This window comes from Candoia aspera, chromosome 4 (assembly GCF_035149785.1).
Source record: "Candoia aspera isolate rCanAsp1 chromosome 4, rCanAsp1.hap2, whole genome shotgun sequence".
In the NCBI taxonomy this organism is placed as follows: Eukaryota; Metazoa; Chordata; class Lepidosauria; order Squamata; family Boidae; genus Candoia; species Candoia aspera.
In genome coordinates this window covers 88,259,812-88,331,900 of record NC_086156.1, presented here as the reverse complement: position 1 = coordinate 88,331,900, position 72,089 = coordinate 88,259,812, and the positions used below count along the sequence as shown (strand labels likewise).

General features: G+C 41.5%; 5 protein-coding genes across 5 annotated transcripts; all 5 read right to left on the bottom strand.

Annotated features, from left to right (window-relative positions):
- Positions 1-14,110: 14,110 nt before the first annotated feature.
- Positions 14,111-15,085, bottom strand: LOC134496361 (olfactory receptor 10A3-like). Its single transcript, XM_063302093.1, has one exon. The coding sequence runs from the start codon at positions 15,083-15,085 to the stop codon at positions 14,111-14,113; it is 975 nt and encodes a 324-aa protein (XP_063158163.1).
- A 2,774-nt stretch (positions 15,086-17,859) lies between these two features.
- On the bottom strand, positions 17,860-18,828 carry LOC134496360 (olfactory receptor 5J3-like). Its single transcript, XM_063302092.1, has one exon. The coding sequence runs from the start codon at positions 18,826-18,828 to the stop codon at positions 17,860-17,862; it is 969 nt and encodes a 322-aa protein (XP_063158162.1).
- A 3,571-nt stretch (positions 18,829-22,399) lies between these two features.
- On the bottom strand, positions 22,400-23,398 carry LOC134496359 (olfactory receptor 6B1-like). The gene has a single exon (XM_063302091.1). The coding sequence runs from the start codon at positions 23,396-23,398 to the stop codon at positions 22,400-22,402; it is 999 nt and encodes a 332-aa protein (XP_063158161.1).
- A 4,807-nt stretch (positions 23,399-28,205) lies between these two features.
- Positions 28,206-46,035, bottom strand: LOC134496358 (olfactory receptor 2G3-like). The gene is made up of 2 exons (XM_063302090.1): positions 46,001-46,035; positions 28,206-29,274 (listed from the first exon to the last, which is right to left on the bottom strand). Exons 1-2 carry the CDS (start codon positions 46,033-46,035, stop codon positions 28,206-28,208), a joined length of 1,104 nt encoding a protein of 367 aa, XP_063158160.1.
- A 117-nt stretch (positions 46,036-46,152) lies between these two features.
- Positions 46,153-49,128, bottom strand: LOC134496357 (olfactory receptor 5M5-like). Its single transcript, XM_063302089.1, has 2 exons — positions 49,122-49,128; positions 46,153-47,096 (listed from the first exon to the last, which is right to left on the bottom strand). Exons 1-2 carry the CDS (start codon positions 49,126-49,128, stop codon positions 46,153-46,155), a joined length of 951 nt encoding a protein of 316 aa, XP_063158159.1.
- Between the last annotated feature and the right edge of the window lie 22,961 nt (positions 49,129-72,089).

The following is a 72,089-nucleotide window of genomic DNA, read 5'->3' as shown; positions in this document are numbered from 1 at the left end:
CAGTTAGGCTACTCCTAGGGGCTCAAAAGTTCTGTGTCACCACTGGGCCCAGATTGCTGAGTCATATAAATTCAGGCATTAAACAGTATTCTTCCATATAATTTTCTTATTTTCTCCGTAAGTTTTGCATTTTTCTCTTGGAAATCCCAGAGAATTGGAAAGTTCCTTGTTTTCCCTTAGAATCTCACTGAAACTTTGAGTTATTAATCAGCAACAAGCGATGTGATGACAGGGTAATGGTCCTTACATTATATCTTCTGAGGTTTATTGCTTCATTCTGCCTTAATTTTACGCATCCTGAGACTGAGCTGTGTGAATCTTTAAATATTTAGGCCTGCAAAGGGCCAAAGATTATAGTCTGAGAAAAGGACAAGATTCATTCCACTTTGATTTCTTGCACAAAAACTGAGTCAACTGATGGATTATACTTTTCCTCACAACTAGCAATAGTACAGAATTTTTCAGCACAGTTGGGGTCAGTAGGTTACCGTAGGGGAGCAGGACAGCCTGTATGACACACAACATCTTGCATCAACTAGAACTGCAGGTGACTACCACATTCTGTGTGTTGCTAGGGTGCCTCTGCATAGTCCTATTCTGAAAGTAAATCCCACTGAAATTAGTGAAATGTCCTTCTAATGGATGTTTATGGGTTTGTGCTATAAAATAAATGCACCGTGAGACAGATATGTTTTGTCTTAATTCCTTCCTTTTTGGTAACTTTAGGAATTTGGGTTCATTGTTAACCAACATTTGTGCCATTTTGTTGTGTCATTTTAAACTTTTTCACCTCTTGGAGAAGAACATTGGAATCCTGTCACAAAAATTAACTCTAATTGGGCTCCCTGGCTCTGTTGCATTTAAAAGCATCTTGCTAGCAATAATTGTACAAAGAGCATGTTCAGCTAAAGGGGCTGAACAATATTACAACAGGAAGGATAAGGAAGAGGGAGTTTATTTAATTTACAAGGCATTTTTATCATCTCAGACTACCAAAAGTGGCAAAGGTTTAATTAAATATTCAGGTTACCAGCTCTCTTCAAAAATATTCCACAAGCTTTATTTTTGCAGCTGACTGGGGTAGAAAATAAACTCTGTCTTAGCATGTTGCCATCTTGCCCAAAAAATACTAGGTGCTTTATTTATAGTATGTTGGACCCCTTACAGAATGCTTTTAAAAGTTGGTTCTCATTATTTTTGTGCTGGAGGTATAATGCATTTGGAATAACTTTGGTACATATGATATGGGCTTGTCCACCTGTAATTCCATATTGGCTAGATATTATAGCTATGGTGAACCAGTTTCTTCAAAGGCAATTAACCATTAAAAATGACAATATTTTGTTAAATTATATCCCCCAAATCTTTTTTCAGAACTTTGATTTTTAGCCTTCTTGAGGAGATGTCCTAGGTGGGAAAATATGCAGGGTTCATGTCTCTAGAAAAGCTACTACCAATGGACCACCCAGTGGTGCTAAAAAAGAAGGAACAGTAGACAAGATTATAATGAGTCCCCCAAGGTAACATATTCCCTTGCAATTGCCTGATCTTATTGAGGCTAAATGATGGCCTATTCATCATTTACCCTTATCTCATGGAAAAGAAAGGCCCATAGATTGTTCAGTTGTCTAAGTGATGAAACAGTCCCTTTGTCTCAGCCCTTTGAAATAAGCCAGTTGGGTTACAGACATGGTAGGGATCCCAGAAATGCTCTTTATTGTAGTAAAGTAGAACAACAGAATGTTGAAAGCCTGTCCAAGTTCCTCACTGATGGATCTTATACTAAACAAAATCAAGGCAGGGTTATTTTGAGTTTCTTTCTCATGCTACCTTCCATCTCAGGACTGTGTAATCTCTTCTCCAAGTCCCCCTTAACAGCTCACTCCTTCCTGGCTCACTTAATGGTTGTCTCACTCCTTTCCCAAGGTCAGTTTTCAATTCCTTTACACCTTGGGACAAAAACATGTGATACTTCCTGAACGGGATTGTAATAAGAGTGGTGTATTTCCAACAACTATTGCCAGAGGGGGTGATTATCATTATCTTAGAGCTGTCAAAAAGAAAAAGAAAAAAATAATGTGCATGTCTCTGCAGTAATGAGTTATAATACTGTGACACACTTGTGTTCCTGCATATGTTTGTAGCAAGTGCAAGATTATAACATGCTTTGAGAAAATAAAAATGAAAATACTGGAAACTCTCAGCATTCAGGACAGGAAAAAGAGTCAGTATTGAAAAACTGATGTGATGGATATCTGAAAAACAGAATATAACAGAAGGGAAAGAGAAGAACAACACCTGCCCTCTGGAATAAGCTGGTAGTTGACATCTCAAAATCCTGAATAACTTTACTGAAACAACATTTCATGAGCTAATAGGCTCATTAAGTGAATAATTACTTTTCATTTACTATTTACTTTTGTTGTTCAGAATTTTGAATCATTAAATGCCCTAAAGACTGAGAACTTCCAGTACTTTATGCAGCATCTCAGGCAGTTATGGACATCCCTTGGTATGCCCATGTGATACCCTTGCTCCGCAAGCTGCACTGGTAGCCAGTTTGCTTCAGGGTGCAATTTAAGCTCCTGGCTATGATCCATAAAGCTCTAACATGGCACAGGGCCCAGTTTTGGCATGGATTGCCTATCTCCCATGGTGTCTGCCTGGTTGATTTGGGCTGACAGGGTTGACACACTCCAGGTTCCTTCAGTTAACCAATGTCACCTATCAGGACCCAGAAAGTACACCTTCTCAGTCACAACACCTGCCCTCTGGAATAATCTTCCCCCAAGTTCTGGATAGCTCCCACCCTGTTGACTTTTATTCCAGGACTTGGGCTATGGTGGTGTTATGGAATGTCTCTCTGAAGGGGAGGGTAATGTGATAGATCTCAGTGGTACAGCTGGTTCTCAGGAAGGATGGAGCACATTCCAAGGAGATAAGCAGACACACAGTCCAGGAAGTGATGCTGGGAAAACAAAGAGTTTCAAGGTAGCTCTGCCCTACAGTCTCCCTTGTTATTTTCCCTTAGGTTAGGTAGAATAGCTTTAGTCTGGCAAGATTCTGTCTGTATGGTGTGAGCAAATAAACTACTGGAGGTGATTGCACTGATTTGTCACTGTTCATGGGCTGGGCCTGACAGGTGGTTGCTGCCCTCTTTGTTGGATGTGTACAGGGATGGGAGAAAGACCTTGGGAGATGGGAGGAAGAGATGCTGCCTAGGGAACAATCAGATAAAAGACAGCATAGTCCACAGCATCATAATGGGCAGAGGAAGAGACTCAGAAGGGAGCTTCCCTAACTTCTCAGACTGTAAAAGAGACAGCGGGAGATCTGTACTTTCAGACTTGCAAGATTCTGTTAATGTAGCCTTATAACAGAGTAGCATTAGCTTATCTGGTCATGTTTCCTGTCTGGTCTGCCTGGGAAGGCTGACAGGATGTCATTTGTTGATGGGATGTTATAGAGAAGTAAGAAAAAAATATCTTTATTTTATTTGTTTGTTTGTTTGTTTTCTATCCTGCCTTTGTTATTTTTATAAACAACTTAAGGTGGCAAACATACCTATACTCCTTCTTCCTCCTATTTTCCCCACAACAGCAACCCTGTGAGGTGGGTTGGGCTGAGAGAGGGGGACTGGCCCAAGGTCACCCAGCCAGCTTTCATGCCTTGATGGAGATATGCAGACACCATTGCCTAGGCAAAAGGGACTAAAGCACTTTTTGTTGGTATGTATGTATGATCCTGAGGATCAAGAGTGGAGTTTCAGAAGAGCTTTGCCATTGAGAGAGAGATCAAAAAGTCATGCCAGCAACTTCAACAAATATAAACTGTATTTACAAAACAGAGAGTAAAAGCATTTTTACAGTTCTGCCTCTCTGCACACAGGGAGATAAACTTTCTAGTTCAAGCAGGACTTAGCAGCAGTTGAGTAGCAGAAGCAGAAGCAGAGAGCAGGAGGCAAGAGAGCATTGAGGAAACAAAAGATTCAGCTTTATCTAGGCTACTGACAATTAGTTACCGTAATAACTATTAGCATATCAATTTGGAAGACAAAGGATTGACTTCTTGACCCAGATGGTACTTAGACTTTTTGGCCCCAGCAAGAAAACTACACCCACCAGAACTTTTTGCTTGTCTTGCTTCTTAATGCCTATGCTATATAAAAAATGAAATAACAACACTCCCTTTTTTTATGCTAAGGAATTAAGACCTATGCTGTTAGCTAATTCTTTGTGTATTACAGCAGAAATAGGTTTTGTTAAAAGATCAGCCTTCATGTCCTTTGAATCACAGTATTTTAACATGATTTCACTTTTGCAATGAAATCCTTAACAAGGTGAAAACGAATCTCTATGTGTTTTGTTCTGTTTTTACAACCCTCAGACTGTGCAATCTTAATACAATACAAGTTTGGTTGTCTTCATAAACAATTACAGGTTGTTTTAATTCAATACCCACAAGTTTTAACAATTGTTTAAACCAGACAATTTTGTTGCAAAGTTGAGCTAAACTGTAGAATTCAACTTCCACTGTGGACAATACTATCAGAGTTTGTTTTCTTGAATACCAAACAATTGTTGAATTTGCAAATTGAATCAGAGCTCCAGATGCAGACTTGCGGTCAGTAAGATCTCCTTCAGAATCTGCATCTGTATAGGCTTCTAATATTTCTTCTCCAGAAGCAGATGATTTCAAACAGTGGTTTTTTGTGCCTTGCAAATGCCGTAAAAGCCTCTTTAATCCAGCTTTTCCAGCAGTTGTTGGTCTTTCTACGTGTCTGCTCAAAATTGACACAGCATTTGAAATATCTGGGCGAGAATGATTTGCAATGTATAAGAGCCTCCTGATTGCAGATCTAAAACCATCTGCCTCAGATAATTCAACCTCTGCTATTTCTTTTTGAAACTCAGGAAGCATGGGGCTTGAAACTGCTTTGCATTCCTGCATTTTAAAATCCTCTAAGAGCTTCTTAATTTTACTGCTTTGGTTTATCAGGAAACTGCCATCTTTTTCTCTATGAATCTCCAGACCTAAATAATTTGTAACTTCCCCAAAACTTTTCAATGTGAAATTGTTTTTCATACAAGCCTCAAAATCAAGTCTTTGTTTATCTGATTATGTGAGCCATAACAAATCATCAACATACAGGGACAAATACATAAAATCCTGCTTGTTGTTTAGACATGTGGATCAGCTATTCCTTTTGGAAAACCAAACCCCTGCAATGTCTCATGAAGTTTAGTGTTCCAGCAATGCACTGCTTGCTTTAAACCATAGATTGATCTTTCTAACTGACACACTAAATTTTCTCCCTTTTTTTCATAACCGCATATATAATTTCTGATCTAACTCACCATATAAAAATGCAGTTTGAATGTCATAATGGTGAACAGACATTTTTTTCATTGCAGCAATTTTCAGCAGTAACCTGATGGATTCACCTTTTGTTACTGGTGCAAAAGTTTTATCATAGTCCACATCTTTTCTTGAGAAAACCCCTCTGCAACCAATCTTGCCTTGTATTTTTGAATTTTGCCATTTGCATCCCTCTTTAGTTTAAAAACCACCTACAGCCCAGACAGTGTGCATTGGGAGGTAGCTTAACCAATTTCCAGGTACTATTTTCATTCAAGGAAGCTAATTCCTGTTGCATTGCTTCATGCCAGCAAGTGTCCAAGAGAGACAAATTTGCCAAGAAAAAGTACATTGGAGTGTGGAGGTGCTGATCAGACACAACTAGCAGAAAGATGAGGAGGTTTCCAGTTATTGTCATTGAGTAAATCACCAGGAAGAGCCAGAAAAAGAAAGGTTGCAGCTCAGGGAGATTCCCCAAATCCATAAGGATGAATTCTCTGACACTCATCAGGTTTCCTCTTTGTGTATCCAGATTTTCTTCCATTAATCAAATGTCAATCAGTTGTGGAATATATACCAAGAATGAGACAGGTTTAAAAGCATACATTCTTTTCCTCAAAGTTCCTTGAGATAATGTGCCTAAAAGGAACAAAATCATTCATTGCCTTCATATCTACTTTGGGCAGAGAGAGGAGGAGGAGGAGGAGGATGCCTGCTCAATAAATTACAATGGCTGGACACATATAAGGATAAAGTATAAATCATAATTTATGCAAACCACAAAAGATGACTTATCCTGAACTAAAATGAAACTATATTATAGCCTAATATAATCTATGAAGCCATCCAATGTTCTAAAGGAAAAGAATGCCATGAAAGAGGGCATCAACCTCTTTCTGTAAGTTTAAAGCCATGGTTTACTATAGTTAGATAGCAACCATAAGATATTGCTGCAAGCAGACATATGTCTACACCTAAAGAAGAGCCAAAGAAATAATATTGGGATAGGCATCCACTCATAGTAATGGTTCTATCTCCAGTTAACAAATTGGTCAACATTTCTGGCAAGATACTTGAAGTATAGCAGGTCTCCAGGCAGGATGAATTCTCCAGGAAAAAATACCTGGAGTTGTGATGGTGGTGGTCAGCCACAACTAGCACAATCATGAGGAAATTCCCAACAATTGTCACAACATAAATAACCAGGGAGAGCAAGAATAGCAGAGGCTGCAGCTCAGTCAAATTCCCTAAACCCAGGAGGATGAATTCTGTGATGCCTGTCTCATTTCCTTTCTCTGCATCCAGCACTTTTTCCATTCACTAAATCTCGTGCAAAAGAATAGTCAGGAAATCTTGAATCTGAATTTTGACTGCATAGGTTAAAATCCCCAAATTCCCATTTTCCAAAGTTCTCTGTAGTTTGAAATCAAAAATGTCACCTACAATGAACCATCACAACTCTCCATCTGCCAACAAGGTTTTTAACTAGTAAATGAATTTATGGTGGTGATGGACCTCAGAAGGCACCTTTTGTTCACCTATCTTTTTCTGTGGGTATCCAAAGGCCTGAAAAATTGAGAATTATCAGAAATAAACTAGCACTAAGTCAGTTGTAATGTTTAACACACCCCATAAACAAAACCTGTAGCAGATATAGGAATTACTCTTATGCAGTTGTTAGTGCTTCACCAAAGGATTGTTACCTTGTCGTGGTGCTGGAGCTTGAGCACCTCAATGATGCCATGAGCTAAACCATGAAGGGCCACCCAAGACAGGAAGGTCATGACAGAGAGGTTAAAAAAATGCGATCCCTGGGGAAGGTAATGGCAACACACTCCAGTATTCTTGCCGTGAAAGCTCAATGGATCAGTACAACCAGAGATCAGTATACCATCGGAAGATGAGACCCCCAGGTCGGAAGATGGGTCAAAATGCTACTGGGGAGGAACAAAGGATGAGTTCAGCTAGGCCCAGACGTGATGACGCATCTAGCTCAAAGCCGAAAGGATGGCTAGCGGCCGACAGTGCTGGTGGTGAATGGTGAATCCGATGTTCTAAGGATCAACAGACCATTGGAACCTGGAATGTAAGATCTATGAGCTAGGGCAAATTGGATGTGGTTATTGGTGAGATGTCAAGATTAAAGATAGACATTTTGGGTGTCAGTGAACTGAAATGGACTGGAATGGGCCACTTCACATCAAATGACCACCAGATCTACTACTGTGGAGAAGAGGACCACAGAAGAAATGGAGTAGCCTTCATAATTAATAGTCAAGTGGCTAAAGCAGTGCTTGGATACAATCCAAAAAACGATAGAATGATCTCAATTCGAATTCAGGGCAAGCCATCTAACATCACAGTGATCCAAATATATGCCCCAACCACAGATGCTGAAGAAGCAGAAGTAGATCAGTTCTATGAGGCTCTGCAGCACCTACAAGACAACACACCTAAAAGAGATGTTATTTTCATCACGGGAGACTGGAATACTAAGGTGGGCAGTCAAATGACACCTGGAATTACAGGTAAGCATGGCCTGGGAGAACAAAATGAAGCAGGACATAGGTTGATAGGATTTGGCCAAGACAATTCACTCTGCATAACAAACACTCTCTTCCAACAACCTAAGAGAAGACTTTATACATGGACTTCACCAGATGGACAACACCGACATCAAATTGACTACATCCTTTGCAGCCAAAGGTGGCGGAAATCTATATAGTCGGTAAAAACAAGACCTGGAGCTGACTGTAGTTCAGATCACGAACTTCTTCTTGCACAATTTAGGATCAGACTAAAGAGATTAGGGAAGACCCACAGATCAGCTAGATATGAGCTCACTAATATCCCTAAGGAATATGCAGTGGAGGTGAAGAATCGATTTAAGGGACTGGACTTAGGAGATAGGGTTCCGGAAGAACTCTGGACAGAAGTTCGCAACATTGTTCAGGAGGCGGCAACAAAATACATCCCAAAGAAAGAGAAAACCAAGAAGGCAAAGTGGCTGTCTGCTGAGACACTAGAAGTAGCCCAAGACAGAAGGAAAGCAAAAGGCAACAGTGATAGGTGGAGATATGCCCGATTAAATGCAAAATTCCAGAGGTTAGTCAAAAGAGATAAGGAATATTTTTAAACAAGCAATGCGCGGAAGTGGAAGAAGACAATAGAATAGGAAGGACAAGAGACCTCTTCCAGAAAATTAGAAACATTGGAGGTAAATTCCAGGCAAAAATGGGTATGATCAAAAACAAAGATGGCAAGGACCTGACAGAAGAAGAAGAGATCAAGAAAAAGTGGCAAGAATATACAGAAGACCTGTATAGGAAGGATAACAATATCAGGGATAGCTTTGACGGTGTGGTCAGTGAGCTAGAGCCAGACATCCTGAAGAGTGAGGTTGAATGGGCCTTAAGAAGCATTGCTAATAACAAGGCAGCAGGAGATGACGGCATCCCAGCAGAACTGTTCAAAATCTTGCAAGATGATGCTGTCAGGGTAATGCATGCTATATGCCAGCAAATTTGGAAAACACAAGAATGGCAATCAGATTGGAAAAAATCAACTTATATCCCCATACCAAAAAAGGGAAACACTAAAGAATGTTCAAACTATCGAACAGTGGCACTCATTTCACATGCCAGTAAGGTAATGCTCAAGATCCTGCAAGGTAGACTTCAGCAATTCATGGAGCGAGAATTGCCAGATGTACAAGCTGGGTTTAGAAAAGGCAGAGGAACTAGAGACCAAATTGCCAATATCCGCTGGATAATGGAAAAAGCCAGGGAGTTTCAGAAAAACATCTATTTCTGTTTTATTGACTATTCTAAAGCCTCTGACTGTGTGGACCATAACAAATTGTGGCAAGTTCTTAGTGGTATGGGGATACCAAGTCATCTTGTATGCCTCCTGAAAAATTTGTATAACGACCAAGTAGCAACAGTAAAAACAGACCATGGAACAACGGACTGGTTTAAGATTGGGAAAGGAGTATGGCAGGGCTGTATACTCTCACCCTACCTATTCAACTTGTATGCAGAACACATCATGCGACAAGCTGGCCTTGAGGAATCCAAGGCTGGAGTTAAAATCTCTGGAAGAAACATTAACAATCTCAGATATGCAGATGATACCACTTTGATGGCTGAAAGCAAAGAGGAACTGAGGAGCCTTATGATGAAGGTGAAAGACGAAAGTGCAAAAGCTGGTTTGCAGCTAAACCTCAAAAAAACCAAGATTATGGCAACCAGCTTGATTGATAACTGGCAAATAGAGGGAGAAAATGTAGAGGCAGTGAAAGACTTTGTATTCCTAGGTGCAAAGATTACTGCAGATGCTGACTGCAGTCAGGACATCAGAAGACGCTTAATCCTTGGGAGGAGAGCAATGACAAATCTCGATAAAATAGTTAAGAGCAGAGACATCACACTGACAACAAAGGCCTGCATAGTTAAAGCAATGGTGTTCCCTGTAGTAACATATGGCTGCGAGAGCTGGACCATAAGGAAGGCTGAGCGAAGGAAGATCGATGCTTTTGAACTGTGGTGTTGGAGGAAAATTCTGAGAGTCCCTTGGACTGCAAGAAGATCAAACCAGTCCATCCTCCAGGAAATCAAGCCAGACTGCTCACTTGAGGGAATGATATTAAAGGCAAAACTGAAATACTTTGGCCACATAATGAGAAGACAGGACACCCTGGAGAAGATGCTGATGCTAGGGAGAGTGGAAGGCAAAAGGAAGAGGGGCCGACCAAGGGCAAGATGGATGGATGATATTCTAGAGGTGACGGACTCGTCCCTGGGGGAGCTGGGGGTGTTGACAACTGACAGGAAGCTCTGGCGTGGGCTGGTCCATGAAGTCACGAAGAGTCGGAAGCGACTAAACAAATAAACAACAAACAGCAACAGTAAGAACAGACCACAGAACAACGGACTGGTTTAAGAATGGGAAAGGAGTATGGTAGGGCTGTATACTGTCACCCTACTTATTCAACTTGTATGCAGAACACATCATGCGACAAGCTGGGCTTGAGGAATCCAAGGCTGGAGTTAAAATCTCTGGAAGAAACATTAACAATCTCAGATATGCAGATGATACCACTTTGATGGCTGAAAGCGAAGAGGAACTGAGGAGCCTTATGATGAAGGTGAAAGAAGAAAGTGCAAAACCTGGCTTGCAGCTAATCCTCAAAAAAACCGAGATTATGGCAACCAGCTTGATTGATAACTGGCAAATAGAGGGAGAAAATGTAGAAGCAGTGAAAGACTTTGTATTTCTAGGTGTGAAGATTACTGCAGAGGCTGACTGCAGTCAGGAAATCAGAAGACGCTTAATCCTTGGGAGAAGAGCAATGACAAATCTCGATAAAATAGTTCAGAGCAGAGACATCACACTGACAACAAAGGTCTGCATAGTTAAAGCAATGGTGTTCCCCGTAGTAACATATGGCCGCAAGAGCTGGACCATAAGGAAGGCTGACAGATGGACAATAGATGCTTTTGAACTGTGGTGTTGGAGGAAAATTCTGAGACTGCCTTGGACTGCAAGAAGATCAAACCAGTCCATCCTCCAGGAAATAAAGCCAGACTGCTCACTTGAGGGAATGATATTAAAGGCAAAACTGAAATACTTTGGCCACACAATGAGAAGACAGGACACCCTGGAGAAGATGCTGATGCAAGGGAGAGTGGAGGGCAAAAGGAAGAGGGGCCGACCAAGGGCAAGATGGATAGATGATATTCTAGAGGTGATGGATTCATCCCTGGGGGAGCTGGGGGTGTTGATGACCAACAGGAAGCTCTGGAGTGGGCTGGTCCATGAAGTCACGAAGAGTTGGAAGCGACTAAATGAATAAACAACAAAGTTGTTAGTGAAAACAGTAATATTAGAAAAGGTACAAAATAACATTGTTAAGGCTACTTCAATATTTTCCTATGATACTCCTTCATCCCTACTCCCCAATCCTAAATTATAAAATTGTGCATTAACCCAGGCGCTAAATTTACAACTGGTCAAGGAACTCTAACCAGAGGAAGAAGATTCCTGGAAACAGATATTCAAGACTGTGAATAAGATATGTGTGTTAATTAATTGTATTGAATCTATGAGATTGAAAGAATGATTCATACTATTTCTTTTGACTTCAGAAAAGAAAGAAGTCATCATGGTAAAACAATCTTTTTTTCTAATCTGCCCTTAAAATTCTTCCAAAATGATTAATAGTGATTGAGACATAAAATAATGGTCAATGGGAAACAGAAATGTTCCTTTACACATTTCATTACATCTCTGCAGACTATCCCCATCTACATCTCATACATCTCTACAGTCTCATCCCAGTTCAGGAACACTGACTGGACTGGAATATTATTTGGGATTATTACCGTATATTACTGCAGCCTTTCTCAGAATGGCAAATTGAGTCACTTAGTGAATCTAGTGCAATGTGAAGAAAGGCTGATTCAATCCTGTTCAGCATTTGTCCAGATGACCAAGCCCACGCAGTAAACCAGATTACAAGGTCATCTTCCAAAAGGCCATAGACATGCAAGATGGCTATCCTCACTAAACAAAGATACATCCTATTTGCAAATAATCAGTCCAACACTATGTTAGAATCTAGAACATACTGATATGAAAATGATTTGGCAAAGGGAGTCAATGTTACATTATAGAGTTAGTTTCTGTCATATTTGCTTGTCTCAAGTTTAGGGATTAAGGGACTGAAGGAAAAATAAACTCTTGGTCCTGAGACACAATGTTAACCCATAAAAAGCACACTGACTGGAACTCAACACACAAGTGATTGTCAAAATTTTATGTCTTATCCCTCACCATTGCTACATCTCAAAATTACTGGAGAAAAAATGACACTCAGTACACACTGGAACATTTTCCACTATAAAAATAAATGTTCCTAAAATACCTTCCCCAAGCCCTTAAAGGAACTGAGGGAAATTTGCTGCAGATCTTCTGCTTTTCAGAAGAACCTGTAAGATGCAGCCAGTCTCCTAAATCCCAAAGAGGATTTTTACATTAATTATTTCTCCTTGGGATTTTTGTCTTGCTCAAAATTTCTTACTCCAAAAGACTAAATGAAATCTTTCTCAAGAAATGCATCTTGAGAATCTGCAGGGTCACATTCATGTACAGATGGTTACAAGTGACCTGTAGTGTCTGTTAACACAGTGTGTATTTCATTCAGTCCACATATTGCTCTCCACTCTTTGGCTCTATGTTATCTTGGAATCACTTCCAGATGATTGTAATGATCATTTTTTATTCCATTGGTCACACTTTTCACTTTCCATGAAAAGGAGTCTTTCAGATTAGTTGGAAAGTATTTATTTGTATTACAAACAAACAAAGTGTTACAAAGTATCACAAAATGTAAAATAATACAAGAATAATCTATTAATTTCTGGATGGTAATTTTTAACCCCAAGGAAACTTATATTTAATTAAATAAAGGAGAAACCTTTGATCCCATATTCTGACATCCTAATCAAGATATATTGCTTCCGTTTTAGGCAGGCAATATCAGTGTAAAATCCACAGTGGTCAGTTTCTTCTCTTCAGGAAGGCAGCTTTGTTATGGTGTCGCAGTGGCCATCATTTCCATTTCTGAGAGCATCAGACACAGTGATCAGTTTCTTTGGGGGATCAGTCTGGTTTTTCAGACTGAAAAATTGAAAAGTCTGACCTCAGAAATTAACAGAAGAGAATGTACAGCTAGAAGATGCATTGGAGGAGATATACTGTAGGCTCAAGCTGGGGAAACTGACTCATAACTTAGGCAAGGTTCAAGCCATACAATGCATTGCTTTATATGATAAGTGTTTATAGAAATGTCCCTGGCAAAACTAAACAAATATTGCTTTTTTTCAAAGAGAATGTAGATACTCCCAAAACATGAGTTCTAACTTGGACAAAAGAACTGAGAAAGAAGGTTACGGATCTTAACATATAATCCATGTAGTTGCATGTAGTTTCATGAATATATATATTTTTTTCAGGTACACCTGATGACCTGACACTTACAATGCAACATCTGACACAACACTGCTCTCAGTTAATGACATTGACATACATATTTTAAAATTTGCACATGCCACAGCACTCATGGATACCCATGCAAATTAGCACAGTACTGAAAAGTTGCAGTGTACTATAGCAGGCACATGAGCAGAGGCATTCATGGTAGGGAATATTTTGATATGCACGACTGATTGCTGAGAGCAGTTTTTTTCAAATCTCTCCAGGGCAAATGCTCTTTGATATTTTTAGTTTGTTAGAGATTAATAATATTGAGTTGTTGTAGTACTGAATGTAAGCCTCCCAGATTTATTAAAGATAATTTTAGTGCATTCTTTATTTTAGGATTACATGAAAAATCCAGGGCAATTCAAACAGACTGAAACAGCACCCATAAAGTTTCTACTTGAAATAAGAGATTACCAAAAAAATGTCTACATCCTAATAGCAAAGGAAGATGAAAAATAACACCTTTTCACATCAGGTGCCTATGTTAAAAGAAAAAAAAAAAAACCACTGATACCCAACAAGGAAAGGCAGAATGAGCTCAGAAATAACCAAAGAAGAGGAAGGCTCAGTAGGATATTGATTCTACTTCTATTTTTTTTCTTCATGAAGAAAAGTTATTAAACTTTGTATTGATTATGATCTCACTCTGAATCCTTGGCTGATACCATTAAACAAATTAACTATGACTATCTAATGAACTGAAAAGAAATTACAGTTTCAGGTGACTCATGCCCAAAATTGTCCTTTTCTCACCAAGTCTTCTAAGTGCTTTGTGAACATCTTTGTTTCTTAAAGTATAGATAAGGGGGTTGAGCAAAGGAGTAACAATGGTATAGAAAACAGAGAAGATTTTTTTGAGGTGTCTTAGAGAGGGCATATCTGGCAATGCATAGGCAATGAATGATGTGCCATAAAAGAGGCAAACTACTAAGAGATGAGAAGAGCAAGTTGAGAAGGCTTTTTGCCTTCCAATGGTGGATTTGATTTTAATGATGGTGTCCATGATGCAAATGTAAGAGATGAGGATCAATAGAAATGGAGGAATTGTGAAAATGATGGTCATGCAAAAAGCAAAGAGTTCAAAGAGACTTGTGTCACTACAAGATTGTTCTACCAGTGGATGGAAGTCACAAAAGTAATGGTCTATGACATTTGGCCCACAGAAATATAACTGAGCTACGAGAGCCACCAGAACAGCATTAAATACCAAACTACTTATCCAAGTCCCAGCTACAAGCTGGGAACAAAAGTTCTTATTCATAATAGAAGGATAGAACAGAGGTCTACAAATTGCCGAATAGCGGTCATAAGACATTGCAGCCAAAAGATATGCTTCTGTAGTGCCACAGAGGCAAAAGAAATGATATTGGGCTAGGCATCCACTCACAGTAATTGTTTTCTCAACACTCAGCAAGTTGACCAACATTTTAGGCAGCAATGTAGAGCTATAGCAAGTATCCAGAAAAGACAAATTTGCCAGGAAGAAGTACATTGGAGTGTGAAGCTGTGGATCAGCCACAACAAGCAGAAAGATGAGGAGGTTTCCAGTTATTGTGATCAGATAAATCACCAAGAAGATCCAGAAAAGGAGAGGCTGCAGCTCATGGAGATTCCCAAATCCCAGAAGGTTGAATTCTCTGATGCTTGTCTGATTTTCTTTTTTTATATCCAAAATTTCTTCCATTCATCAAATGTCAATATAGAATATATACCAAGAAGCAGACTGGTTCAAAGACAGAGTTAAGAAACATTATTTTCCTTTTAATTTCTTGAAATTTTAATAACATCCTGAGAAGGTTGGCAGCTTTTATTCACCCTCATTTCATTCAGATTGCAGGATCTTATCTGTGGTTGGAATGTTGTGGGTGTGAATAGCAAAATAACCTTTTTTTTTTCCTCATGTCTCTTTGGAAAGAGAGGAGACACACAAAAAGTATGCAAATAGTGCAGAATAGTTTGAGGGATCAAGCATTTTCATGTCTCTTTCTCCTCCCAAACCTACCTCCTAGCAATCCTCCATAGATTTCTAAACTGTACTCAAGGTGAAATAAGTAATTCTACAACACTGGGATCCCTTTCCTTAAAAGCCATGTGAATTTCTTAATGAGAATTTTTATGTTACCTACATACAAAGTGACAATGGTTGAACATCCTGTTGTCTCTGCACAACTTAGGCTATTCCACTTTTTCTAATAAACTGCACTCCAAATAAAGGTAGTCTTGGAATCAATGAAAAAATACAACTGTTGACCAAGGGAAGCACTCAGGAAAATGTGACACTGGGTTTAATCCTAACAAGTTTATAGCATTCCACAATAGATATTGTCATTCTGACTGATACACCAAACACATTGCAATTATATGCCTTTGATATATAAGTACAAAGGGAGTACAGCATAATTACAGTTCATGTGAAATCAGGAAAATGTGGCAGAATTGATCTATTCTTCTCCTTCAATGTATTTTATATCCCATAAATTAATATATAACATTAGTTTATTTAAAAAACATTCAAATTAGAGTTACTAGATTCTTACATATTTTTCTCACTACTTATATAAAAAGTTGGCAAGTACTCACAGAAGTATCTTTTATTAAATTTTCTACTCCATCTTCAAAAACATGTAAATTGTACCCTGTTGATCATTTGTTGAATAAATTACAGTTTCTGGGCTCACACATAGAGGCAAGCAATAAAACATGATTTAGAAATCACAAAGGTTGACTTCGCAGATCAAGCTGAAATGAAAGAACATAATGGATAAGTGCAACCCATGAAGCCATCCAAGATTTTAATGAGAAAGAATGTCATGGAGGAGGGCATCTTCCTTCCAGAAGATATATAACTATGTTTGAAATTGGAATTTATTTTCATCAAATGACTGGCATATTCCTACATTTCCCAAGGATTCAATACTATTTTATCTCCAAATTACTACTGGAGAATCTGCAACCTGCTGCATGATTTTTTTTGCTATAAGGCACTTCTGTTTCTAAAACAGTTTTTCAAAAACATTGTAATAATTAATCCTGGGAGATCTGTTGCTGATTTTCTGGTTTTCTGATGAAACTTGCTTACAAATCCAAAAGGAGATCCCCATGTTAATTCTTCCTCCTTGGAATTGCTTGTTGGTGGTGGTTTTTTAATTCATTCAATCATGTCTGATTCTTGGAGGCTGCCTGGACAAATCCCTGCAGTTTTCTTGGCAAGATTTTTTTCAGAAGTGGTTTGTTGTTTAATGCTTACTAATTCTGAAAACTGGTTGACCCATTTGCAAAATTGTTCAGGCAATTCATAGAGTCCACAGAGTCTCATTTGTGTGCATTTAATAAAACTAATCTATACCATCTGTTGTTAAGATACAGTCAACTGGTTTGTTTATTACTCAACTATCCCAAGGAAAAGGCAAGAACTGTCAACCTTGCATTTCCCTCAGTGAGAAAATAAAATCCAGCATTTTTCAGTTACCAAATGTCATAAAAAGTAGGATATAAACAGAAAGCCATGAATCTGAATTCTTAGCTGGATCGTTATAATCCCAATCTCTGCTTCAAAAAGTGGCCTGTACCTTGAAATCAAAATGTCATCCTAAGTGAACCATCACAACTCTCTACCTGCCTTTCTGGTTGTTAGCAAATAAATGAATGAGGGCTTCTTCACATGATTATGCCAAGTTGGGCATCATACCTGAGGATCATTTATCCAATAGCCCCCTTGGCACTCCACAGTGTCTAAAAGGTACATGGCAGGCTCCAAACTGACCTTTTCTCCTTTTCACATACTAATTCTCTCATTATTTTGTCCACACTGGGAACTCTTACTGGAAGCAAAGAGTAATAAGATAATTTTGAGGAACTAGCTAACTGGGTACTAATTTATGTAACCTCTCTGTTTCCATTAGACAGGAAGTCATTTTAATCAGTGAAATATATCCATTTCTGCTGGAACTGAGAACAGCAATAAAGGGGCAACTGTATTAAAATTTTATGCAATAAATCTATGCAATTGTTATATATGAACTGTTATTTTCTGGAGTGATCGTTTCCACAAGGGACAAAGATCGCAACAAAGTAGGAAATAAATTATCTGTGTTTTCCCCCTCCCAAGAAAGATTTTAGAGGCAGAAAAGGAATTACTAAAAGCAATGCTCTGTGATGATTAACTGACAAGCCAAATAGCTAATTTACTGCTCTCTGTTTTTCAGACTTTGCTGCAGGAATAAATGGAAAATTTGCAATGTTAAGCTTAAGGCAGGTATATGGCCCTGTAAACCTTGCAAAATACTTATTAAAAATATCAAGATTATCTATATAGGTTAATCCACTCCAATAATGTTGCTTTATCACCAGCCACAGCCCTGCAGTCCTGCAGGAATGGAAAAATAGTCAAAATTGTATTAGGAGCTCTGGCTGCAAAAAAGAGTATCTGGTTTAGCAGTTCTTTTTCAGATATTATCTTCATAAACAAAACAAATATGTTCTTCCCAAAATTCTCAATTTCTTGTGAACCCGTCTTAAGGCTTTGTGAACTTCTTTGTTTCTTAAAGAATAGATGACAGGATTGGCCAAGGGAGTCAGAATTGTGTAAAAGAGGGAGAAGAGTTTATTGAGGTGTCTCAGAGTCAGAGTGTCTGGCAATAAATAGACAATGATAATGGTGCCATAAAAAAGACAAACCATCATAAGGTGAGAGGAGCAGTTTGAGAAAGCCTTTTGCCTTCCAATGCTGGATTTGATTTTTATGATGGCAATGATGATATATATGTAAGATGTGAAAGTCAGAATAAATGGAGTGACAGCGTCAATGAAGGAAAGGAGGAAGACAACGAGTTCAAGCAAGCTTGTGTCAGTACAGGATAGTCTTTCCAGTGGAGTCAGGTCACAAAAGTAATGGTCAATGACATTGGGGCCACAAAAGGATAGCTGAGTAAGCAGGAACACAGTGATGCCATTAGCTATTAACCCATTCAGCCATGCTCCAGCCATAAGATGAACACACAGTTTCTTGCTCATAATGGAAGTATAAAGGAAAGGTCTACATATAGCCAGGTAGCGGTCGTAAGACATTGCTGCAAGGAGATATGTTTCTGCAGTTGCAAAAGAGCCAAAGAAATAATATTGGGCTAGACACTCACTCACAGTAATAGTTGTGTTTCCAGTTAATAAATTGGTCAACATTTTTGGCAAGATACTTGAAGTATAGCATGTCTCCAGGCAGGACAAATTCCCCAGGAAAAAGTACATGGGGGTGTGAAGACATGGGTCAGCCACAACTAGCACAATTATAAAGAGGTTCCCAGTTATTGTCACAAGATAAATCAACAGGAAAAGGAAGAAAAGCAGAGGCTGCAGCTGGGCAAAATTCCCCAACCCCAAGAGGATGAATTCTGTGATGTCTGATTGGTTTCCTTTCTCTGCATCGAGCATTGTTTTTAGTTCAATACATCACATTCAAAAGTACAATATAATTAGAAAATTGTGAGTCTCAGTTTTCTACTGGATAGGTCATAATTCCTGAATGCCCCTTTCCAGAAAGTAGCCTGTAGTGTGGGTAAAATCAAAGATATCTGCCATGAACCACTAGAACTCTCCAGCTGCCTATGAGATTCTCAGCTGATGAATGGAATCATTCCAATGTTTGACCTCAGAAGGGTCCTTCTGCTTCAGAGTTCTCCCACCTTTTTCTGTGAATATCAGAAGACCTGGAGAATTGAGAATTACAACGAACAGAGAAATACAAGTGGGTTCTAACATTTAACACTGCTATAACCCCCCCACCAAATAAAAAGTACAGCAAAGATAGGGATTTAGTTTTGTGCAATTTTCAGTGACAATGATGATGCTAAAAAAGATATGGAATAACATCCTTAAGATCACTGCATTGTTTGTCTAGGAACCTTTCACATCCATATTTCCACTTTCTAATGCATAAAGTGTACATCAACAGAAACAGTAGGTTTAACATTAGAATAAACATAAAAGATTCTATCAAAGAACTAACCAGAGGAAAGATGATACTGAATAATATTTTCTGTATCCTGGGAGTGATATTCTTCATGTTTTCCGGCAGTGCCCATTTTATTATAACCATGAATTCACTTAAAGCTTCTGCTGACTAATCATGCTGGAAGATCAAGTAATGAGAATTCAACCTTTTTGCTAGTTGATATTCATATAAACATATCCTTGAATTGGTCAAATTTTGTTTGATTGCCATCATTGTAAGGGAAAAATGGTTTAGCTAGTTTAGCTAACTAGGAATGTATTCTGATTTGTGATCACGCCTTATATTAGATTTGGTTAATTAATTATAAATTTCATCTTACTTTTATATATATAGGATTTCAAGCACAGCAAAAAGTCTATAATTTAGACTTCACTCATTTCCAAACTATTTTCATATTAAAATTGTCTAGATTCTGATTCTCGATAAAAAAAAAAAAAGTGTTGAGCTGACTGTTAAGAAATACATTGTGTTAGCATTTAGTGAGTATAGCTGTCCTGCATGTCTGTGACTTTTCAACATTTTTGCTAGTGGATATGTGGATATATATATTTTCTTTTATCTTACTTGCTGAATAAATTGAATGAATTATATATTGAAGAGATGGTATTTGTACATACATGCAGAAAAAGGTATCTACATTATATCTTGCTCTGCTTACTCTTGGTCTTTGTGCAAAAGAATACAGTATTACTTTATATAAAATATAGCAGTTGTTACAATTAATTGCTACTGAGATTATCCACTGTCAATTTCTTTCATCTTAATTCATGAACAATGACTTTATTAAAATAACATTATTGATCTTCACCATTAATAATTACAGTCCTTTTTCTTCTAACTAGCATCTTTGGGCAAATATCATTTGCCAAGAAAGGCAAGCCCATGCAGTAAACCAGATTTCAAGATCATCTTCCAAAAAGTCCCAGACATGCAGGACAGCTATACTCACTAAATGGTAACACAACGTATTTCTTAATAGTCAGCTCAACACTTTTTTTTTTATTATTGAGAATCAGAATCTAAACAATATTAATATGAAAATAGTTTGGAAATGAGTGAAGTCTAGATTATAGGCTTTTTGTTGTACTTGTTTCTCGCAATTTTGACCTTTAAAGAAGTAAAGTTAGAATAAATACTTGGTACTGAGTCACAATATAAACTGGTAAGAAACACTGAGTGTATAAATCATAGTAAACAAAAATTTATACAAATCAAACTATCACTAATAAGATATATATGAGTTAATTTGATGTCTTTATGTTCTAATTTCAAAAAAAAAATAATCTTGACATGTCTGAGGGTAGAACGTACCTGGCTCGAGTGAGTGTGAGAGTCATAGATGTCCTAACCCTCACTAATGCTATATCTCTACATTATTCAGAAAAAAATGGCACTTGGTACACATTGAAACATTCCCCAGTAGAAAAATAGGTATCCCTTAGCACTTCAAATGGGTAATCCAGGGAGATTTGATAGTAATCTTCTGGCTTTCTGAAGAAGCTGTAAAATGCAACCAATCTCTTCAATTCAAAGGAGATTTTTACATTATTTCCCCTTAGGATTTCTGTCTTGTTCACAGTTTATTACTTTGGAAAAGTAGCTGAAATCTTTTTCAGGTAATACATCTTGAGAATTTGCAGAAGTTCATTCAGACAGATAATCACAATTGATCTGTTTGCTTCCCCATTTAGTTTTGTGGAACTCCAGATACAAACTCTGTTCCAAACATCATTCTAAGCAGAGGCAGAGACAGCCACTTTAAGACTGTGACTGATGACTCTTAAATAATTGCTTTAAAATTATTTTTAATTATTTAACTGCTTACCATATCAGCAATATTATTGGGGGGGGGGGGGTAAACAAAGGAAAATATATATATAACTAAACATTTATATTTTCCCCATGTATACAAAAAGAGAGATACAAAGCTATTCTTCCTTAGTAAGGCAACCAGGATTTTTTTTCTTTAACTTTTTGTTATCAAGAAATGTCTTTATCCCAAAATAAATTCTTCAAATAGAATCTATTTTCTGCCATTGATTTATTACAAAACCATTATATTTCTCAATGGTTTCAATTTTACTTTGTTGAAATTCTAAATATTTAGAATAGATTCTGAATTGGTGATATCTATTGGTGAATAAGTTCAAGCTTCTTTGAAATGATGGTGGTTCATGGCGTCATGAATTTTGAAATCCCCTCCTTATTAAATGATGCTGTAATTTGCAGTATTCTTTTAATCTTTGTGAAATAATACAGATTTCTTTTTTTTTTTTCTTTTCTACAATTTCTGGGTATATCCTATTAACTACATCAGCACTTCTTATTTTGAAAAGCCAGCATGAAGGAGTATGGTTAGAAGTAGTTTCGCCTATTTTAACATCCCTGTGTCTATTGATGAATGTGTCTGTCTTCTTGAATATTGGGAATGAGTTGATGTATATTAGAGACCACTGGATGAAAACATTATGTCCTGGCATGAGTAGGGGATTTCCACACCACACTGTTTATGGTCCCAAAGCAATTTAAAAATGACCATCTGACTTTTTCTCTATTTCAGAAAGGACAATCTTGTTAGTTTCTAAAGATTATCCTCTGCTTACAGTCCAAAGGAAGGAACAGACTTTGATCACTAATTCTGTACCAACTTTATATCCAGAAGTATGTTTCAGGCAGATAGAACAATAAAACAAAATACTTAAATATATAATCACAGCTAAATAGGTCAGTAGTATGGAATATAAAAACAAAACAACTTTTGAACAATTATCAAATACAATGAATTATTTCTTCTTAGGATTATATAAAACTTCTAAGATATTGAACTATGGAAACACATGAAAATAGTGAAATAAATAATATGCAGTGGATAAGAGACTGCAGAGACATTTCTACATTCTGGTAACAAAAGAAGATGGAAAGTATCAGTAACTTTTAAATTAAGCAACCTCTTATTTACATCAAATTTAAAGATCTACAATGAAACTTTGGCTAACTAATGAAGTGAAGAGAAATTGAAAATTTCCGATGACTCATGCGAAGAATTATCAGTTTATTAAAACGTCGTCTTAGGGTTTTGTGAATTTCTTTGTTTCTCAAAGTATAGATAAGGGGGTTGAATAAAGATGTAATGACTGTATAGAAAATGGAGAAGATTTTATTCAGGTGTGTGAGGGAGGGAGTGTCTGGCAACACATAGACAATGATTAATGTGCTATAAAAGATGCAGACCACCAGGAGATGAGAGGAGCAGGTTGAAAAGGCCTTTTGCCTTCCAGTGCTGGATTTGATTTTGATGATGGTGCCAATGATGCAAATGTAAGAGGTGATGGTCAACAGAAATGGAACTATTATGAAAATAATAGCTTCACAAAAAGCAATTAGTTCAATGAGACTTGTGTCAGTACAGGACAATTTCTTCAGTGGACGAAAGTCACAAAAGAAATGGTCTATGACATTAGGCCCACAAAAGGATAACTGAGTGATAAAACCCGCCAGAATGACATCAAATATCAAACTAATTATCCATGCCCCAGCCATAAGCTGGAAACAGAGTTTCCTATTCATAATAGAAGCATAGTGCAAGGGTCTACAAATTGCCAAATAGCGGTCATAAGACATGGCAGCCAAAAGATAGGTTTCTGTAGTTCCACAAAGGCACACAAAATGATATTGGACTAGGCATCTGGTCACAGTAATGGTTCTTTCACCAGTCAGCAAGCTGACCAACATTTTAGGTAGCAAGATAGAACTATAGCAAGTATCCAAGAAAGACAAATTTGCCAGGAAGAAGTACATTGGGGTGTGAAGTTGCTGATCAGCCAGAACTAGCAGAAAAATGAAGATGTTTCCAGTTATTGTCATCAGATAAATCACCAAGAAGAACCAGAAAAGGAATGGCTGCAGCTGAGGGGAATTCCCAAAACCCAGAAGGATAAATTCTCTGATGCTCGTCTGGTTTCCATTTTCTGTATCCAGAATTTCTTCCATGTATCAAATAACAATCAGATCTAGAATATAGAATATAGAAGCAGGCACGTTCAAAGGTAGAGTTAAGTAACACTCTTTTCCTCAAAGTTTCTTGAAATTTGTTAATAATATTTTGAGAATGTTGTTAGCTGATATTCACCATTATTTCACTCACAAAGCAAGGTGGCTGGGACTTTACAGCTAAAAGTAGCAACATCACACTTCTACCTCATGCTTACGCTGGAGAGCAATATAAGTCAGAGGATCAAACATTTCCATTTCTTTTCCCTTTCCCAAGTATACCTCACTGGAAGACTAAAATGTGCTCAAGGTGAAAAAAGTAATTCTACAACACTGAGATCTCTTTCCCTGAAAGCCACAAGAACTTTTCTGTAGTGTTTGTTGTGATATATATGCCCAAGATGACTGTGGCTGCAGATATGGTTGTCCCCACACAACCCACAACCCATTCTACTTCTTGTAGTAAGTTGACCTTGGAATCAACAAGAAGATAGAAGTATTGACCAAGAGAAGCACCTAAGGAGAAGTGAAATGGATTTAATAATGACATGCCTAGGACATTGCAGAAGAGATGTGGAACACCAAAGACACGGTAATTATTGTTATTTGAAAAATGAAATAATCTGAATGCGCAACATAGTCACAGTATATAATGTGGTATTAATGAAATAATCTTGCCTCACCACCAATTGTATATATTACAAATCACGTTTACAAACACCAGACTCTAATACATATTTTTTTTGCATATTTGAATAAAAAGTTTATCATAGGGATTCATCCAGGCAGTCACCAGAAGTCAAGATTGACTCGAAGGCATACCAAAAAAAAAAAAAAAAGTAGAACTCACAGAACTATCATCTATTATTTTTTTCTATTGCAGCTCTGGAAAAATCTATATTGCATTACCACACTTTCTGATGATTCCCATAGCCAGTTATCAAACTGGATAGGAATGAAAATCAGAAAGTGAACTACTGATATATAAAGAACAAATGTTTTCCTTCAGACATTCCTGATTAAGTTGTACAAATGATATCAATCCAGAAGATGAAACTGCATAGTAAATCATATCTAAGCATAAAGAAGTATCTTTTTTCAAGCATTCAGTAGGTTATCTCCTCCAAAGGACAACACCATCTATTTTCACAAAATTATCCCTCCCCCCCCAAAAAGTGTCCTGACTCTGAATTAATCTTCCCTGGGCTGGCTTTATGCATTGCCTAAATGCACATTATGTTTTAACAGTGGCTGGGCTCACACGTAGGGTAAATAAAAATCAACTGTTTACAAACCACAAAGGCTGACTTTGCAGATCAAGCTGAAATACAATGAATCCATATTATGGCTTAGTACAATCTGCTAAGCCATCCATACTTTAATGGAAAACAATGCCATGAAAGAGTGTATCATCCTTCTTCAATGCATAATTGCCTCTGAAATTGGAATTTCCCTGCACTATGTTAGTGGAAGATTGTCCAAAGATTCAGTATTGTTTTTTCTTCAAGTCACTGTTGGAGGATCTGGGCAAGCTGGAGCTTTTTCTGCTATAAGAGAGAAGTGTTTCTAAGTATATATAATTAATTAATCCTGGGAGATTTGTCGCTGATTTTCTGATTTTCTGATGCAACTCAATTACACGCCCCAAAGAAGATTCCCACCTAATTCTTCTTTCTTGGGATTGCTGTGTTGCTTAGAGCTTCCTGATCCTGAGGACTGATTGACTCATTTGAAATCTTTTTCAGGCAGTTCATCCTGAGAGTACATGGGGTCACATTCGTCCACAATAATAAAACCCATCTATACTTCCTACCATCAGCATGTTGAAAAAATGGCTTGTTCATTAGTCATTCTGTGCCATGGGAAAGGCAAGGACCACAGATCTCGCATTTATTTCCTTCAATTACAGATGATATACTGCCCACAGACCGTATAGTTATGGCTTATTTTTCTCTCCAAATTTTCTTATATTCTTCTTTGAGCTTCCTTACTTTTTCCATAGATCACAATTGTTGTTTTTAAATTTCTCCTTGGAATATTCACTGAAACTTGGAATCATTAACCTGATATAGTGCATAATGATTGGACTTGTAGCAATGGAACCATAACTCTGTCTAAATGTTATCATCTCATCCTGCCCTAATTTATCACATTGATCTCATCTTCAGGCTAATCTCTGTGAATCTCCAATATGCAGTTTTGGGAAAGCCCAAATATATTTTTCAGCCTGTAGAAAAAAGCAAAATATCTTCCACTTTGACTTGTTGGAAGAAAGTTGAATAAGATGACAGTTCAATGTTTCTTGTTAAAAGGTAATAAGACAATGTTTTTCAGCATTCTGGAGGTCAGGATGTCTCCTCAAGGCACAGGGAAGACTCGGTGACAAATAGCTCCTGCTCATTCATGATGGGCACACTGAAAGTGATTATTAAGTTGACATGGCACAGACCTATTCTTATAAAATCTCCTTATCTGAGAGTAAATCCCATTACATGAGACTTCCTTTTAATGGACAGATAGGGGCTTGTACTGCAAATGGCATCTTTTTACAATGCATTCTGAGGGAGACAAATTTATTTATTTATTCATTTATTTATTTATTTTTATCTGATCTGTATACTTTTTATAAATAACTCAAGGGAGTGAACATACCTAATACTCCTTCCTCCTCCTATGTTTCCAACAACAGCAACCCTGTGAGGTCAGTAGGGCTGAGAGAAAATGACTGGCCCAAGGTCACCCAGCCAGCTTTCATGCCCAAGGCAGAACTAGAACTCACAGACTCCTGATTTCTAGCCCATCACCTTTACCACTGCACCAAAATGGTTCTCTAAATGATGGCACTGTTCCTCCATGTCTGGTATTATCTAGCCAATTCAGTCTGGCTTGTGACAACTGGTTGTTAATTCTCATACTTGTTACAACTAGGTCTATGCTCTGGACTTTTTGAACAGTTTTTCAGGCAGAGTGCAGGAAAAATGCATGTTTATACATTAGCTCTAATTCTATGGAAATACTGGGAGTTAAGCACCTAATGAAGAGCTTAGCTTCTATTGATTTCTTTTTAATACAACTTGATATGCATAAGTATGGCTTGTCAATGCAATTTCTCCTAAATTTTGAAATTACAGCTATCAGCATTCAGTTATGGCAATCTCGTTCTAAGCAGAAGTGGGGCCAGCCCCATTAGGATTGGCATTGATCCCTCTTAACTACTAATAGCCAGTTTATTCTTTAAATTATTTAATTGTGTATCAGCAGAATGGATGGAGGCAGGAGTTAAATAAAGGAGAAAAATAAGTCTAAACATTTATATTTTCACTATTCACAGAAAAAGAGGCATGTAAAGCTACCATTCTCAGTCTTTGGTTCAATGAGTAAAACAAACAGAATTGTTTTATTTATTTATTTATTTATTTATTTATTTATTTATTTATTTTTACTTTTTATTATTAAGAAATGCCATTAATACCCAAAGGCATTTGTTATATAGATATAGATATTCGTTATATATAGATATAGAGATAGAGATATAGAGATTTGTTAAAGATATAGATATAGATATAGATAGATATATAGATATATATAATCAGTTTTATTATAAAACCACTACAGGACTCAAGGTTTTCAAGGTTTTTTTTGTTTTTTTTTTACTGAAACTGTATTATTCAGGACTGATTCCTGAAATTGTGATATTGAACTGGTAAGAAAGTCCAAATCTCTTGAAAAGTTACTGGTTCATAAAGTCCATGGCACTAAGAAATTTGATATCCCTCCTTACTGATCACGGTGTGAATTGGAGGTGTTTTTTTTTTTTTAATTCTTTGTTGGAATAATGCAGATTTCTTTCTTTTTTAAAAGATTTGTTGGTATACCTGGATTATTTACAGTATTTCTAATTGTGGAAGGCCAACATGAAGAAATATGGTTAGAACCAGTAGTTGCCTAATTTCTGCATCTGCTGCTGAATGTGTCTGTCTCCTTGAATAATAGAAATAAGTGCATGACTTTGTCTATGTATCTTAGGGACCATTGGATGGAAAAGTTATGTCCTGGTATGAGTATGGGATTTCCACACCAAAAAGGTTTACACTCCTTAATCACTCCCAAAGCCATTTGAATATGACAATCTGATTTTCTTCTCTATTCTGAAATGATACTCTTAAGAGTTTCCCAAGATTATTCTCTGTTTACATCCAAAGGAAGGAACAAATTTTTAATCATGAATGTTAAAGTAAGATTATATCCAGAAGGCATATTTCAAGCATATACAGTACAACAATAAAACAAGATAAATAAATATTTAATCATAACAAAACAGGCCATTTGGAAAGAATGTAAAAACAAAGTCACAGAGATTTGGAAAATTACCAAACACATTTTCATGGATTTTTCCCCCCTTAGGATTATATAAAGCTACTAAAGCACATTGAAACCAGCAGAGAGAGCTATACAGTGTGTATCTATATGAATATGTATATGTGTTGTATATATGTATATATATACACACACTATATATATATATATATATACACACACACACACACACACATACATACACACTACACACACACACATAATACACACTATATATATATATACATATATATACACGGACACACACACATACATACATACATATTATAATAGATAACTGAATGCAGAAAAACATTCTACATCCTGGTAACAAAGGAAGATGAAAACTATAAAATCAAGTGTCCATTCATTTTTTTTTTCAAATAGGGGACTTCCAGTTGAGACATGGCAAGCTAATACTGCTAAACAGAATATCAGCACATTATTGACACTAAATTTTCATTTCCCCAGTTAAACTTTGGCTACCTAAGAAGAGAACTGCCAAGAATTTTATTAAAAGTCGTGTTAGGGCTTTGTGAAATTCTTTGTTTCTCAAAGTATAGATGAGGGGGTTAAACAAAGGTGTCATCATTGTATAGAAAATGGAGAATATTTTATTGAATTGCCGCAGGGAATGGATGTCTGGCAATGTATAGACAATTATTAATGTGCCATAAAAGAGGGAAACCACCATGAGATGAGAGGAGCAAGTTGAGAAAGCCTTTTGCCTTCCAGTGGTTGACTGGATTTTAATGATAGTAGCAATGATGCAAATGTAAGAAATGAGGCTCAGAAGAAATGGAACAACTACAAAAATAATGGATATGCAAAAAGAGAAGAGTTCAGTGAGACTGGTATCCGTACAGGACAGTTTCTCCAGGGGACGGAAATCACAAAAATAATGGTCAATGACATTAGGCCCACAAAAGGATAATCGAGTCATGAGAGCTACAAAAATGACATTAAATGTTAAACTGCTTACCCATGCTGCTATCATAAGCTGGAAACAAAATTTCCTATTCATAATAGAAGCATAGTGCAAAGGTCTACAAATTGCCAAATAACGGTCATAAGACATTGCAGCTAAAATATATGTTTCGGTAGTTCCACAAAGACAGAAAAAGTGATATTGAGCTAGGCACCCAATCACAGTAATAGTTTTCTTACCAGTCAACAAGTTGGCCAACATTTTAGGCAGCAAGTTACAACTATAACAAGTGTCCAAGCAGGACAAATTTGCCAGGAATAAGTACATTGGGATATGAAGTTGTTGATCAGCTACAACTACAATAAAGATGAGGAGGTTTCCAGTTATTGTTATCAGATAAATCACCAAGAAGAACCAGAAAAGGAGAGGTTGTAGTTGAGGGAGAGTCCCAAAACCCAGAAGGATAAATGTTCTGATCCTCGTCTGGTTTCCTTTTTCTGAATCCAAAATTTCTTCCATTAATTTCTTCATATCTAGAATACAGGCCAATAAGCAGAAAGGTTCAAAGGCAGATAAGTGAAATAATCTTTTCCTAACAGTTTCATGAAAATTTAAAAATATCCTGAGAATATTGGTAGTTCTTACTGACCATTAGTTCACTGAGATAGCAGGATGGTTGGGATTTTGTGTGTAAAAGTAGCAAAACCATTGTGTTCATGACTACTTTGAAAGCAGTATAGTTCAGGGAATCAAGCATTTCCATTTCCTTTTCCCTTACCAAACATACCTTCTATCTATCTTCTGCAGATTTATAAACTGTGGTCAAGGTGACATAACTAATTCTAAAAAGGTTGTGTCACTTTCCTAGAAAGCAATGTGAAGCTATCAATAACATACTGTAAGTTAGAAGATATGTTAAAGTAAAGGTAAAGGTTTCCCTTGACATGAAGTCCAGTCATGTCCGACTCTAGGGGGTGGTGCTCATCTCCGTTTCAAAGCTGAAGAGCTGGCGTTTGTCCGTAGACACTTCCGTGGTCATGTGGCCAGCATGACTACACGGAATGCCGTTACCTGCCTGCCGAAGCGGTGCCTATTAATCTACTCACATTTGCATGTTTTCGAACTGCTAGGTTGGCAGGAGATAGGACTAGCCACGGGAGCTCACCCCGTCACGTGGATTTGAACCACCGACCTTCCAATCGGCAAGCTCAGCAGCTCAGCAGTTTAACCCGCAGTGCCACTGCGTGTCATGAGTGCCGTTGAGCTGAAGTCATCAGCGCAATGGCACACATGACAATAGCAAGGAAACAGGAGAAGGGGCTCAAGATAAGTAGCCATCAACTCACAACGACTAACGGCCAACAAACAATAACTAAACGGATCACGGAGCACACCCGAGCCATCAGCGCCAATACAACGGGGATCGCCCAGCTGACAGCAATCACCGGATGAATAGAAAACCCGATGATGGGCGATCCCGGAACGCCAGCGGGGCCTCACAACCCCTCACTCACCGGCAGGGCAACGTATTGGACAAAGGGGGGTGACGTGACCGCGAGTGAGGGGGCGCTGACCAGCGCGGGGTATTTAAACCCCGCACCGGCGCACTCCTGTCACTCTCAGCTTTTTTCTTCCGACGCTGTAACTGCGCTGTGAATAAACCAGAGCCTGATCCATCGAACCAGTGTCTGAGTATTATTCAGAGGCAGGCAGCGCATGACATAAAGCTGAGAGTCATAAACTCAGCCTCGCCGAGCCCCACCGGACGACAACGAGCCGCGGGAGGAATAGACGGCGAGAAGACCAGCAAGATGAAGCCGGAGCGATGCGGGCAAGGAGGGCGAGCCGCGCGGCAAGAGACAGAGGAGGACCAACCAAGGCCAGAGGCACCGCGGACTCCGGAGCCATGGACGCCCACCCCACCCGACCCGAGCCTCAGCTCCAACCCCAAGGGGAGATGGCGACGGAGGCAACCCGACCGCGGGAGGGAGCAGCATGCCTTCCGAAACCAGCGGAGGACCCCGCGCCCCACATCGCACCCCAGCAACGGGCGTGGAGTGACAGCCCAACGGCGGTCAACACGGAGGAGGACGATGGAGACACCCAGCAGACGGCAGAGGAAGCAGACCAGCGGCAGAGGGAGGATGAACCCCGCCGGCAACCCACCCCCGCTGACGCACCAACGGAACCGGCCCCAGCGGCGGCGCGGGCTGTGGACGAGGAGGCACGAGCTGAACTCGCGGCCATGCGGGCTCAACTGACGGAACTCCGGACCATGCTCCAGTCACTTATGCCCCCCGCGCCACCCAACGACGTCCCCACACAGGCCCACACCCCGAGCGAAGCACCGAACCCCCACGGGCCAGCGGAGGGTCAGCAGACGGCACAGGCGGACGACACCACAGACCGGGAAGCGAGAGGCAGGGCCGCGCAAAACGCCCGGGCCCCAAAGGACTTCCCCATCTTCTTCGATGGGAACCCCACGAAACTCTCGTTCTTCGTAACGAACGCCAGGGAGTTCATGGGGAGGCACGGACACTCCTACGACTCCGAGGCCGACAAGATCGCCGCCGTGGCGATCAAACTACAAGACAGGGCGGCGGACTGGTACGTCCAACTGTACGAGTCCAGCTCCCCTGCCCTCGCCACCTTCCCTGCCTTCATCAGTGAGATGAAAAACTACTTCGAAGACCCCCTAGCCAAAGTAAGGGCGAAAAGCGCACTCCAAAGACTTAAACAGGGCACACGCACGGTCCCTGACTACGCCCTGGAGTTCAAAGCCCTCGCGGGGAAGGTCAGCGACTGGTCCGAGACCACCCTGCTGGAAATGTTCAAAAGGGGGCTCAATCGCGACGTTCTCCAATGGGCCCTCTACCGCGACGACCCAGAAACGCTACACGGGTGGATCCACCTCGCGGGGAAAGCCGAACACGCGCACCGCACCTTCCTCATGACAACCACGGAAGACACAAACTATGCCGGAAAAAAGGTACCCGCACCACACGTGGGGATGGCCGGCCCCATATACCCAAAAAAGAAATTCAATCGGGAGCCCTGCGGGAGGTGTGGCAAATTAGGGCACAAGACGGTGGATTGCTTCGCCAACCGACCGCCGACCAGTGCGCCTAAACCCACCCCGAAAATTAGCCCCAAACCACCCAACCTGGGGCCGCCCCCTCACCGCCGAATGACCGTGGCCACAGCGACACCAGAGGAAGGCTGGGACGCCTACTGGGGGGAAGAGGATAACGTAGACCCCGACCAGCCGGCGGGAAAAGCTCCCCGCCTGCCCTGAAACGCATTGCGAGGCAGGCGGTGGGACAGCAGCGCGGACCACCTCGACGGAACGACGAAAGCCCCGTAATAATGGCGGCAATCAAACTCTCTGCCGGCAACGGAGCCACCACGGCCGCGGCACTAGTGGACTCGGGGTGCTCAAAAAACCTCATCCACCCCGACCTAGTCGCCAAACTCGACCTCCGCTGCTTCCCCCTCCCCATGCCGCTGGCATTCCACCAGCTGCACGGCTCCACAGCAGGAGGGAAACCAGCCACGCTGCAAACCGAGCCGGTCACCCTGCAAATGGGCACTCACAGCGAACGCACATCGTTCGTCGTCACTCACATCGGACGGCCCATTGCAGTCCTGGGGATGCCATGGCTCACGACAAACAACCCGCGCATCAACTGGGAGACCCGCACCTTCACATTCGGCGACGGCGAGTATCGAGCACCAGTTCCAGTGGGCAGAACCAACCCCACTGTAGGACGAGCGGAGGCGACTACACAAGACAATGCCGCTACCACAGCAGACCTACCGGAACAATACGCCGACTTCTCCAAGGTCTTCGGAGAGGCAGAAGCTGACCAACTACCCCCCCACCGCAAGACGGATTGCCGGATCGACCTACTGCCCGACGTCCCCTTACCTAGACCAAAGATCTACTCGATGACCCCGAAGGAGATGGCAACCCTCCGGGAGTTCATCGATAAAAACCTAGACAGGGGATTCATAGAGCCAGCATGCTCACCGGTCGGAGCCCCCGTCTTATTCCGGGAGAAGAAAGACGGCACCCTACGGCTCTGCACCGACTACCGGGGCCTAAACGCGGCTTCCCTGTCCAACAAATACCCCTTACCCCTGGTGAAGGACATGCTCGCCCACCTGTCCACGGGCAAAGTCTTTTCCAAACTGGACCTTCGCGAGGCGTACTATCGCATCCGAATCAGGGAGGGGGACGAATGGAAGACTGCGTTCAACTGCCCCCTAGGCGCCTTCCAGTACAAAGTACTGCCCTTCGGACTCGCGGGGGCCCCTGGGGTGTTCATGCAGCTCATCAATGAGGTACTGCATGAACATCTGTTCAAAGGGGTCCTGGTCTACATCGACGACGTCCTTATTTACACAAAAACGCACGAGGAACATGTGACTCTAGTCAGGCAAGTCCTCGACAAGCTCAGAAGGGCGCAGCTCTATGCCAAGCCTACAAAGTGCGAGTTTCACAAAGCGCGCCTAGACTACCTGGGGTACCGAATCTCCGGGGACGGCATAGAAATGGACCCCGCAAAAGTCGAGGCAGTGCTAAACTGGGAGCGCCCCCACAACAGACGCCAACTACAGAGCTTCCTCGGATTCGCGAATTTTTACAGGTCATTCGCCCGGGGGTTCGCAGAGATAGCCCTCCCCCTAACGGACCTCCTCAAAACCAAAGGGGTGGGGGACACCCGACGCGCCAAGAACCCGGGCACAGTGCTGAATTGGACTCCCGCGTGCCAGACCGCATTCAACAAGCTGAAAGCGCTGTTCACTATGGAGCCAATCCTCGCGCACCCGGACCCAGAACGGCCATTCGTGGTCCAAGCCGACGCCTCAGACTTCTCCCTGGGGGCCATCCTGCTACAGAAAGACCCCACGGGACTCCTGAAACCATGCGCCTACCTGTCAAGGAAGTTCTCCGAGACAGAAAGGCGATGGCACGTCTGGGAGAAAGAAGCCTTCGCGGTAAAATCAGCGCTAGAGACATGGCGACACCTACTCGAGGGAGCCACCCAACCATTCGAGGTCTGGACCGACCACCGGAACCTCGAGGCCCTACGAACGCCCAGACGCCTTAGCCCAAAACAGGTCCGATGGGCCCAATTCTTCAGCCGCTTTAATTTCCAGCTGAAGTTCATGCCGGGCAAAAAGAACTTCCTGGCCGACGCCCTCTCCCGACTGCCCCAAGATGAAGAGCCCGCCCCAGACACCATTGGGACGGTCCTATCCGCCTCGCAACTGGGGATGGCCATGACCACCCGAAGCAGCGCTCGGAGGCAGCTCGACTCTACGGCGCAGCCGACGGCGGGACAACCGGCGACCGGAAGAAGCCAATCGCAACTACCAGGGGGAATGCGCACGGACCTCGCCGCCACCCTCAAAACCGACCCCTGGTTCCTGGCAAACCCCGACAAGGTAATGATGGCACAGGACCTAGCATGGGGGGAAGGCAGAATCTACATCCCGGACTCGCAACGCCAGGCGATCTTGCATAGGTCACACGATGCCAAACAAGCGGGACACTTTGGGTTCCTCAAGACCCTACACCTAACACGGCGTCAATTCTGGTGGCCCGCGCTCAGGCGACACGTAAAAGCATACGTAGCGTCCTGCCCAACATGCGCTAGGGCCAAACGGGCACCAGGCAAACCCGCGGGGCTATTACAACGGGTGGCAGAACCCTCCCACCCATGGGAGGAAATCTCTATGGATTTTATAGTGGACCTCCCACCCAGCCAGAAGAAAACAGCCATTTGGGTGGTGAAGGACTACTTCTCAAAGCAGGCCCACTTCATCCCCTGCACGTCGGTCCCATCCGCACAACAGCTAGCCAAACTCTTCCTCATCCACGTGTACAGGCTACACGGATGTCCCGCATGTGTGGTGACCGACAGGGGCACACAGTTCACCTCCAAATTCTGGCGGGCCTTCCTAAAGCTGACGGGGACCCAACAGGCCCTATCTACGGCCTGGCACCCCCAGACGGACGGAGCCACAGAGGTTCTTAATGCCACCTTAGAGCAATTCATACGCTCATATACTAACTACCACCAAGACGACTGGGCTGAACTGCTCCCATTCGCCGAAGTCGCATACAACAACGCCGTCCACACGAGCATGGGGAAAACTCCGTTCGAAGTAGTCTCGGGGCGCGACTTCGTCCCCATACCGGAGCTACCTCAACCCCCGGAACCCCAGGTGGACGCTAGCGACTGGGAACAGAAGATCGCGGAATCATGGCCAATAATCACGGCGGCGCTGAAGGATGCACAGGCAGCCTACAAAGAGCAGGCCAACAAGCACCGGCGCCAACAACCGATGTTCCAAGCGGGGGATATGGCCTACCTATCCACCAAGTTCCTAAAGTCACCCCAACCCTCGAAAAAACTGGGGCCTAAGTACATCGGGCCGTTCCGAGTCACCCAAATAGTGAACCCGGTAGCAATACGCTTGGACCTGCCACACAACCTACGGAGACTCCACCCGGTGTTCCACACCAGCCTCCTGAAACCGGCAACCACCTCTCGATGGCACCCAAGCACGCCACAGCCCTCACCGGTGATGATCGACGGGCAACACCACTTCGAGATAAGGGACATACTCGACTCCCGCAAGCAACGAGGAACTCTACACTATCTGGTCAGGTGGAAACACTTCCCCCACCCGGAATGGGTGGCGGCGCACAACGTTAACGCGCCTGACCTAACCAGAGCATTTCACCGGGCATACCCCGACAAGCCACAACCAAGGTCAGCAAGCCGTCCCCTGCAAACCCCCCCCCGCAGGCCCCCCCCACCTCCCGTGCCCCAAGGGAAAGGGCCCCCCAAGCCCGCGACTTGGGTGGACCTCCCCCCCCCGGGACTCACTCCCCCCGCCCCGGGCCCACGAGGTGGTGACAAGCGTTCGCAGCACCCTCCCCCCGCCCCCCGGCCGCGGGGGAGTGGCAAGCAAGTCAACAGGGCAACCTGGGGGCAACGCCCAGGAGATATAACAAAGGCGACGCACTTTAAATGAAAAAAAGAAGGGCCCTACCTGGAGCTGATAAGCACCCGACCAGCCACGCCTCTCTCCTCGCAGAACTGAGCCAAACAAACAGGGTGTGGCTGGAGCATGCGCACGCCAGGACGTGACCCGGGCATGCGCACCATGGACACACCCTGGGAAGGCACGTGGTAGAGGGAGGAGCAAAGGGGAGGGGCGACAACTACTCCGGCGGGAATTTTGAAAAAAAAAAAAGAAAAAAGAAAACCGGGGGGGAGCACTATTTGGACAGGGGGCAGTATGTCATGAGTGCCGTTGAGCTGAAGTCATCAGCGCAATGGCACACATGACAATAGCAAGGAAACAGGAGAAGGGGCTCAAGATAAGTAGCCATCAACTCACAACGACTAACGGCCAACAAACAATAACTAAACGGATCACGGAGCACACCCGAGCCATCAGCGCCAATACAACGGGGATCGCCCAGCTGACAGCAATCACCGGATGAATAGAAAACCCGATGATGGGCGATCCCGGAACACCAGCGGGGCCTCACAACCCCTCACCCACCGGCAGGGCAACGTATTGGACAAAGGGGGGTGACATGACCGCGAGTGAGGGGGCGCTGACCGGCGCGGGGTATTTAAACCCCGCACCGGCGCGCTCCTGTCACTCTCAGCTTTTTTCTTCCGACGCTGTAACTGCGCTGTGAATAAACCAGAGCCTGATCCATCGAACCAGTGTCTGAGTATTATTCAGAGGCAGGCAGCGCATGACACCGCGTCCCTAGAAGATATGTTAGATATGTACAAACTGGCTGTAGTTTTACAACTAGATATGTACAACTGGCTTTAGTTGTACATCCAGTTACACACCCCACAACCCATTCTAAATTTTGTGAAAAATTGGTCTTGGAATCCCCAAAAAGATAACATTTATTTATCAAGGGAAACACCTGAGAAAAGATGACACTGGAAGTAAAAATAACATGCCTAGAGCATTCTGCAAGTGATGTGGAATGTTTAACGCATTGTAATTATACCTATTTGAAAAACAAGAGTTACATAATTGCTCTTTATAACAAATTAGGAAAGGTTAGTAAATAAATCAGCTAAATCACTGTTACGTCACCAAAGGCTAATGCATAATTTTCTAAACATTTCAATAATAAGTTTGTAAGTATTCACAAACTTACAAACTGATGAATTTGTCTACTGCTTCCCTGCTGGGTAAAAAAGATTTTTTTTTTCCTTTTCAGGAGGCATTCCTGAATCATCGTCTACCTAAGATCTTAACTAGGAAGATGAAACTGCTAAGTAAATCTTATTCCAAAGCCGCCAGTGATAGAAAGAAGTATTCCTTGGCAAGCATTCAGGAAGTTATCTGCCCTGAGTGACACTATACATTTTTACAAAATCAGCCCAAGAGAAAGAGTTCCAAACCTTTGAATTCATCTTCCTTGGGCTAGCTTTACACATTGCATGAGTGCATAGTAACTTGTTGAAGAGATCACAGTGCCTTGTTTACAGACCAGAAAAAATCTCTTCCCAGATGAAGGTGAAATAAAGTGAATCCGTATTATGATTTAGTACAAACTGTAAAGCCATCTGATCTCCGAATGGAAAAGAATGATATGAAAGAGGGCATCATCCTTCCTCAACATATAATTGTGGCTGAAATAGAATATTTTTTTAGCAATATTTTAATGACAGATTGTCCAAGGATTCAGTATTGTCTTTTCTCCATATCACCATTGGAGGATCTGTTCTCTGGGCAAGCTAGAGCTTTTTCTACTGTAAATGCTTTTAAGTATACATAATTAATTAATCCTGGGAGATTTGTTGCTGATTTTCTGTTTCCTCATGCAACTCAATTAGACACCCAAAAGGAAATTCCCATGTTCATACTTCTTCCTTGGGATTGCTGAGTTACTTACAATTTACTGATTCTGAGGAATGGTTGACTCATTTGAAATATTTTTTTTCAGAGAAGGCATCCTGTGAGGTCACATTCATGCACAGATAATAAAACTCATCTATACTTTCTACCATCATCATGTTGAAAAATTGGCTTGTACATTAGTCACCCATAGACAGTTGAGTAGGCAGTTAAAAACCATAGATCTTCCCTTGGTGGGTGGATAGACAGGGAGTAAAATTTGAGGAAGTATTCCTCATTTCTTTTTTCCTTGTATTTCTCTTTGAATGTCCTTATTTTTTCTCTTGATATTTTCTATGGATCATAACTTTTTTATTTATTTATTTCCCACTAGATAATTCACTGAAATTTGGAGTCATCAATCTAATGCCTGCCTTTTCCTTTTAGGGAATGCCAATGCCATATTTGTGAAAGCAGTTAAGAATAGCTGGTTCTCCCATTTCCTACATTCTTCTCTTGGCCCATAGATATATGTAACAAAAAAGTACTGGTAGTTTAGTTTCATAAAAAGAAAGTATTAATGTTTTTCTTCTCAAGCCGCTTAAGGCTGACTAACTCAGGAAACAAGAACCATTTGCACTTCAGAAACAAATCTTTACTGCTAGTTGTGGTAATAGATCATAAGCCTGAAAGCTTATAGCAAACCCATTAGGGCAGGTTATTCTGAGTCTTTTTCTTCTGACACATTCCACCCCAGAGGTCGAAATAATCTCATCTCCAACCATCCTGTCTCCTCATCCTGGATCCCATGCCATCACATGTACATTGTAAGGATATTGAAAAATAAGAATAAAGGAAAGGGAAAAAAAAATTTCCCCCTCCTGGGCAGGGAAATTGGAAAGCAAGGGGACCATGTTGCAAACATCCTGAAGAGAAACCAGGTGACCACTGAGATATTTAGGAGTGAATCAAGTCTGAACTTCTAGGGTTGAGGATACTTCATTTGACCTAATAGGTCTTCATGAATTACATGCAAGGTTAAAAAAAACAAAAAAAAACAAAAAAAAAACAAGTGCAGATCAGCTGAGAATAGGGCAGCCTAGAATGAAATGGCTACACAGGGAAATAACCACCAGATGGAGGAGAAAGGCTTGTCAAGTCCTGCAGCCAATCACAGCTGTAATTTATTTGGAATGAAGCACCAGAGACTATCCACTCTGAAGGGCTAAAGACTGCTCAGTCAGAAAAGAGTTCTTTTGAAATCAGTGCTGGGGAACATGTCAGAGAGTGCATTTGTAATGGGCTAGAAGGCAAAGGAGGATCACATAATCTGTTCCTGCATTCAGAACAAGGTGGATGGCTCATAAAGGTGATGGGCTAAGCAGTAAGTCCAAATCCACCTAGTGGTGATATATGATGACTTATCACTATGAATAACATAAATGAATATGCTCTGTTAAATCTATCAATTTGTGAAACCTACTGTCATGTTCACTGTTTCAATGTAGTTTATACATCATAACGTTTCACATGCCATGGCACTGACATGCGTTTCTGTTTGGGAGGGAGCTGCTGTGAAACCTTGTACCAAGCTCTGTATCTGAATTCATTACAAAGGAATGTGTTTGGATTATGTTATCTGTTCAAGGCCTTTTCCCGCAAACCATCAGAAACCATTAGGAGCACCTGGGATTGTGAACTTGGGAAGATTCTATGGGGGGAGGGATTTCACTTGCACCGAGGATTTTTAGTTTGAATTTGGCGCGCATTCATCATTCTCAGCTTTCTCTGTGATCCTGCATACTATTCTGTAATAAATCAGATATCTTTGAATTCCTGCTCATGAGTCTGATAGTTTTTTAGAATAGGCAACCATTACATAAAGCTGAGAAGCACCAAAGTTGTACCGTTAGCTCCTACCAAGATTAGTTTCTTGCGAGGGAAAATAGTTAACGATAGCCGAGTCCAAGCTCATGACTGGGGGACTTGAGGAGACGGCTAGCTTGATGCCTGAGTTGACGGCCAAGAGTGGAGAACTGAGCCTCACCCCAGAACCTTCAGATTTCTGGGATGAATCTAGTTCCAGTCCTGAGGTGGAGGAATCTGACGATGGGGGAGAACCAGAGCAACTGGCACCCAGCGAATCACCCGCAGAGTTGATCACCTGGGATGAAGTGGGAGAACCCCAGCCAGGGATGTCCTGGGCATCCTGGAAGTATCGGTTCCCGCTGACCCCAGACATAGAATCTACTACGGTGTCAACAGAGAGACAGCCGAACACGCGAGGGAGGGAGGAATCTCAAACCCCTGAAAGGCTAAGAGTGATGGAGGCCAAAATAGAATCAATGGAGTACATGCTAAGAAACCTGTCTCTGTCATTGGGGGGGCAGGGGAGGCACGGAGGAGATCCCAGCTTCCCACAACCATCCCCCATCCTCCCATCTGGACCACTGGTGGAGCGGGGCCAGAGACAGCTCCGGGATGAATCTCTACCCTGCAGGGCTTGATCACCAGTGTCCCCACCCTGAAGAGGGAAAGCTACTGTAACCTGGGGCCCAACCACTCAAGTAGCTGCCGATTCCACTCCAACAGGAGTGGGTGTGAGAGATTTTTCTGTCAAGTTTGATGGGGATCCAAGAAAGTTATCTTTCTTTTTAACTAATGCCAAAAGTTACATGAGGCAGTTTGGAGCATGCTTCCCTTCCAAAGAGGCTAAGATAACTGCCATTGCCACCAAGTTGAAGGGATGAGCGGCTGACTGATATGTTCAATTAAGTGATGCTGACTCCCCTGAACTTGAGTATTTCAATGATTTCATCTGGGTGTTAAAGCTGCATTTTGAGGATCCTCTGGCCAAGGCAAGAGCTAAGAAGGCACTGAAGGATCTTACCCAGGGCCAAATGTCCATAGCTGATTACACCCTAGAGTTTAAGGCTCTAGCTGGAAAAATTCCCGACTGGTCTCAGTCAACCTTAATAGAATGGTTTAAAGAGGGACTCAACCAGGACGTCCTACAGTGGGCATTATGTAGAGATGACACAGAGTCATTGTACGAATGGATCTGTCTGGCAGGCAAGGCTGAGCACACTCAGCATACCTTCATGCAAGCTAGAAGATCTGAAAGACCAGCTGCCACCATGAGGGGACCCCGAAGTGCTGCGACTGCTGCCCGGCCAAGCTATAGAGCCTGGGATGAGGAGAGAGATCAGTGCTACGTGAGGAGTCAGTGTCTCTGATGCGGAAAGGAAGGGCATTGAGCAGCTTTTGATTGCCCAAAAGCTAAGGCTGGAGATTGAGTGGGGAAGCAGCCGGCCAAATCGCCCCCCCCCCTTTCGCGGTGGATGACAACAGCCAAGGGTGAAGCCGATGCTGAGGAAGTATTCTACTTCTCAGGAGAGGCTGAAGACGACTCTACAGAGCCAGCAAGAAACATCAGCCACCTGCCATGAAGAGCGCCTGTGGGCAGGTAGAGGAGGGTGGGTGTGAGGATGCTATGGTGAGTGCTCACTGTCCCACTTTAGCAGTAAAAGTGAAATTGGGCTCCCGCACGAAAACTGCAGAGGTGTGGGCTTTAGTTGACTCTGCTACTTTGGACCTGCCTAGCTTTCCCCTCCAGCAGCCTTTGACCTTCACACAGTTGGATGGTTCAACGGCAGGGGGGGGGGCGGCAACCCATTTCACTGGAACTGTCGCAATGCAAATGGGCAGCCACTCTGAGACTTTGAAATTCGTTGTAGCACCTGTTGGCAATCCCTTGGTAATTCTGGGGATCCCCTGGTTGACCTATCGAAGCCCCTATATAAACTGGGAACACAGAACCATGTCTTTTAAAGATGGATTTTACCAAGCTCCTACAGCAGAGAGAGCTGCACGTGCGGGGGTTGGAAGGGCTGCGATCGCCACGCCGTGCCCTAACTTGGCACATTTAGAAGGCTTGCCCAATCGATACCAAGACTTTGCAGATGTATTTGGGGAAATGGAAGCAGATCAGCTACCCCCCCAATGGAAAAGTGACTGTGCAATAGAGTTGGTTCCCAATGCTCAATTGCCCAAGCCAAAAATGTATCCAATGACTCAGAAGGAGCTTGAGGCATTACAGGACTTTATTGACAAAAATCTGTCACAGGGATTTATTGAACCTGCTAATTCCCCAGTTGGGGCCCCTGTGCTATTCCAGGAAAAGAAAGATGGCACGCTTCGTCTCTGTATGGACTATCGAGGGTTAAATTCCATCTCAATTTTCAATAAGTACCCTCTTCCGCTCATGAAGGACATGTTAGCTCACTTGTCTAAGGGCAAGATTTTCTCCAAGCTCAATCTTCACAAAGCCTATTTCTGCATCCGCATACAAGCTGGGGATGAGTGGAAAACTGCTTTTAATTGCCCACTGGGTTCATTTCAGTACAAAGTCCTTCCTTTTGGGTTAGGAGGGGCACCCAGGGTCTTCATTCAGTTGATTAATGAAGTTTTGCATGCTCATTTGTTTAAAGGACTCCTGGTTTACTTAGATGATGTTCTCATTTATACTGAAACTGAGGAGGAACACAAACGCCTCATCAAACAGGTATTACGCAAGCTTAGAGATGCCAAACTCTATGCCAAACTTTCCAAATGTGAATTTCACAAGACCCAACTTGACTATCTAGGCTATCGGGTGTCTGACAAGGGCATTGAAATGGACCCTGCAAAAATTCAGGTGATTTTAAGTTGGGAATGTCCCCGCACCCGGAGGCAATTGCAAAGTTTCCTAGGGTTCAGTAATTATTATTGCCAATTTATTCAGGGGTTTGCTGAGATTGTCTTGCCCCTCACTGATTTACTCTGTACCAAGGGCTTGAGGGAGACATGCAAGTTAAAACACCCTGGAGCAGTATTGAATTGGACGCCTGAATGCCAGGCAGCATTTGAGAAACTGAAATCCCTTTTCACTGCTGAGCCTATTCTACAGCACCCCGATCCCAAATGTCCCTTTGTGGTCCAAGCTGATGCTTCTGACTCCTCAGTTGGGGCTATTTTGTTACAGAGAGATTCTGAAAATCACTTAAAACCCTGTGCTTATTTATCCAGGAAATTTTCTGAAACCAAACACCAGTGGCATATTTGGGAAAAGGAGGTGTTTGCTGTAAAAGCTGCTTTGGAAGCCTGGCATCACCTCCTTGAAGGCGCTAAATGCCCTTTCAAGGTTTGGACTGATCACAGGAATTTGGAAGCCCCCCGCACCTCCCAGCATCTCAGTCCTAAACAAATTTGCTGGGCTCAGTTTTTCAGTCATTTCAACTTCCAGTTAAAATTTATCCCGGGAAACAAAAATTTTCTGGCCAATGCTTTGTCGTGTTTACCTCAGGATTTTGACCAGGAGGCAGATGTGGTTGGGACTGTTCTCACTGAACCACAACTGGGCTTGGTTGCTTTCACTTGGAGCCAGACCCATGTGCAGGCAACCCCGCCCCCAGCCCAGTCTGGGAAGCAGAAAGTGCAAGTTCCTTGTCAGTTACAGAAGGACTTTCTCCAGGCACTGAAATCTGACACTTTGTTGCTAGCTAATAGAGACAATGTTTCTTTTGAAAATGGTCTGGCGTGGGTGGAACACCACCTTCATGTGCCTGGAACATTAAGAGCTGATGTTTTGCAGTGTTCCCATGATGATAAACTTGCTGAACACTTTGGTTTTGTCAAAACCTTGCATTTGGTTTGCCGTCAATTTTGGTGGCCAACCTTGAGATGTGATGTAAAAGACTATGTTGCTTCCTGTCCTGTTTGTGCCATTTCAAAATGAAAGTGGGGGAAACCACAGGGGCTTCTACAGTTAGTGGCCAGCCCATCCTGTCCCTGGGATGAGATTTCTATGGATTTTATTGTGGATCTTCCTCCCAGTCAGAAGAAAACTGTCATTTGGGTTGTAAAAGATTGTTTCTTTTACAAGTGCACAAGGGCATTTCATTCCATGTGCATCCATCCCGTCAGCCCCACAATTGGCACACCTATTTCTCCTCCACATCTACCGCCTCCATGGTAGCCCCTCCCATTTGGTCAGTGACTATAGCACACAATTTACTTCCCAGTTTTGGAAATCATTTTTAAAATTGATTGGCACCAAACAAGAACTGTCCACTTCTTCCCATCCTGAGACTAACGGTTCTACTGAGATTTTGAACTCCACTCCTGAACAGTTTCTTAGAGCATACATTAACTACCATCAGGAAGATTGGGTGGAGTTATTACCTTTTGCTGAAGTGGCTTACAACAATGCTGTGCATCAAACTACCGGACAAACCCCTTTTCGCGTGGTTTCTGGTCACGACTTTGTTCCCATCCCTGAACTGCCACAACCCCCTTCCCAAACATGTTCTGCATCTGACTGGGCTGTTAACCTGTCTGATACTTGGCCGGTGATTCAACAAGCTTTGGCTGATGCCCAGGCTGCTTACAAGTTTCACTCCGATAAGCATCATTCCTTACAACACGACTTCAAGGTTGGGGATCAGGTGTATCTATCTACTAAATTTATCAAGTCACCACAACTCTCTAAAAAACTTGCTCCCAAGTTCATTGGTCCTTTCCCTATTGTTGATCTTCTCAATCCAGTTACTGTTAAATTGGACCTGCCTCAAAATTTGAAACGCTTGCACCGTTTTCCATTGCAGCTTGCTCAAGCCTATGCACCACTCCTCACGCTGGCATCCTCAACCTCCTCCTCCTGCTCTAATCATGACTGATGGCCAACAACACTTTGAGATCAAGGATATCATTGATTCTCGCAAGTTTCGAGGCACCCTTCAGTATCTGGTCTGATGGAAACACTTTCCTCATCCTGAATGGGTGTCTGCCCACCATGTTAATGCTCCTGATTTAGTTTGCCATTTCCACCTTGCTTACCCTTTGAAGCCTGCTGCTTAATGTGTTTTTTCTTTTGGGGGGGCAGTATGTCATGTTCACTGTTTCAATGTAGTTTATACATCATAATGTTTCACATGCCATGGCACTGACATGCGTTTCTGTTTGGAGGGAGCTGCTGTGAAACCTTGTACCAAGCTCTGTATCTGAATTCATTACAATGGAATGTGTTTGGATTATGTTATCTGTTCAAGGCCTTTTCCCACAGACCATCAGAAACCATTAGGAGCAGCTGGGATTGTGAACTTGAGAAGATTCTATGGGGGGAGAGATTTCACTTGCACCGAGGGTTTTTAGTTTGAATTTGGCACGCATTCATCATTCTTAGCTTTCTCTGTGATCCTGCATACTGTTCTTTAATAAATCAGATATCTTTGAATTCCTGCTCATGAGTCTGATAGTTTTTTAGAATAGGCAACTATTACACCTACCCTCAGCCAGGAATATGGATTACAAATATGACAAAGCAACTTCCAAGTTTTTAAATTCAGTGGCAATTAAAGTGTTTATCATTCTGCTGAGAAAATATCAAATAAATGATGTTACAGCAGAACGGATAATAAACATGCTTCAGTAGTGAAAAATTGGAAGATAACATTATCAGAACAATTTTTATTGTGTTTATTAAAATATATATATTTTACATTTCTTTTTGCATTTCAAACTACAACTACAAAGAGTGTTGGAAGGCTACTTTTGACATACAAAATCCAATGGCTGGCTAAACCAGCGAGAAGCCATGTTGGAGCAGAATGTAACCTCTTTGCAGGCTTGCCCAGCAAATAACCTTTTCTAGTGATCATGATGGATCTTGAGGTTAATGAACTCTATGAAGAATTCTTTGTCTAGCCTAAGTGCATGATGGTGGCCATAGAGGAGAAAAAACATATGACTGATGGATAAAAATACCAGAAGAACCCAAATGGTACAAGAACAGCTAACCCTCTCAACAGACTGTATTCTAAATTGTAACAGTATTGTATGAAAAAATTGTTCAGATCTAGCTGGTCACAGTCCAGAAAATTGGAGACAGGAAAGGAGTTCAGTGTATGAATGTATGTATGTGTGTGCGTGTGTGTAATGGTATGTGGAAATGACCTTGGGAGACAGGGGGAAGAGCCACAGCCAAGGGAACAGTCAGATAAGAGGCAGCTTAGCCTGCAGCAGGAATGTGGGCATGGCAAATGTCTCAGAAGAGACCCTCCCTGGTTTCTTGGGCTGCAAAGGCAACTGGTGAGAAATGTACGTTCAGACTTGCAAGATTCTGCCAATGGAAGTTTAGGATAAAGTGGAATTTATTAGTCTAGTTGTGCTTTTTGTCTGGACTACCTCGCAAGGCTGATAGTGTATCTGTGTGTATGTCTGTGTGTATAGGGCAAAGATCTCAAGAGGATGAAAAATAAGTACTCTATGTTCTCCCCCACCCAAGAGGGGGAAAGGGATAAAAGATAGAAGAGGAAATTTTAGATAAATGGAGTGGCTAAATGAGAGACAGCTGCTTTCTCTGCAACCAAATCACTGTTCTCTACTTCATTTTGCCATCACTTTGATGACCTTCCATCATCATGCATGGAAGGTCATCAAAGTGATGGCAAAATGAAGTAGAGAACAGTGATTTGGTTGCAGAGAAAGCAGCTGTCTCTCATTTAGCCACTCCATTTATCTACTTAGATAAAAAGAATTATTTCAAATAACTTCTTCCAAAAATTATCAATTTATTATGAAGCCGTCTGAAGGCTTTGTGAACATCTTTATTTCTTAAAGTGTAGATTATGGGATTGGCCAAAGGAGTCAAGACCGTGTAAAACATGGAGAAGATTTTCTTAAGGTGCCTCAAAGTGGGTGTGTCTGGAAACATATAGACAATGATTAATGTGCCATAAAAAAGACAAACCACCATGAGATGAGAGGAACAGTTTGAAAAAGCTTTTTTCCTTCCAATGTTGGATTTGATTTTTATGATGGTGATGATGATAGATATGTAAGATGTGAGTGTTATAATAAATGGTATGGCAATATCAGGGAAGGCTACCAAGAGAGTAATAAGTTTGAGTGAGCTTGTGTCACTACAGGAAAGCTTTTCCAGTGGAGTCAGGTCACAAAAGTAATGGTCAATGACATTGGGGCCACAAAAGTTTTGCTGAGTGATCAGGAATACCATGGTGCCATTAGTTATTAGCCCATTTAGCCATGCTCCAGCCATAAGCTGGAAACACAGTTTCTTGCTCATAATGGAAGTATAAAGGAAAGGTCTACATATAGCCAGGTAGCGGTCACAAGACATTGCTGCAAGGAGATATGTTTCTGCAGCTGCAAAAGAGCCAAATAAATAATATTGGACTAGACAGTGACTCACAGTAATAGTTCTGTCTCCAGTTAACAAATTAGTCAACAATTTTGGCAAGATACTTGAAGTATAGCATGTCTCCAGGCAGGACAAATTCCCCAGGAAAAAGTACATGGGGGTGTGAAGACATGGGTCAGCCACAACTAGCACAATTATAAAGAGGTTCCCAGTTATTGTCACAAGATAAATTACCAGGAAAAGTGAGAAAAACAGAGGCTGCAGCTCAGCAGAATTCCCCAAACCCAGGAGGATGAATTCAGTGATACCTGACTGGTTTCCTTTCTCTGCATCCAGCATTATTTTTAGTTCACTACATCTCATTCAGCTTGTAGCTTGGGTGAAATAAAGGATGTTATCCTCAATGGGCCACTAGAACTCTCCACCTCCCTATCAGGTTCTTAGCTGATGAAGGAAATCAGAGTAAATGATTGACATCAGAAAACACCTTCTGCTCCAGTGTTCACCCATCTTTTTCTCTGCATTTTCTTTTCTGAAGACCTGAAAAATTGGCAAATACAAGAAATAGACTAAGAGTGAGTTGGTTCTAATTTTCAATACTCCTGCACAATCCCCAAAACAAAACATAGCAAAGGTCTGGGGTAATTGTCAATGTCAGTGGTGATATTAGTAAATATGCAAAACAACATTCTTAAGATTACTGTATGGTTGTCCAGATACTTCCTCATCCACACTTCCACTTGGTAAAATATAGAATTGTATATCAGCTCAGGCAAAGAATTTAGTATTAGAATCAATGTACAATGTTTAATCAAGGAGGAAAAATGATCCTGATTTTTATGGAAAAGGCTGCCCAGGACTTTGATCTGATTAAAATAATGACACTATCATTGTACATAACAAAAAAAATTAAGTAGGAAGAAAGTTCAAGAAAGTTGTATTTGATTTCAGATGAAGAACAAGCGGTCTTGGTAACACATAGCAGTCCTGCCCTGGTCGCTGTTCTTTTCCTGCAATAACATATTGCTCTAAACCAAAGATTGCAGTGATGGTGGTTAATGGCTGGTAGTATCACCCATGTATTTGATTAATCCCAGTTTGAGAATATCAAGTTCATTGTTGTATCATTTCTGATCTTCACCATAAGAAATCGCTGCTGCTGCTGCTGATGATGATGATGATGATGAATACAGTCTCTTAGCAATTCTAGTACAGTACAAATACTTAACTCATTCTCTCCCATTCAAGGGAAACTATAACTCCATTCCCTCTCTCAGTTTCAAAAGGCCACATACAGTATAATTACAAAAGTACTGTATCTTAAAATCTTCAAAGGGGTATGGGGGTTCTCTAACACAATGTTATACTTCATAATTTTTCTATTATATTGAAAGATAAATTTAAAATATGGATAGATATTGAAGAATCACATCTATGTATCCAAGATATGGATGTAATCCTGTTCAGTAAGAAAAAAATGTTTTATACTGGCTAGAAGAAATTATACATAATCCCTTCTTGCAGTTTACACTGGAAAGTGATGAAAGCGGCACCCAAAATTATCCCCTTATAAAACATTGATATTCTCCAATGAATGTAGACACTACAGATTAAGAGGTGGAAATGGGAAAACTGACATAAATTAAAATATTCTTATATTAATAGAGGTAATATAAACTTTATGTCTTTCAACAGAAGGATAAGCTGGAAATCTAACATTTTAAGTTAAAATTGCCTACAAGATGCACAGGTCCTATCATTCTTCAAAAAAGAAGTAGTACGGGAAATCATCCTTGAAGCAGAGTAAAACTCTAAATATGGATTGGGATACAGGAGCTGATCTTATGTCCATCGTGACAAAGTTAAAACAAGTCTTCCCAAATACAGCAGTATCTGAGAGTAGTACTTACTTGCCACAAGTTATCATCAGGTTCATAGATGTCCCAACACTCAGGATTTCAAGAGAGCTTCCAGGAAATAATGGTGTTTTTTATACCACTATTTATAAAAATAGTAGTATATAGGCTGCCCAAGTGAGCACTATTATAAAAATGAGCCTCAAAATTCTATCCCTGTTTTCTTCAAAATAAGTGATCTGGGGGGATTTGTTGTTCATCTTCATTTAATTAGGAATTTGAATGATGTAATCCATCTCTTCACTCCAAAGGAGACTCCTATATTAATTATTTCACCTAGGGATCTTATCTTATTCAGTGTTTATTAGTTTGGAAGGTTAGTTGATTCAGTTGAAATCATTCTCAGGAAATGTATCTTGAGAATCTGTAATGCACATTCGTGCACAGTGATTGTATTGTCTGCTGACACAGCATGGATTTCATATTCACTCTCCATGATTTCATCGATATTATTTGAAATCGAGTCCATGCAATTGTTACCATCATGTCTTTATTTCATTGGCCATATATTTCAATCTCTGCTTGGACTAGTTGAAGATATATTATAAAATGTGAACTAATACAAGAAAAATCCCGAAACCGCGCGGCGGGGTGAGCTCCCGTTGCTCGTCCCAGCTCCTGCTCACCTAGCAGTTCGAAAACATGCAAATGTGAGTAGATCAATAGGTACCGCTTCAGCAGGAAGGTAACGGCGTTCCGTGTCGTCATGCTGGTCACATGACCCGGAAGTGTCTATGACAACTCCGGCTCCATGGCTTAGAAACGGAGATGAGCACCGCCCCCTAGAGTCGGATTCGACTGGACTTTACGTCAAGGGAAACCTTTACCTTTACTTTAAACTTATATTTAACTTAATAGGAGATAAATATTCTGTTCTCTATTATGAAAACCTGAAATGTTAAGATAAATTGTTTCTGTTTTAGGCAGACAATATCACAATAAAATCATACTAGACAATGTTTTACCTGAAATAAAAAAAAAATGAGCCAGAAATTGACAGTCTCCACCACTACCATCACCACCACTCCCTTGCAAGGCAGGTAGCATCAGAACACAATGGCCAGTTTCTCCTGTTCAGGTAGGCAGCCTCACAATGATGTCACAATGGCCATCATTTATATACCTGATAGGCAGCATCAGGGCACAGTGACCAGTCACTCTCCTCCGGGTGAGAAATGTAAGCCTTGGTTGTATTGAATCAGGAGGAGATAGCAGAACCTATCAACATATTTCAGTGTAGAGGATGGAAGGAATGGCCTTGAGGGACAGGAGAAAGAGCCACTACCAAGGAAAAAGAGGCCTGAATCTGGAGCAGAAATGTAATGTGAGTAAATATCTCAGACAAGCCCTTCCCTAGTTCTCACAAAATTAAAGGGGGGGGGGGGAGCACATTCGGACTTGCAAGATTCTGTTACTATACAGTAGCTTTACAATAAAAGTAGTACTGACCTATAGGATGTTGATTTCCTAGTCTGATCTACCCTGAAGAGCTGACACTCAGATGGAAGTAGTCATACAGAAGTCTCCAAAACCATACCCTTCATTAAATTTGAAGCATGAACACATCCAACTCCCAAGTCATTAGCGTGGGGCAAGGAAAAGAAACACACAATCAGCTGGGCTGTTAATGGCCATGCAATAGCACTTCAGTATTCAGCAAAGGAATGAGAGAGAAAAAGATGGGGAGACTCAGTCTGTGTGCATGGGTATGAGGAAAGTGCAAATTTGTGCATGATCACACAGAGATTTGAGAGTGGTGGATGGAAAGAGTAGGTCCTGTGTATAGGAGAAAGAGTGATGGAAGATTATATTTATATTTAAGAGTAGAATGTTTGGATCATGGTGCCAAAGCCACCTTCTTGGCTGTTTTGACACACACACACACACACACACACACACACACCATGAACACTGCAGCCCCACATCCATATTCTCAGGATGTGGTGACTGGTTTTCCTTGTTCTTTCCAGAACAGAAAATGTGATCTCTGTGAAAGCAAAGATCCTTCATAGTGTCCTGGTGAGATGTTGGATAGAACGGAGAAATCCTCCTGTCAGATGACACAAGTCTATATAGCTTTTTAGAATCATAAAGATGGATACCTCTAACTCATCAAATGTATTCCAAATTCATATCCAATTTTTCCAGAACATTCCCACCAACCAACAATAACACAACAAATAAAACATGTCAGAGAAGACAACATATAAAAACCCATCCATAGAACTGTGGACGATTATCAAAGTAGGCAATGTAAGTGGACCACATTTTTTATTGGAAGTACAGGAAGTATTCTTTTAAAACATTATTATTTTTAATTATAGAAAATAAAAGTGTTTTTGGCATAACCAGATCTTGTTATTCAGAAGAGAGGGGAAATAAAGCTTTGCTAGCTGCATGCAAAAGTTTTGACTAGCTGTTAAGCTTAATAGAGATGGCTAGCTCCATAAAAAAAGATGTAAACCTTAAGGAGATTAAACAAAGATGTTGAGACATATGTTGATAAGAAGTCCACTCATTTTCATGCATGCATCCCTTTTTCCTTTGAGTAGTGAAGATACCTTTTTAATGGTAGCAGTGATGAATATCTAGGAGATGAGAGTTAGGAATGCTGTCTCTGTAAAAATAAAAGTAAAGAAATCCAACAAGACTTGTGCTGCTGTAGCACAATTTTTCAAGTGGGATCAAATTCCAAAAGTAATTATGTAGGGTCTACAGAAGTATAACCAAATCATCAGAAATACCATCATGTCATTAACTATCATTAGGTTATCCATTGCCCATCCATTAGCAGAAAACAGAGCCATGCATGCATGAAAATAGACTTCTCACAGGTTATCAGCCAATATTTGTTTGTTTATTTGTTTATGACAAATGATGGAACTATAACACATTTTTAGGAAAGGTAACATCCTAAGAAACATATATGTGGTGTGAGAAAGTGTCTGTGAGACACAGCTAGCGTAAAAATTAAGGAGATTTCCAGAATGTAAATCACATGGAAGGGACAGAATGAATTCTGCAATGGCAGTCCAGTTTCCATTCTACACAGGTAGCATTTCTTTGGAGAGTCACATGAGTGCTAGGAAATAATGAGAAGATGGGTCCAGGTATACTTTTTGGAAGGAATTTTTATATCAGCTATTACAATAACTGCACAGATAAATTTGGATTATTTCTGTCATTTAACCAAGGATAGTTTTGTTGGAGATCACAGTAAATCAGTGTGCCTCATTAGCATGTAGATGACTTTGCTCTAGGATGCATATTCTCTATGTGCTTCTAGAGGAAGCTGTTTGTTGCCCCTCCCACATTCCTCTGCCGTCACTTCCTATTTCTTCATCATCTGGGAAGAAGCACCATGCAGCTCCTCTTCCCATCTCTTGGGCCATGCAGTCAGCCTAAGGAAGGAGTTTTCCCCTTTACTTCATGCAGCCTTCAGCAGCAATGAGGGCTGAGAGTAAATTAAGTTTAGGGAAAAGAAAAGAAGAACAAAACATCATTTTTCTACTGAGATGGGCAATGGATAACCTAATGATAGTTAATGACATGATGGTATTTCTGATGAGTTGGTTATACTTCTGTAGACCCTACATAATTGCACCAAATAAATCAGTAAGACTCTTTTTATTTCTGAACCTACTTTGTCTAAGTGTGTGATTCTTTATGTTTGGGTGGGCTAAGTGTGTAAGATCAATAACCTATATTTCTCTAATGTGCTCATTAATGCTATTTTAGATAATATTCTTTTTCTGTGTGTGACTTCTCCACTGTGTTAAGCTCGGCTCCGTTCAATGGTCCTAAAGTAAAGGTAAAGGTTTCCCTTGACGTAAAGTCCAGTCGTGTCCGACTCTAGGGGGCGGTGCTCATCTCCGTTTCAAAGCCTTGGAGCCGGCGTTGTCCATAGGACACTTCCGGGTCATGTGGCCAGCATGACTCACGGAACGCCGTTACCTTCCCGCCGAAGCGGTACCAATTAATCTACTCACATTTGCATGTTTTCGAACTGCTTGGTGTGCAGAAGCTGGGACGAGCAACGGGAGCTCACCCCGCCGCGTGGCTTCGTAAAGTTATGGTCCCAGGCTTTTACAGAAAGAGAAATTTTCTTTTTTGGCTTGATGATAACAAAACATGTTGATAAGTGGATAGACTATAAAAAACAAAGCCATGACATATTGGATCATAACTATTGGATCTGTTTTTAGGATTATTAAAACATCCAGAACAAGTCATACTGTGAAAACACATTGAAAACAACATACATATATTTTACATAAAAGATTCCAGACAATTTTCTATAGCTAAGTACCCAGTATCAACATCATTTAACATCAAGGATCTATTCTAAAAGAAACAATCATGCAAATTAATGGTATCCAGAAACAAACAGGAAGAGAGATATGGAGGTTAGTTAATTTCTACCTTGAAATAAAGTGAAGCTATCCAATTTTGTAACTATCATGATCCCACTCAGAAGCTTCAGCCATTACAGCTAAATAGAATAGGGACCACAGTTTCACACTTAAATTCAAATGGGACTAGCTAATAAAACTGAAAAGAAATGGATAGTTTCAAATGACTTCTGCTGGAAATTATCATTTTACCATAAAGTTGTCTGAGGGCTTTGTGGACTTCTTTGTTTCTTAAAGTATAGATGAGGGGATTAACCAAAGGTGTCAACACCATATAGAAAATAGAGAAGATTTTATTGAGATGTCTCAAGGTGGGGGAATCTGGCAACAGATAGACAATGAATAATGTACCATAATAGAGGCAAACAACCATGAGCAGGTTGAAAAGGCTTTTTGCCTTCTAGTGGTAGATTTGATTTTGATGATGGTGCCAATGATGCAAATATAAGAGATGAGGGTCAACAGAAAGGGAGGAATTACAAAAATAAAGCTTATGAAAAGAAGGAGAAGTTCAAGGACACTTGTGTCAGAACAGGACAGTTTCTCCAGTGGGTGGAAGACACAAAAATAATGGTCTGCAACATTAGGGCCACAGAAGGATAATTGAGCCACATAACCCACCAGAATAGCATTAACTATCACACTATTAATCCATGTACCAGCCATTACCAGGAAACAGAATTTCCTATTCATAATAGAAGCATAGTGCAAAGGTCTACAAAATGCCAAATAGTAATCATAAGACATAGCAGCCAAAGAATAGGTGTCTATAGCTGAGCAAAGACAGAAAAAGTGATATTGGGCTATGCACCCACTAACACTAATAGTTTTCTCACCAGTCAGCAAGTTGGCCAACATTTTGGGTAGAATAATAGAGCTATAGCAAGTGTCCAGGCAAGACAAATTTGCCAGGAAAAAGTACATTGAAGTGTGAAGGTTCTGATCAGCCACAACTAGCAGAAAGATGAGAAGGTTTCCATTTATTGTCATCAAATACTGTAAATAACCAAGAAGAGCCAGAAAAGGAGAGACTGCTGCTCAGGGAACGTGCCAAGACCCAGAAGGATGAATTCCCTGATGCTTGTCTGGTTTTCTCTTTTTGTATCTGGCATTTCCTCCATTCATCAAATGTCACATCAATTCTAGAATGTATAATAAAAAGAAGATGGAATCGAATGCATTCTGAAGCGCGCTCTCTCTCTCTATATATATATATATATACACACACACACACACACACACTTACATTTACACACATACATACGTGCATATACTGTACATACTGAGGTTGTAACTAACATTCACAATAATTCCACTCAAATAACAGGAACAATAGCTTAGTTATGGCTTGAATATCATGGCTAAAAACACTGAACAACCCATTGTTCAATTTCCTATTTTGTTGTCTTAAATATATTCAGATATCTTTATCTTTACTGTAGTCAAAAACCAGTACCTAATAAAACAACCAATTAATACATGTTACATATACAGTATATAAAAAGGAGGGGGAGATGGGCGGTGATAGAAATGTGTATAATAAATAAATAAATAAATAAAAAGAAGAAACCATATTATTAACTGGGCATATACATCAGTTGTCTGTGTATGTTGCATATGGCGTGGCAAAATGTAGCTGCATTCAGAGCAACAGAGGCGTGGATACCTGAAAGTAAGAGGTACATGTAAAATGACCAGGAAACTTGCTTAAATGTGGAGTTATCCATCCTGACCATATGCCTTCAATAAAAGGACAGTATAATAAAATGCATTTACAGTAATAGTTCCAATAGTCTACATGGGCAAAGCCTTAAGCCAAATGGGATCTCTTGCTATCTCCCTTCTATGGTAGCGGTAAGAAGCGCATCAAATCAAGTCAAGGGGAATGTCCTCCGCTATTTAGCAATTATAATTTGATTTAGATATCTAGCAGGTTTAAGAGGGTGGAGGAGCTAGTGAGGCATATATCCTTGGGAAGCGATGCCAGATCTAATTAGATAGCTGTAAGGGTTGCCCAGCCCAAATACTCAGACTCACAAGAGGCGGCTAAATGAAATCTGATTTATTAGGGAACTTAGGACAAATACAAAGAAAGCTGAGAATGACAGAACGCGCGCCAAATACAAACTTAAACCCTTTGTTGCACACGTAACCCCGCCTCCCTACCAGCAGAGCCGCCCGTCCCAGGTGCTGGCAACGGTCAGATCTTCTAGCCTGGGAAAGTAACCTTGAACACAGGAGATAACCCAAATACATTCCAAGTTCACAGCCAAGAGATAAACCCCTCCCAAGAGGAACCATCCTCCCGTCCAAGATGAAACACGCATCCAGCTAATGACATGCGAAGCATTACGATGTATCAAACACATTGAAACGGCAAACATGACAATAGCAATATCTTTCATCCTCTACCTCAGTATTACTACTTCACTTTCGTACTCAGCTATGCAGTGTTGGGTTAATGAAAATTCAAGGAGCTCAATTTTTTAGCTTATTGCTTTAGGCCAAGATGATACAGACATGTCTGTTGTGTACATTTGGTGTCTCTCCATACCCCACACACAATTTTATTTTTTGAAAATATAGCCAATAAAGGTTGTCTCAGAATCAACAAGAAGATAAAATTATTGAGCAAGGGAAGGTGACTCTGGAGTTAATCTTAACATATTTAGGATCTTTTACATTGCTAATCTGACTGAAACACTGAACTCATTGAGATTAATCTTAAGAAAAACAGTATATAAGTAGAAAGTGAGTGCAGTACAGTTACAACTGTGGCAGAAGTGAGATAATCTCTCTCTCTCTCTCTCTCTCTCTCTCTATATATATATATATATATATATATATAATCCCACAAGTTAATATATAACCAAAAAAGCCTGATAAACCACCCAATTTTTTTTAGAGCCCCTAGATATCTTCTACTAATTTGCCTACATCTGAAAACATCTAATTATACCATCATGATTTCTGATGGTTACCATAAGCAACAGTTCAACTTTTGGCAGGAATAAAACTGAGATGTTACTCTCTTACTGCATAAAGAAGAAAGTATTTCCTTAGACAGTCATTAATCAACTTGTTCTGCAAATGATATCATTCAAGAATAAAAAGAGGGCACATTATATTCCAAGGTCATCTGTGACACAAAAAGATATATCCCTTTGCACTACACTTGATCTTAGGCAAAAGGCCAGGAAGCAATAGCAAGTATCAAGAAGGTCATCTTCCCCAAAGGACAATACCATATATAACATGTCAAAATTGAGCTAGAGAAAAACTTAGGTTCTGTCCCAATCTCTTTGGATTAATGACTTCAGGGCTGGATTTACCTATAAAAGTATGATGTATGTTTTTTTTCCCCCCTTCATTTTGTTAATGGTTTGTTGAATGAATCTCAGTGGCTGGGCTCATACAAAAAACATGTTTTCCATACCACAAAAATTGACTTCCCAGATCATGTTGAACTAAAATGAAAGCATGTTACAGCTTATTACAGTCCGGGAAGCCACCTCCTTTTAATGCAAAAGAATTCCAGGAAACAGCATTTTCCTTCCAAAATATATAATTGTTCCTAAAACTGAAATTTACCTGCAGCAAATGGCTGGTTTAATTATAAGCGAGCCAGGATTCTGTACAGCTATTTCTCCAAATCATTACCAAAGAAATTGCACCCTGGGTAAACTGGAAAATCTTCTGCTGAGACAGAAATGTTTCTAAAATTGTTGTTTATTCATTTAGTCGCTTCTGACTCTCCGTGACTTCATGGACCAGCCCACGCCAGAGCTTCCTGTCAGTTGTCAACACCCCCAGCTTCCCCAGGGACGAGTCTGTCACCTCTAGAATATCATCCATCCACCTTGCCCTTGGTCGGCCCCTCTTCCTTTTGCCCTCCACTCTCCCTAGCAGCAGCATCTTCTCCAGGCTGTCCTGTCTTCTCATTATGTGGCCAAAGTATTTCAGTTTTGCCTTTAATATTGTTCCCTCAAGTGAGCAGTCTGGCTTTATTTCCTGGAGGATGGACTGGTTTGATCTTCTTGCAGTCCAAGGCACTCTCAGAATTTTCCTCCAACACCACAGTTCAAAAGCATCGATCTTCCTTCTCTCAGCCTTCCTTATGGTCCAGCTCTCGCAGCCATATGTTACTACTGGGAATAGCATTTCTTCAACTATGCGGACCTTTGTTGTCAGTGTGATGTCTCTGCTCTTAACTATTTTATCGAGATTTGTCATTGCTCTTCTCCCAAGGATTAAGTGTCTTCTGATTTCCTGACTGCAGTCAGCATCTGCAGTAATCTTTGCACCTAGAAATACAAAGTCTTTCACTGCTTCTACATTTTCTCCCTCTATTTGCCAGTTATCAATCAAGCTGGTTGCCATAATCTTGGTTTTTTTGAGGTTTAGCTGCAAGCCAGCTTTTGCACTTTCTTCTTTCACCTTCATCATAAGGCTTCTCAGTTCCTCTTCACTTTCAGCCATCAAAGTGGTATCATCTGCATATCTGAGAGTGTTAATGTTTCTTCCAGCAATTTTTACTCCAGACTTGGATTCCTCAAGCCCAGCATGTCGCATGATGTGTTCTGCATACAAGTTGAATAGGTAGGGTGAGAGGATACAGCCCTGCTGTACTCCTTTCCCAATCTTAAACCAGTCCATTGTTCCGTGGTCTGTTCTTACTGTTGCTACTTGGTCGTTATACAGATTCTTCAGGAGGCAGACAAGATGACTTGGTATCCCCATACCACTAAGAACTTGCCACAATTTGTTATGGTCCACACAGTCAAAGGCTTTAGAATAGTCAATAAAACAGAAATAGATGTTTTTCTGAAACTCCCTGGCTTTTTCCATTATCCATCGGATATTGGCAATTTGGTCCCTAGTTCCTTTGCCTTTTCTAAACCCAGCTTGTACATCTGGCAATTCTCGCTCCATGAATTGCTGAAGTCTACCTTGCAGGATCTTGAGCTTTACCTTACTGGCATGTGAAATGAGTTTCTAAAATAGCTTTCCATAAATATCTAAAATAATTAATCCTAGGAGATTTCCTGCGGATTTTCAAATGTAACCAGATGATAGATCCCAAAGGACAGCCTATATATCTGCTTCTTAGATTGCTGTGTTGTTCAGAGATTACTAATTTGTTGCCCCATTAAAAATATTTTTCAAGGAGTCGTCCTGAGGTTTCATAGGGTCCAATTCATGCACAGATAATAAAAGTTATGTATACTATTTATTTATTTATTGTTCATTTATATTTAGTGCTGGATATTGGATGTTGAATGCTGAATGTGAAGGCTGTTGTCCTGAAGCATCCCCAGGGAGAGGGGGTTAAAAAAAGTCAAGATGGTGCCCCTGCCCCTTTATTGTGTATTGTGGCAATTATAAGACTGGTGTGAGGCTTCAATTGCAGGAGCCAGCAACTTGATATTTGGATGCCTCTGACTTATTCTTATTAATTTATTATATTTACTGATCTAATGCTGGATGCTGAAGACTGCTTGTTCCAAGGCATCCACAGGAATAGTGAAGGAAAGGAATCAAGACGGTAGCTGCAACAGACTGATGAAACACTTGCCTTTTTTTTTTTTGGTCTGTTGTGACAGATGTGAAAAGGGTGTGGCATTTTGACTGCATGGTCACAGCCAGTGTCTTACTTATCTGAGCACACATATCCCTTGCAGACACCACTGTCTTGTTCATTCTCCCAGGGAAAAGGCAAGCACTGCAGACCTTCCAGTTTCTTTATTGAGAAGGCCTGCCCATAACACAAAAAAATGGTATGTTATTGGCCATGATTGCTAGGTACTATACTTTCAACCCCGTTGCCTTTAGGAAACCCTTGAAGACCTGAGTTTTGCAGCAGGCCCTGAGAGAGGGCATTTTATAACACTGCTTGTAATATTTGTATGCAATATAATTTTCTTGTTGCTTACCCAGTGTGAGCTGTTTGTTCCTTTTCTCTTTTCTATTGTTGGAGTGGTTTCAGTTGAATTCATTTTTAATTTGTTTTTTATTATATAATTCTATGCTGCCTGGAGTTGCTTCAGCCATGGAAGCAGTCAATGTATTGACTAAATATCATCATCATCATCATCTTGCAGTTAATCTCTCTGATTCTTTAAATATGTATTCCTGCAAAAGGGCAAAGATCCCCTCCTTTGATCTGTTGTAAAAAAGCTGAATGAACTGGCAGTTCAATCTTTCCCCATAAATGGTAATAGGAAAATATTTTTCAGTACATTTAAATGAGAACGGATACAGGACAGATTGTGTGACTCACAACTCCTTTTTTTCCCCTAGCATCTGGCATGTAAAGTAACTATCTGACTGCTGACTGGTTGCCTGTGCAACTAATCCTTACCCTTACTCAAACTGAAATCCCATTAAAGTAAGCAAGATACCCTTCTAATGGGCAGGTATGGGCTTGCCCTGCAAGTTGCAATATAAAAAACAGTGCACTGTGAGATAAGTTTTCTTAATGTTCCTTCACTTACAGTACTTTCACAAGATGATGTCTATTGCTAAACTATTTGTAGAGAGCATTGCGTGCATCCTGCTGGCTGGCAAACCACAGCAGTGGCATTGTTGTGCTTATCTTCATTGAACCTTCCTTGAACTTCCATAGTGGATAAGGTTATAGCAAAAACTTTCCTCACAAGGCAACACGAGCTGTAACCTGAGCTGTGCCAGGAGGCAGATCACGAGGACTACATGAGCCAAGCACTGCTATTTAGACCAGTCAGCTCTTTGTAATATGAGCTTCGTGTTTATAGTAACAGAATAATAAAAGAGAGCTTACGGCTTGAATCGGGGCTCTCATCCCGAGGATTTTGTGTCTGTGCATTCTTCCTACATTCTTCATGAGAGACCACCACAACTATTAACACATAGTTTGCTAAGATGTAACCTAGATTACTCTGCTTTGTATGATAAATGTATACAGCCACATTTCCCTGGAAAATCTAAAAAAATCTTTGCTTTTTTCAAAGAGCCAGAGAGCTTAGATACTGTAGAGGGCATAGGAGATGGCCTTGAAGGACAGAAGGAAGAGCCTCTGCCAAGGCAACAATCAGACAAGTGGGTCTTGAATCCATTCCAAAAAAACTAATTTTAAAAGCATCTCAGACAAGCCACTCCCTAGTTCACACAGATAAAAAATGAGAGGACAGGGGGAAGCATATCCAGACTTGAGAGATTCTATTATTATCGTTGTTCCAGGAAAAGTAGCTTTAGACCTATATGGCATTGGTTTCTTGGTCTGGTCTATATTATAGGGCTGACATCTGCTTTAGAAGCATGGTTTCTAGACTTGGACAAAACTCTAAGAAATAAGGTTATAAAACCCAGAACTTGTTATGCATTGAAGGGATATTTATTGTGTGATTATCAAATTCTTCAGCTTTTGGGTGAGAAAACAGGGACCTGCCTCAAAAGCCATTGCTTGTATTGGCAATATCTTATAAATGGTCTTCTAGAAATCTGGAAGTCTATTCTAATCAGAAAAGAATATTAGCTTATCAAGATGAAGTAAAGAAAGCATCAGCATGAAATAACAATTGTTAATTTATTTTAGCCTGATAGACATATTCTATCACGTATTGAGGTAGGCTTATGCAATTGATACATATGATACCCACTCTGTTTCTCTTTTTGAAAGAACACTCAAGATGGCTTATCTCATAACTTTTCTATATAAACTGAATACACACTGATTTCCTAGCTGAAGTTCTTGCGCAGAAATGCTCCATAATGCATAATGAAAAGTAACAGTATATGGGTGAAATTGCATTTAGGTATTGTGATAAGCTTAGACTGGAAGCAGGGGAAAAGACATCTTTAGAAACCAAGAAACGGTCTGCTCAGGATATCATCTAGGAAGTTCAATCCTATTGTCCTGTTCAGACTATGAGGCAGCCAGGCAGATTTATTATCAAAACACTCTTTATTAAATAACTATTTACAATAAATAAGTCCTTATGGTCAAGAGGTAGGCTGGTTCCAATCAAGACCAACTGGGTAATAATGAGGAAACCGGCAAGGATGCAGGAGGCTGTAGTAAAACAGCAGAGCAGGATTCACTGATGGAGGCTGGAAGTCTGGAAGAAGCTAGGGTATGTGGCACTACTGAAACTGGAGACACATGTCCAGAATTTGGAACACCACTCAAACTGGGCTGGCCCTGGGAAGCTGGGTGAGACTGAACTGGACCCACTGGACAAGTCTTGGCTATAACGGCAAGACTGGACTGGGCTTGGTGACTCAGGCTGGGCTGGATACTCTGGACTGGAGACTTGGAACAAGGCTGAGAACTCAAAGCAAGGCTTGATTCAGCTGGAGATACTGGGCTAGGCTGGGTACTCTGGACTAGAGACTTGGAACAAGGATGATAACTCAAAGCAAGGCTGGACTTAGGTGAAGATTCCTGGTTGGACTGGAAGCTAGACATAGAAAAAGGCTGGACTGGAGGTTCTGGACTAGGCAAAGGACTAGAAACACAACCAGACTGGACCACAGGTTCTAGACAAGGTTGCAAACCTGGTTCACAACAAGATAGATGTGAAGTTCCTGAACAATGTTGGGCAACCAGGGCACTGCTAGACTGGGCTGGAGATCCAAGGCAAGGCTGAAGGTCAAAAGCACAATGAAGCTGTACTGGAGACTTTGGACAAAGCTGGGAGCTAGAAGTACGACAAGGCTGAACTGGAGACTCAAGGCAAGGCTGAGGACTTGAAGCATGACGAGCTGGGCTGGGGACTCTGCACACAGCTGGAAACTCAAAGCAAGGCTGGAAGCATGCCTGGAATGCACACAAGGATGATGAAGAGGTCTGAAGCTGGATGTGAGACTGAGGCTGTTGGGTTAAGCAAGGAGAAGATCCTTGGTGGCAGTGGGTGCAGGATCCAAGTCCTTTCCAATAGGAAATACTGGCACTGATTCCCCTCCAGCTACAGGTGATGTTTCCAGTGTGGGTAAGGACTTTTCTACTGGAACTGCAAGCTTGAAGAATTGGTTGTCTCCAGCACTTTGCTCTTCACACGTCTGCCTTTTATGTCAATCCTTTGTGTGCCTATTCCCTTCTGCAGCCAATTGGGCTGCCTTCTCCTTCTCATGCTTTTCTGCCCATTGTTTGCTTGTGCTGATTGGTGGATTCAAATCCTCCTTTGAAGACTGACCGATCAGCTTCTGTGACTTCTCCTGAGCTGCTGAGTCATTTTTGGGTTTCACTTTCCCAGTTTCAGCCTGGTAGGTTTCTGTTCCCCCCTCTGACTCAGAAAGAGTTTAGTTTTCTGAGTCAGAGACTGGCTGGAATCTCACACCTATCTGTGGGAATATGAAGCTATTTCTTCTTAGTCCTGAGTTCTCTGAGAAAAAAGAAGAAAAAAAAAACAGGATCAAATTTTATAACCTTTTATTATCAAGAAATGCCATTCATCTGGATAAGAATTGATTATATAAATCTTTTCTGACAGTCTTACATTCCAAAGCCACTTAATTTCCCTAGGGTTTCAATTTTACTTTACTTAAATTGTAACATTTTGAATTAACTCCTGAAATTGTAACAGCAAAGTGATGTGGGGCTAATGGTTTAGTTACGATTACCTAACTAGGAAGATAATTCTCATTATTTTCCCTTGTGTTGTGTTTGAGTGGCTTGAATAAATTATATTTTGGACTCCAGATATGCACACATATATCTTGTCACTAGATCATGTTCAGAAAGACAAGTCATCAGCCATTTTACTACTTCATCAGCTGACAGCTCTGTACTGTATGCTAGCTATCCAAGAAAAGAAAAGTGGAGGCAGGCTCTCTCTGCTACTTACTGACAATTCCTGTGTAAGTTGCTGATAAGTTGCTAATGGGCATGAAACATAAATAGCAAACTCAGGCAGAAGCTCTGGATGTATCAACCTGATTCAAGCCAAAAGTTAAAAAAGTAAAAACATTTTGAGCAGATTTCATATTATAATATCCCAAAATGTTCTCTGCATGTAAACATAATAGGGAGTACTCTTACAATTGACTCCCTTAAGCACATAAATACCATGAGTCTGTCCATATAAATTTTTTGAGATTGCTCCTTTCCCCTGAGAAATTCAATTCAAGGAAATCACAACCCAGTTACCTCCCTCAAGAAATTTAATGAAGACTTTTAAAAGCTGATTAATGTTGAGCTCTAGCAAAAACATAATGGCCACCTCCTCATCTGCAGGAACAGAAAACCAGAACTTTTTCACAAAGGATCCAAAAGGAATGAACTAATTCTAAAAAGAGCTGAGCAATTGAACTCAACAAAAGAAATTCTTTCTTTTCCAACTGAGAAGAATGATCAGAAAAGTCATATGTTTTGGAAGCCTATCTGCTTAGCTGTGAAGGATGGAAAAACCACTTCCTCACTATTTACCATCTTCAAGCCTTTTTCCTCAGACCTCTTGATTACCCATTTTGATTCACTGAATATTTGGTTCCCATAAAGTAAGAGTGGCTGCTCCAGAGAGTAAAGGATGAATGTAAAGCAGTAAGAATCTGGGGAATAAGCCAACTGAGTGAGTGAGCAGGAAAAGCTAATTGTATTTTGACAATAATATTCATTGGGAGAGTTTAAACAATGGGCCTGTTATGTATTTATATTCCAATGTCTGATACAAGTATGTAAGTCACAGCCTTGAATGATGACATCATGCTCCATGTTTCATCATCATCTCTTCTGCCATACCCATGGTTCCCCATGAAAAGAACCCTACACTATTCTGATTAAAATTCTGCTTAAATGTAGTATAGGAAGTAAGGGAAGGTATAGCAATTAAGTATGGAAATCATTTGTTTGAAAATTAAGGAAAAAAAAAAAAACAGTGATTATCCCCAGTTCCATATTTAACAGATGGAAAAGTAGAGTGGAATTCCCATACATTCAGTCAGTCTGACATTAAGCATGGAGGAAGAGTCTTCTTGATATACATCTTTAACTGAAATGAGTTATACCTTACCTTTGTTTTCATACACATAGTTTAAATTGTTCATTGTAGCTGAGAAAAACCATATACTAAAACTACCTGCCTTCTTCTGTAAGGAGCAGATAACACAATATGTAATGGTTACCTAGCCCAAATACTCAGACTCACAAGAGGTAACTAAATGAAATCTGATTTATTAGGAAACATTAGGCAGTTACAGAGAAAGCTGAGAATGACAGAAAGCGCGCCAAATACAAACTAAAAACCCTTGCTGCAAACGTAACCCCGCCCCAGCATCTTCCTCCCCACCCATCCCAGGTGCTAGTGACCGTTTGTCTCTCGCCTGGGAAAACAACCTTGAATACATGAGATAACCCAAACACATTCCAATCCAGCAGCCCAGTGATAAGGTTTCCAATTAAGAACTGTTCTCCCCTCTGAGATGAAACACGGAACTGGCTAATGACATGCGAAACGTTACGATGTACCAAGCACATTGAAACGGCGAACATGACATACCGCCCCCCCAAAAACAATGCAAAGCAATGCTAGGGTCCCGGTTTCGTGGGATAGAGGGAATGAAATCGGGCCATGAGTACTGGAGAAGCAACATGGTGAGCATCAACCCACTCAGGATGAGGGAAATGTTTCCAACGCACTAGGTATTGTAATCTATTGCGACAGCGGCGCGAGTCAAGAATCTCCTTGACTTCAAAGTGTTGCTGGCCATCAATCATGATGGGAGTCGGAGTCGAAGGTTGATCATGCCATCTGTCAGAACAGGTAACTGGCTTGAGCAAACTGCAATGAAAAACAGGATGTAAGCATTTAAGGTTATGAGGCAAGTCAAGCTTAAATGTCACAGGGTTAATTTGAGCAATAATGGGAAAGGGACCCACAAATTTCTGGGCCAATTTCTTTGATGGTTGAGAAGATTTGAGAAACTTAGTAGAGAGATATGCCATGTCCCCGACCTGAAAAGAAGGGGCAGGGGCACGTTTTTGATCAGCATAACGTTTGTAATCCGATTGTGCATCAGCCAAAGCCTTCTGAATGAGTGGCCAAGACTCAGCTAACTGCGTAGACCAATCGCCCGGGGAGGCTGGTGCGACGGGAGGTTGAGGCAGGTCAGCGATGGGAACAAAGTCCTTGCCATGTACGATACGGAAAGGGGTTTGTCTTGTACTTTGATGCACTGCATTGTTGTAAGCAGCTTCTGCAAATGGTAGGAGGTCCACCCAGTTGTCTTGTTGATAATTCACGAAAGCTCGCAGGTATTGCTCCAATGTGGAGTTTAGCGCCTCCGTGGCCCCGTCTGTCTGCGGATGCCACGCCGTGGACAAGGCTTGCTTAGTACCTAGAAGTTTGAGGAATGCCCGCCAGAACTGGGAGGTGAACTGTGTGCCCCTGTCTGAAATCAGACGTGACGGACATCCGTGTAATCTGTACACGTGTACGATAAATAGACGAGCCAATTGTTGTGCCGATGGAATGGAAGTACATGGAATGAAATGGGCTTGTTTAGAAAAGTAGTCCTTCACCACCCAAATCACAGTTTTGCATTGGCTCGGGGGTAGATCTATGATAAAATCCATCGAAACCTCGTCCCAAGGGGATGCCGGACTAGCCACCGGCTGCAAGAGTCCCTGAGGTTTTCCCACTTTACGTTTACACGTAGCACAGACAGGGCAAGAGGTGACATATTCTTTCACATCTCTACGCAAAGTGGGCCACCAAAATTGTCGTCGCACTAAGTGCAGTGTTTTTACGAAACCAAAATGTCCAGCTACTTTATCATCATGTGAACAAAGCAAAACGTCCTTGCGCAAACTTTCAGGCACATAGAGACGGTTGGATTTCCAAGCGAAACCCCGATCAAAGGTAACATTGTCTTTATTAGAGAGCAACCAAGTATCAGTCTTAAGTTCTTTTAGAAACTTATGTTGCAACGGAGTGGGAATTGACAAGTCACTTGGCGTGCCGGGATCTGCTGCCGCCAGCAGCTGCGCCCGGGTCTGGCTGCGTGTCACAGCCTGCATTCCCAATTGTGGTGGTGTCCACAGAGTGCTGACCACTTCCGGCGCTGTACAGGAATCTTGAGGTTGCCGGGATAAGGCGTCTGCCAAGAAATTCTTTTTCCCCGGGATAAATTTAAATTGAAAATTGAATCGATTAAAGAACTGAGCCCAGCGGACCTGTTTTGGGCTCAATTTGCGAGGGGTGCTGAGGGCTTCCAAGTTTTTATGGTCAGTCCACACCTCAAAAGGGTGATTGGCCCCTTCCAGTAAATGCCACCAAGATTCCAAAGCAGCTTTTACGGCAAATGCCTCCTTCTCCCAGACATGCCAACGGCGCTCCGTTTTGGAAAACTTACGGGATAGGAAAGCACACAGTTTGAGACATCCTGCCCCATCAGCTTGCATCAATAAAGCCCCAATGGAATAATCAGAAGCATCAGCCTGAACTACAAAAGGTTTAGAGGGATCAGGGTGTTGCAGGATTGGCTCTTTGGTAAAAGATGCCTTTAGCTGTTCGAACGCCGCTTGACAAGCCGGCGTCCAGCGCAGCAGCGCCCCGGGATTTTTTACTCTTCGAGTATCTCCCAGTCCTTTGGTTCGGAATAATTCAGTTAAGGGTAAGGCAATTTCAGCAAATCCCCTTATGAATAATCTGTAGTAATTACTGAAACCCAGGAAACTTTGAAGTTGCCTGCGGGTACGGGGCCGTTCCCAGTCCACTACCGCCTGGACTTTTGCAGGGTCCATCTCGATGCCCCTATCCGAAATTCTGTAGCCCAAATAATCAATTTGGGTCTGGTGAAAAGCACACTTAGACAATTTAGCATACAATTCAGCTTTCCAGAGCTTACACAGCACTTGCTGAACCAAGGAGACATGCTCCTCCATAGTTTCAGTATAAATCAATACATCATCCAAATACACCAATACCCCTTTAAAGGGGTACAATGGAGTACTTCATTGATCAGTTGCATAAATACCCCAGGGGCCCCGGCAAGACCAAAAGGCAAAACCTTATATTGAAATGCTCCCAAAGGGCAATTAAATGCCGTCTTCCACTCATCACCCTCTTTGATTCATATACGGTAATAGGCTTCTCTCAAGTCCAGTTTAGAGAAGATTTTTCCCTTGGCCAGATGTGACAACATGTCTTTGATCAAAGGCAAGGGATATTTATTGGAAATTGATACTGCATTTAGCCCCCGAAAATCGGTACAAAGTCTCAATGTCCCATCTTTCTTTGGACGGAAAAGAACCGGCGCTCCCACCGGTGAGTTGGCTGGCTCGATGAACCCTCGAGCCAGGTTTTTGTCCACAAAGTCCCTCAGTAAAGTTAATTCCTTCTGTGTCATTGAATAGATTTTTGGCTTAGGCAACTGGGTGTTGGGCAACAGTTCAATAGCACAGTCTGTTTTCCGATGGGGTGGCAGTTGGTCCGCTTCCTTTTCCCCAAACACATCAGCAAACATCTGATAGTCCACTGGAAGGCTCTCCAGAGGAGGGGCCGGGCAATGCGGAGTCGCAGCTGCCGCTACCCCCACCACCTCCTCTGGGGTATCCTTCCCCTCTGTTGCTTGGTAAAATCCGTCCTTGAAGGTGATGGTCCTATAAACCCAGTTTATTTGGGGATTTTGTTGGACCAACCATGGCACACCCAATACCACCAGGGGCCCCCCCACCAGAGCCACTACAAACGACAACCCCTCCCGATGGGTACCCAGCTGTAAAGCAACTAGCCCGGTGAAGTGGGTAACCGGTTTACCCCCTGCCATGGACCCATCCAACTGCGTAAAAGCGATGGGTCATTGCAAGGGAAATGTGGGTAGCTCCAGAGCTGCTACCACGTCCAGGTGCATCAAACACCTGGAGCACCCCAAATCGATCATTGCCGATACTTCTACGGTTTTGGATCGGGAGCCCAACTTTAACTTCACTATGAGAATGCGATAAGAACCACTCACCAAGAGAGGCTCGCGCCCTTCTTCCACCACCTGCCCTGCGGCACCCTTTAAAGCAGGTGGCTGCCGTTTCCTGCCGGCTGCAATAATTCCAGTTCTCCCTCGTCCCCGTAGAACGGTATGCCATCCCCCTCACTCTCGGCTACTGCCGCCTTCATCTTCCGTGGCATAGATGGGGACTTCGCCGTGGCTTTCCCAGGTTGATCCTCACCTCTAGGCTTAGGGCACGCCGCCGCTCGATGTCCCTCCTTTCCGCATCGCAAACACTGCCCTTTCGCATACCGCCTCTCTTTTTCCTCTTCCCAGAATCGTTGCCCAGGACGCCCTCTGGTACTCGGCGGGTGGCTAGGTTTACCCTCTCGAGCCGTCTTCGCTGCCCTCCACTGGGCAAATACCTCGTGTGCGTGTTCCGCTCTCCCTGCCAGCTGGATCCACTCATACAGAGTGTACGGGTCGTCCTGCCCCAGGGACCAGCGCAGCACTTCGGTATTCAGGCCATCCTTGAACAGCTCGATGATCGTAGCTTGCGACCAGTCATCCACTTTGCCAGCTAGCGCCTTGAATTCCAGTGCGTAATCAGCCACTGACCTCGCCCCTTGCTTCAGGTCTTTCAAGGCACGTTTTGCCCTCTCTTTAGCCAAGGGATCCTCGAAATGCTGCCTCAGCGCCCAGAGGAATTCATCAAATTTCTCCAGTTCAGGCGCGTCCGACTGGCACATTTGTACGTACCAGTCCGCCGCCCTCCCTTTTAACTTGGTAGCAATTGTGATGATCTTCGCTTTTTCCGACCGAAAAAGCGACCCCCACTCTCCCATGTACGCCTTAGCATTGGTTAGAAAAAAGGAGAGTTTAGCCGGGTCCCCATCAAATTTGACTGGGAAGTCCCTCATCCCGCCCGCTGATGGGCCGCGCCCCCTACCGCGGGTTCGGTAGGTTCTGGTCCTTTAGCCGACCTCCTCTCGGGAACGGGTGGCTGCCTGACAGGCGGGGATGCTACTTCCATCCGGACAGCCTGGTCCCCCTCTTGAGGACGCGCTGCTCTTCTCCACTCTGGAGATGGCCCATGCGACGAAGGAGTCGAATGCCATTGACTTGACCCCTCCCGGGTTTCCTTCAATGAACTCAGGTCCAGACTCATCTGTTTCAAAATCGTTTCCAATGAGTCCATCTTAGACTCTAACACTCGGATACGGTCCAGAGTGGGAGAACCCTGGGTTGGCTGCGCCTGGATCACCATAGGGGATAACGGGTACCTCTGTTTCCAGGATGGACCTCCCACCACCGATACGTCCCCCCGAGTTTCATCCCAGGTGACCAGTTCACCCGGGGTGGTCACGGTGGCTTCTGGCGCGGTTTGCGTGCCTCCGGCTTCGCCCTCCGACCCCGAGCTCACCTCTTCCAGGATCGCGGACAGCTCCCCCAGTTGCGGAGGTCTCTCCGGGCGCATTACAGTCGAGTCTGGCTCCCCTTCACTCGACTCCTCACTGTCCATCAGCATGATGTCTAATTCAGTCATCGCTGGCGCTCTCCCTCACAGGGTCAGACAAAGTTGTCTTCTCTTGGAAAGGGGCCAGCGGAATTTTAAGTTGTAAGATTCTCAGCTTTATGTAATGGTTACCTAGCCCAAATACTCAGACTCACAAGAGGTAACTAAATGAAATCTGATTTATTAGGAAACATTAGGCAGTTACAGAGAAAGCTGAGAATGACAGAAAGCACGCCAAATACAAACTAAAAACCCTTGCTGCAAACGTAACCCCTCCCCAGCATCTTCCTCCCCACCCATCCCAGGTGCTAGTGACCGTTTGTCTCTCGCCTGGGAAAACAACCTTGAATACATGAGATAACCCAAACACATTCCAATCCAGCAGCCCAGTGATAAGGTTTCCAATTAAGAACTGTTCTCCCCTCTGAGATGAAACACGGAACTGGCTAATGACATGCGAAATGTTACGATGTACCAAGCACATTGAAACGGCGAACATGACACAATATAAGATCAAACTATAACAAGAACTCCACGTTTACTAATTTGAAGTGTTAGCAGTGATATTTTAAAGCATTGTTTATCTAGACAAAAATACATTAAGGTAAGAGTTATGGCACCTCTAACCAAAATGTGCAAGAATTAAAGCTACCTCATGTTGATCTAACATTATAATGCTAAAAAATTGAAAGATGAGGACGATCCCATGACAGATATGGCCCATATAATAAGCCATATTATACAAAGTAAGACATTGCTCTTTTTGGTGTTATGCCCAGTGTGAACCCACCCTTCTCCTTGGCCTTTTGGGTAAACCAAGAGAGGTAATTCATTTTTTTTTTTAATGGAGGGAGGAAGGGTCTCTCCAACAATTATACCATGCATTGGGATATAAGCTACATAACTCATCCTGTATTGCTGGCACAATGCTATTGTTAATTATGCTTCAAGATTATTCATTGCTTATAAACTAAGTATGAAATATCTCTTGATCACCAAAAATAAACAAGTTTATACCTGATATTTATCTTAAGAATGCCTGTAACGGATACAAGAAAAAAATAATAAAAAAATGATGACAAAGCATGTGATAGTATATATAATAATATATTATATACTTTATATTATATAAGAACAAATTCATCACGTATTGGTCAATCAAACCAAAAAGGTATCCAGAACACATTGTAGCATGAAAGCACATTGAAAACAACAGACATAAATTTTACAAATAGGTAAGAGATTACAGACAACCTTTTACTTCCTATTAGCCATAATCAATATCATTTCAAATCAAATGCCTCTTCTAAAGGAAATCATTATGCAAAATCATGGAACCCAAACAAAAAATGAACAAAAAGAGCTGGCAGGGAGTTTCATTGCAATCTTGGCATGAATATTGTTCCTACCATGATCCCAATCAGAATCCTCATCAATTTCAGCAAGATAGAAGAGAAATCCATTATTGACAAACAACTTTCATGCTTACTAGTTAATGAATAAAAATCAAATTAATGGTGTCAGATGACACTAGTTGAAAATTACCATTTTATTAAAAAGTTGTCTTAGGGCTTTATGAATTTCTTTGTTTCGTAAAGTATAGATGAGGGGATTAACCAAAGGTGTCATCACTGTATAGAAAATGGAGAAGATTTTATTGAGATGTCTAAGAGTGGGGGAGTCTGGCAACACAGAGACAATGATTATTGTGCCATAATAGAGGCAAACTACCATGAGATGAGAAGAGCAGGTTGAAAAGGCTTTTTGTCTTCCAGTGGTGGACTTGATTTTGATGATGGTGACAATGATACAGTTATAAGAGATAAGGGTGAACAGAAAAGGAGGAATAGCAAAAATAAAGCTGAGGGAAAAAGTGATGATTTCAAGGATACTTGTGTCAGAACAGGACAGTTTCTCCAGTGCATACAAGTCACAAAAAACGTCTATGGTATTAAGGCCACAGAAAGATAACTGAGCCAGGAAAGCCACCAGTATTATATTAAATGTTAAACTATTTACACATGTCCCAGCCATAAGCTGGAAACAGAATTTCCTATTCATGGAGGAAACATAGAGCAAAGGCTTACAAATTGCCAAATAATAGTCATAAGACATTGCAGCCAAAAGATAAGTTTCTATACCTGCACAAAGCCCAGAGAAATAATATCGTGCTAGGCATGTATGGTAATGGTTCTCTCACCAGTCAACAGGTTAGCCAATAGTTTTGGCAAGATGGTACAGCTATAGCAAGCATCCAAACAAGACAAATTTCCCAGGAAGAAGTACATTGGGTTGTGAAGGTGCTGATCAGCCACAACTAGCAGAAAGATTAGAAGGTTTCCTGTTATTGTCATCAGATAAATCACCAAGAAGAACCAGAAAAGAAGAGTCTGCATCTTAGGGAAAGTCCCAAAACCCAGAAGGATGAATTCTGTAATCCCTGTCTGATTTCCATTTTCTGAATCTTACATCATGAAATGTCATAACAGATCTAGAATGTATAAGAAAAAGAAGACAATTGCAAATTGCAAATTTTGGAAGCTCGCTCGCTCGCTCGCTCTCTCTCTC

Excerpts from the sequence above, each read along its gene's own strand:
- LOC134496360 (XM_063302092.1), bottom strand. The coding sequence starts at position 18,828 with ATGCTCGATGCAGAGAAAGGAAACCAATCAGACATCACAGAATTCATC.
- LOC134496361 (XM_063302093.1), bottom strand. The coding sequence starts at position 15,085 with ATGGAAGAAATTTTGGATATAAAAAAAGAAAATCAGACAAGCATCAGA.
- LOC134496359 (XM_063302091.1), bottom strand. The coding sequence starts at position 23,398 with ATGGAAGAAATTCTGGATACAGAAAATGGAAACCAGACGAGCATCAGA.
- LOC134496358 (XM_063302090.1), bottom strand. The coding sequence starts at position 46,035 with ATGATGGAAGGTCATCAAAGTGATGGCAAAATGAA. Across the intron at positions 29,275-46,000 it reads CAAAGTGATGGCAAAATGAA|GAAAAGATTATTTCACTTAT; the intron begins GTAGAGAACAGT and ends TGAAACTGTTAG.